This window comes from Teleopsis dalmanni, chromosome 2 (assembly GCF_002237135.1).
Source record: "Teleopsis dalmanni isolate 2A chromosome 2, ASM223713v2, whole genome shotgun sequence".
NCBI lineage: Eukaryota > Metazoa > Arthropoda > Insecta > Diptera > Diopsidae > Teleopsis > Teleopsis dalmanni.
The window spans coordinates 225,509,780-225,560,630 of NC_051847.1; the positions used below are offsets into that span (position 1 = coordinate 225,509,780).

Consider the following 50,851-nt stretch of genomic DNA (forward strand, 5'->3'; position numbering starts at 1 on the left):
ACTCCAGGATATGTCTCTATTAGTTTTTAGACTATCATATTTTATATATATTAATACAAATGTGATTTAAATCACAACAATCTATTTTAATCTATTATTACTTTTATAGAAATTTGCTGAATGGTGCTAAAATAATAGTGAAATTAAATAGCTTTTTGGTGCTTTATATCAACATTATTATAAATATAGTAGAAAAAATTTTAATATATTGTATTAAATGTAATAGTTCTTAGATTGTATTTGCTTAACTATGTTCACAGTTAAATGCCTTTAATAAAATGCCACCAAACAGAATAAATTATGAAATAGAAAATTATAAAATATATTTTAAAATTATTACATATATAACTTTTGGAATATAAAGCAGTTATATAAAAATAGTTGTAAATAGAAGAGTAAGCACAAATAATTCCAATTACATGTTACTAATCTTAATGTGACCACATATCATATCAAAGTCTCGATAAGTGGATATGAGGTAATTTCAAGTGATAGTAGGAAAACACTATTATGTACATTTATAATAAAATATTTTTAATTTAAGTATTTTGATTTTATATTAATTTGAATGACAAAAAAAAATTATACATTTTTTTTTATTTTATTTTAATTTTTTTAAAATTAGTTTTATTTTTACTGACTTTTTTTTATTACTAAAAATTTGAATAACTAAAAATATGGGAAATTATGAAGGTACACATATTTCAGCAGGTTTTCATAAAATTTTATTTTAAAACATATAAATTGACATCAATCCCAAAGAGAAAGTTTACAAAAACCAAAAATTTTCTTAAAATGAAACACAAAACCACTGCAGTTCATCAATTTTAAAGTGATTGCAATTTTGGAAAATGGCATGTGGCTGGAAAATGCAACACGTAATTAATACCCTAAACGTCTAGGACACATTTAAGTATTCAGCTGTCAAATTATGCTGCAACTGCTGGTAAGGAAAATGAAATTTCATAAAATTATCGCTATGGCATACTACTGGTTTCAATTGAATTTTACAAAACATTTTGTTTTTTTTCTATTATAATGAGTACTCGTATATGAGATTCCTTTCCTAGTATTAATTTCAGTTTTAACGATAGTTGAAAGTGAAAAATTTAAACTGTGATACATTTGTTTTCACTAAAATATGTTACACATTTTTAAATTTTTAGTACTTCAGCTAACATTGCTTGTATTTGCCATTCAAACTAAAAAAAAAATTTTTTTTGTTGATATTTAGTATATAATATATGTGGTATATACTCCTATGTATAATACTTGTAAATAACTTCACTTTTTTCTGGATAATAACAGCACTTCAGGCAAGGTCACTTCCACAGATTGTGCCATTAAGTTTACCTTATGCTCTTAACCTGCTTTACTGTAAGGATTCATTATCCACTTAAGTTGCTCCCCTTCACGAATACTAAAAGCCATTGCATTTGTTGAAGGCTCTTCAAGGGAAACCATTTCATGAATTACAATTGTACATTCCCCAAGCACTTGTAATTGACAGCGTCGCATACAAAAGCGCATATGACACTTGTAGCTCAAAATAATTAAACTAAATATAAAAACTTATATAAAAGATATATTTAAAACTAAATATGAGTTTTAGTTAAAAATAATGTTTGAGCAGATTAATATAAATAATATGTAATAACCTTGTATTCCAAAATCACACATTTTAAACGAGATTTCAATAAGAGTTTGAATAATTAAAATTAATTCAATCTGTAGTAGTTGCAGTCTCAAAAAATTATTTACGAATAATTAAATACAATAATTGATTCCAAGAACACTGATGATGGGTATTTGACAATACTGGAAGCAAGTGTACGGTCAGACAAAAACTCAATAAATCAAAATTATATAAAAAAAATTTTGTTGTTCTAGTTTATTACTTTTCGAAACCTCTCTACTAAATATGCTGATTTCTATTAAATATAATAGTCAGTTTCTTTATAACTGACGTTAAATTGCAACTTATATTAATAATAATTTTAAAAAATTTGCTTCTTAATTTCAAAGATTACTACAAACTAATATGACACCATCTAAATATTCTATATATAACTACAAACATGATTTTTTATAAGTATGTTTTCCATAAAAAATAAAAAATATGTCGCTGTTAAATAGGAAACGCAGAAAGTAATGATTAAAACATTATTCGACTTCAAACTTCAAGCATTTTGGTGTTCGAATATACAAATACTCGAACATTTTATTGGAACACAACAATCCGCTCAAATACCAAATGATGTTCATGGCTTTATTCGAATATCTTCAAGTAGCTCAAGCATTTTCGAACATTAAGTGTTCGAATACAACAATCCGTTTGAATACAATTGAATACAATAATTTGATGGAGCATTTTCGAATATGCATTTTTGATTCAAAGCACCGAATTCGATTATACTCGAACTGCATTTACAAAAGTTTTCAGCCCAAGATCGAATTCCAAATCAAAAAAGGGTGACACGCTAATCGGTTAAAACTTGAAAATGTAGCCCACTATTCTCACTATAATGGTCGACTTGTTTGCTAAAACTGCTGACACGATATTCTGCTTAAATGCTTTTGATTTTCAATTATTAATTTTATTATTTACATACAAACAAAGTAAATAATGAAAAATTTTGATTAACAATAATCCTAAAATATAAGATAAGGTTAAGTTACATAAGGTTGGTATTACTTGAGGTTTATTTAGGTTTACTGAACCATTCTTTTGGTACATAAGATCACAGGGTTTTAAACCATTTCGAACTTTTAACAAAAAATAAGACTGTTTAGAGTGATACTTCAGGTAACTTTACTGTCAATCTTATTTGTCCTGTTGTCGATAGAATAACATCACAATCATCTTATTAAACATAAAATGTTAAAATTGTATATAAAAATTTAATTTTTTTTTTACATTTTAAAACATTAGCAAATTATATATTATATAAATTATAACATAGAATAATAGTATATACTTGGTATATGAATATTTTATCTTTCTTAAGAACACAGCCAAATTTAATATCGATCTATACATTTAATTATGAAAGTATAAAGTTTGATTTAGTACCTGAAGGTAGAAAACACGGTAGAGGACCTCCGCATCTACGATGGATGGATCAGGTGACCAACGATTTGGGGGCGCTCGGTACAACCAACTACCGACAGCAAGCAACTAATCAGGCTGACTAGCGGAGGCTACTCGATGCGGTCGGGGCGACTCACGTCTGTAATGGCCAACTAAGTAAGTAAATGAATATAAAGTGATTGCATTTTCTTAAGTAGTGATAATTTATATTCTTCTGTATTAAATATTCTTTGCATTTACAATGAGCATTAAAAATAAGTCATGGCATTTAATAGAGAATATCAGCTGTTCACCTACTTTTATCCAATTTACTTAAAACAATGGATATGAACTCAAAACTTTTTTCTGAATTACATTTGCAAAGAAAATGTAATATTATTATTATTTAAAGAAAGTAATAACAAATACAAATTTAATCAACTTTCAAACTAAGGAATTATTAATTTTTTATCGCAGGTCATACCATTTAAACACCACGGAAATTGTAAACAAAATGAAAGCAATTTTTCTTGTCGCGTGATTTCAATTTCCTCTCAAATGACGCGACATTAACCTGATTCCGGTAGCAATAAAATGGATTGCAAAACCCACATAAATGCTACTACATTCCTTAAATGACACTTCCCTATGGTCTATAAATCCATATAAAATCCAACGCTTTACTACCAAATTAAACCATATTGCATTTACACGCAAAGTTCCAATAAAAAATTTTATTATAAAAATATTAATGCAAAACTCTTAAGTTATTTCATTTATTTTATCATTGCAAATATGTTAAACTTTTATGCATTTAAATTCTCATGAAATTACGTCTAAATTGAATTCGTTTTAATCCGAAAATAATAATAATAAAATTAATAAATGAAATATTATTGAACAAAAACAGTCGCAAGAGGTTAAAAGTAAGAAAGTAAAACAATAAGACTTACATACTTATTTTTAATTAATTAAATTGTTTTCACTGACAATACAACTGCTTCAAGCATTCATCATTGGTCTCTGGAAATATTTATAGCACTTAATAATCCATATATAATTTATAGACTGCTATTACCACTCTTAGAACTTTTAAACTTAAAACACCGTTTCAATCACACAAGGCTATGAAGTAGTCCAGAAGTTATAAATGGACCAACAATGCACAACCAAAGAGCACAGACAATGAAAATTTGTAAACTTTTAAAGTAGAATTAATTAAAATTAATTTATAAAGAGATTTTTCGAACAGTAGTGAACTACAACAACAAAAATTCAATTTATATTATTTTAATTAATTGAATTTTTAAATGACCATACAGCTGTTTCAAGTATTGCCAAATACCCATAATCAGTAGTCTTGGAAATAATTCTTATATTTAATTATTTGTAAATAATTTTTTTGAAACTGCAAGTACAAGAAATCGAACTCGTGTCCTGCCAAATATGAAGCTCAGAGTCAGCGCAACTTAACCAACTGACCCAAGGCCGTACTTGACTTTTATGTTCGCACATTTTAATGGAGTTTTTGTTACTTTGCTGTGTAAAATTTTTATTAATTAATGTATATTAAATCTTGTACATTAAAATAGTTATTTTTACAATAATTTGAATTTTCTAAAAATCTTTATATAAATCGAAACTTTTATTCAAATAGAAAATTTTTTTTTAATTAATTTAAAATAAAAAAACAAAGTATATAAACATTTTTATTTGAAGTGTTCAGTTCATAAACTCACAACTAACATTAGATAAAAATTTATTTTACTTATCCATGCAGAAATCGCATCCTACAGAACTCGTAAAATATTGCAGTAAAACTATTCCATAGCGCAAAAAATATTAAATTTTTAGGTCATATATATTTTCCGACCACTGACACATTTTAAGCATTTTTGATATAAAAATGTTGCTATCTTCTAACATATAGCGTAAATGCAATTCAATTTTTCAAATTTAGAAACTTACATTTTTTCAATTGAATAATTCTATCTGTCACGTGAATAAAAATATATTAATAGAAAATTATATAAAAAAAATTTAATTTAAAAAAAATCCAAAAAATGTAAGTAATTTAACGTAAGTGGGCATTAGTTATTTAAATCGGCGACGATAAATAAGAAACGACTATAGTATATTTTCATATATAAATGGTTGAGCTAAACTGCATACGTAAAATGCAAATGATTGATTTGGGTAAACGCACTTATCAAGTATACACTCTTTATATCTATTAAAAATATGTGATGACATAAAAACCATTATGCAATATTGCGATCATCAGACGAGGTTTTCTGTAAAAATATGGAAGAGAAGAGAGAATGATGCTCAACTCAATGGTGGCAAAATAATCATTAAATAAATTCACTAGTTATTATGAGAGTTCAACAACTAAATTTATTATTGATATTTTCTTGACTATTTTAAATGTATATTTGACACACTTCCCTTATTCCAATCCCTTTCCATGATTTTATATTTCACGTAATGATAGCCCGTTCAAAGAAACTTACATCGATTCGGTGCTTTCAGAAAGGTATCGTTCGACTATACTTTTGTTAACCACTTAATCATATCATGATGCATTAGTATTGAATAGACAGATATTTATAGTATATACATAATTGTTGCTTTAAATTTTTATATTCAGCATTTTGAGCCCCTTTCCCATTGACTGTTCTTTTATAATATATTACAAAAAGCTTGTGGCATATATGTTTTCGTAGTGGTGGATATACTAAGAGAATGATTACTGAATAATTATTCATTATTCAACTGAATTTGCTCAGTTATATATCAATCAAAACTATCGTTAAAAGCATTGTTTGTTTAATTAAAGGTTCACCATTTTACAATATATAAAAAATTAAATTATAGAATATGAAACGCCGAATAAAATTATTAAAGTAAATATAAAAAATCATTACGATTTTTCGCATCACATTTTTTTTGAATAATGAAGTTCACCTTTGATTGTTGGATATGACAAATAAAATTGTTGCATAGAGGACAATCCAAATCCAAAAGTAACTATAAAAACATCAACTCATCAACAGAAAATCACAATATAGAGGAGCAATTGGTTCGAAAGTGAAACATGCCATTACATGATGACAAAAGGATTCCCCATTAAAAATCTATCCACTTTGCTCTTGATAAATTAGTTCTTTACTGAATACGATGATTCATATTTGGAAACGTTAATGGAAGGCCACATCTAATTGGATATTTGTGGATGTTGCTACAGATATATCCCTGGATTGGATTTGAGATGACAATCTGAGAGCGTCAAAAGTTGTCAACGTCTTAATAACATATATTCAATAAATTTAAGCTGTTTCGAGAAACAAAATGAAGATATTTTCATTACTTTATAAAGAATATTTTGATGTACCAAATTTTTAATTGTATTTTAGATCAGAGCTATCCGCGGCTTATGTTTGTGCGGCTTATGTTTAATCTATTACAATTACGCAAATTTTCATTTGACTTACGTTATTTCATTTTAATGGTATACCAAATAAATGAATTTAAATTGATAAATTAATGAAACAAAATTTAACATTATAAACATATTTTTATTTTTGTCAAAAGCAACTATGCACGTATGTGTTTGTTTTTGTGGCCTTCCAATCTATACAATGATTTGTATTGGCCGGCAATCGCATTCGAACATCTGGATAGCCCTGTTTTAGATAATCAAAGTCACTAGCTTGTTATTCAAAAACTATTAAGGAAATAACCATAGAAGTCGTAAAGAAAAGCTATAAGTACTTATTTCTTTTAGTAGCAAATTCAATTTAATTGAACCAATGAGATGTGCTAGCTATAGTACTATCTGAGTGGACCTTCTATTCCTTATTAAAAGCATGTACCTGATATCACAAAAAGCTGGGCAATAAATTGTCAATTTTTTTTTACAATAATTCTATAAACAATTCTATATACTCTCTTGCAATTGTATAATTCTCCTGTAGATATGAACAACAATTCTACTTACTAGAAGAATTTACAATTATTTTATATATAAATATTTCTTTTTATATATTTAAATTAACTTCAATTAAATTTAATTAAGCTGTTTTATTACATTACCCTAGCAACCAATTGTATTTATCTTCTAAATACTTATCTTTTGCAAAACTTTAGCATCTCCTTAATGGACACTTGCTTTAATAAAACAAATTGAATGGTAAACTTCGATATTTAAACAATTAATTTCTACTTGTTTATCTGCCACTTATATTGAAATAAATCTTCTGGTTGCCCACATTGTATTAAGTAAATACATATTTTTTTATATTTTTTATTTTATAGACGACTAGAATCCTGAATGCAAAAATCTATTCATAGTTTGCTGTTTATGTCCTTCCGCAAATCATTTATGCACACAAAAACAAAATACTTTTTAATTAGTTTTTATAGTTTTATAGTTTGAGGCGGCCAGAGTTTATTGAAACTTTTCGAATAATTAAATCAGGACAATAATTAATTGTTTATGGTTAAATTAATTTTGTCGTATTAAAATAAATGCCTAGAAAATGCCTTAGTGGCTGACACAATTATTTAACTAAATTTATTTATTTGGTAAACTAATAAACTTACATCAATCAATTGTTGCTTTAATGTTTTAAGGTATAAGTGTCAATACATTCCTCTACGATAAAATCCAATATGATATTATATAGCTAGATCTAAATTCAACTCATCTGATTCAAATTATAAGATTGTATATAACTGATTCATGGTATAATGTATAGATTTTACTATATAAATTAATATTTATTTCTTAAAGTAACTCTTTGACATTAAAGTACTGTAAACTCAAAAAATGACAATATGGTATACCACAAACCTCATTACCAAAATGCAAGCTGATGTACAATCTGGCCACGTACAATCACTAATGCCAGACTTTCCGAGATTACCAAGCAAATTGGTAAACTAAATGATATCAGAAAGCGGAAATGTGGATGGCTCGATCATACAATAAGATAAGATATGCGCAGTATAGCTCCATCAACTTTAGAATGGAACCTAGCTAGATTAAGAAGACGACGTCCAAAGACAATATGGTGGCGAACAGTATTCGCCGAAACATCCAAATCGTTAAATGAGCTTAGATACATAGCACGAAATAGAAGTAACTGGAAACTAAGTTCTAAGACTTAGTTCGCAGATATGCAATCAATTTCTAATTGTATTTACTTTTGAATATATTATAATAATAATAATAATATAATAACATCAAAACTAATAAAATTCTTTAAGATATTTTTAAAAAAAATAGTTAATTAAAAAAAAAAAAAAAAATTTAAAAGTATCAACAGATTCAAATAATTTAAACTCTTTGGTGCTTTCAATAACTATCTCTTGTTAAGTTGAAGTTTAACATTTAACTGCACTTGAAATAATTTTTCAAATAAAAAAAACCCTATTTTAATTTTATATGCTTTATTAGTTAATGAAAGTACTGGTATTCAATTAAATGTGAAATTAAGGCTAGATTCTATTGACTTTAACAAGGATTACTGCATATAAGAAAAATGTATTGAAAAATTAATTTTTAAAACAAAATGGTATATACAAAATTATGTCTTAATCTGTGTCATCAGAATATTTAGTTATATTTTCCAATAACTGCTTCTCGTATTTCGTAACACTCAAAAGAGATTTAGTTTCTTCACTTAACTCATTAGCATTTTCTTCTGATGCATATAGTAAAATTTCCATCAAGTTAAATAGTTCATTTGTATCGCATTGTACAATGTTATTTTGAATCGGTTCCTCAATATCGATTGTATTATTACTACTTCTGGAACTTTCTGATCCAGAGGATGAATCACATGTCGAAACTTTCTCTTGTGCAGAATAAACAACACCAGGAAAACAATTATTTAAATGTGTCAAGGACTTATCGATAATATCATGTGCTACTTGTAGCGCAAGACCACTTTTAACAAATTTAGACAGCGGCGGTAAAATTTTGATATCTGCTTTTAGCTTATCTTCCTCACGTTTCACAACAGTAACTTGTGTTAAAAAATTACCGGTTACCATTACCATACGTTTAAAATCTATATATGCAAAATTGGACCTTGCCGACATATCGACATATTCCGCACCAGATTTATATGCTTTCTCAATATTCATATTTAACACAGTCTCATACTGAAGCCATTGACAATTCTTCATATATTGCCACTGCACAAGACAATTTTTTTCAATCAACTGCGGCTCCTTCATTTCATGCTCTTCAATTCCTAAATCTTGAGAAACATTTTTCAACACATCATCAGCGTTAATCAACGTCATATCTGAATCGTTGGTTTCACTAAACACGCCAATTTTTTCTTAATAAGAGGTTTTCACTATACAAATCATAAATTAGCGGCGGCGTGCCTCAGTAAAAAAAAATGAAACTTACCCAAACAAAGCAGAATATTTATATATTTTAACTATTAGTTATCGACTGCAGAACAATCCTTTTAAGTCAGTTTTAGATTTTATGTATTCTCTTATGTATTCTCTCCAAAATTTCCAATACGAATATATTAAGACATCCACTTTATAAAAACCACAAACGCGCTTTGATAAAGCAAGTTAAAACATGATTTCTTATTAAAATAATGAAACGAAAACGAAACACAAGGGCCTTACAAAGACCCAAAAATATTTTATAGTCGTTGCTGCAACCTGCAGAGTAGCCACATAAGGCTTTTTTTTCAAACGCGGACTCAAAAGCCTAAGTCAGTGGGGGACTTTTAACCTACTAAAAACATGTCTTTAGAACTAAAGAAGGTAGCTACATAAGGTAATATATTTTGTATATATATTGTATATATAAAATATATATTTTGTATATATGAGGATGATGTGATATATATATATATATATATATGATGTGATGCGTATATATATATATATATGCTAATATGTTATATGTTAATATATTTTATGTATAGTTATAGCTTATGGAATACAAACATTGATCAATTAATGCAATTGATCTATATCTTTGTGTAGATATTAACATATAAAGTACATTGTGACCGGATAGAACTTGTATTTGTGTTCTTATGCTGATTTTTGCATTCTCTAGTTTAAATGTTCTATGTTCGCTACGTGTATGACAACGATTTCTAGCTTTAATAGGGTAGTAAAAATCATTTATAATAAACTATGAATTTGATTATTTGTGCTAAAATATGTATATTTCTCTTTCAGTAACACGGGTCAAGTTCTCTGCCTAAGTTATTGCTACGTCAACTAATTCATTAAAATAGAAAAGATATGTTCCACAAACAGGTCTTTAATTGGTTCGTTTATCAATTAATTTTCAAGTAAAAGAGAACCTCAAAGTGAACTTAAATTCCGTATCAAACGAACAAAAGGATGCAATAAACTGGAAAATTTGTATTAATCTAAAAACTGTTATGTTTGAACTGTAAATTGTAGTATGTGAAATAAAAATTTCAAATCAAATTAAGTATAAAATAATAATTATTAAATGTAATAAAACAATTTCAAACTTTTGTACTCAAACTTCAACTCAAACTTTTACTTGGTTTGTTTATCCAAAACAGATGTTTAACACCAGACTTCACACAAATTTTGTGTAAAAAGATTATTATGGAATTTGATTTTCTGATACATGGAAAGCTAATCGTTGGTCAATAGATAAAATCCCTTTCCAGTAATCAAGGGAAATGCAGATGTTAGAAAACAGTAGGCTTTATATTAAAACAATAAATATATTTAAGCCAAAATTATATATGAATAAGGAAAGGAAGAAACATATTATTGCTAAATAGTAATTAGTGACTCTTGCACAACGTTTATTTTTAGTAAAATCTAACGCTATTAGGGAACGGGATCACGCGAGAAACGCGAAAAATTTATATACCTATTTGTCGTTCAGATAAAGGTCTTGACCATAATGAGGCTTGTATTTAATATAATTAAGCAGGTCGATAAAAAATAAAAATTGGTGAAGCATATCACAAGAGGGCTTATGAGGTGTGTTAAAGTATAATATCTTTGCACTTGGGAAACCGTGAGCTTATCGTTGGATGTAAGAAGACTTAAAGAGTTCCATTTGAGCAGACAAAATGAATATGCAAAGACTAGCGCTATTCGTTGGGTGTATCAAACTCTTTTGATTTGCACATTTAACAGATTGTATCGGCGCAGAGCATTCTTAAGCTCAAGGAGTCGAAGAGTAACATTTTTGTCGAGACATCTAGCTCTCAACTAATAATTTGCTTGTATTTTACTAGAATTGAACTTAAATTTACTTATTTACATTAATTTACTTATTTATTGAACTTCAATTTGTATTAAATTCTGCTATCACTGAGAGCATCTGATCGTAATATTCCTGCCAAAATTTGAAAATGCTACACAGACTTTATTTGTACATTTTATTTAAAATGTGTGATGTGTGATGTGTGAATCAGCTGGTTAGAGCGTAATTTGGCATTTTATTTGTGCTACGCTCTCAGTTTGTAGTTTATGTGTGTTTTACTTGAGTTTTACTATGAGTAGCTTGTGGAACAGACCTATTATTGGCTAGTAAAACAGACCTTATTTATTAAACTGTGTGATTTTTAAATCCTACCCTGTTTGTTTTGTTTATTTTACAATTAAACGATCTTTCATTCAAACCACAATTTTCCTTACAATTCCAAAAAAATTTATTTTGTTAACATGAAAAAGAATATGAAAAAGAAAACAAAAAAGAAACAAAACAATATGTCGGTGTGAACACCGCTTAAATCAGAAAAGCGAAAACAAAAGAAATACATCGGATAAGGATCAATGAAATTTTTGTTTTTTTGTTAACTGATTTTAAATATATATCTGATTAGCTTATATGTACAACATATACGATAAATTTTTATTACACACGCCATACAAATTTAGCAGCATTATTATTTGATATATTATATTACTGGTATATAAATAATATACTGAATGTCTCTGACATAATTTAATAAAATTAGAAAAAATTTGTGTATAACTTTTGTATAAATCCACAGTGCATATATAAATTTACAGTTGTGTTATTATTTTAGTATAGCCTTACAATAAAATATTCTTATCCAAACTCTTAGTAATTAGAAGAACAATAGCAACGATAATCTTGCCACCATTATTTCCGGAACTAATCATCATTGTAATTTCTATACTCTCTGTATAAAATAAAATAATATTTTTGTAGTGATTTAAATATAAGATCAGTAATAATTTATAATTGGTCTCAGAGACTCCAGTTACTGACTACTGTATTTCATAAAATTAAATCACAGTGAGGTTCGTCAGCTACCGAAGCGAGCGTCTGTAGTGTAATCGTACTTTGGGCATAGATCCGTTGTTATTATTCCTTTATTGTCGTTTAACATGATAAAGTTTAGAAGTATTATTGATTATTTATTCTCTTCTCGAATCAAATTTTTCTATGTAAACCCATACTCATCTTTGGGTGTCAGCACCCGGTGTTAAGTACACAACTTCACGCTGAATGAAAAACAATCCTGATCATTCTTCCCTCGTAAGTTTGGATATTATAATAAATATTTTAATAATTTTGTGAAATATGGTTGAATATCCTATTTTAATACTGCTTCAGATTCATACTCCATAAAGTTATATTTGAACCCATTTCCGATGAAATCTACAAATAATTTATTTATCGATGAAAGAATAAACAAAAATGAAAATGCAAAATTTTATATGGAAAAGTATTAAAAAGATTTAAGCCGACTTACGTTGTCAGTACTTATGTCCTCTTAAACTCAACCAATCCCATTCTGTGAGATTCATGTTTTAATTAAATTGAATTTCTTTGATGCATATATTTTTTTTCTTTTCAATAAATAAGTTAAGAATGCAATAATTTTTTCTCCATTCTCCATACAGTTCCTATATTTTATACGAACTCAATAAATAATTTATATTTCAGTATTTACCTGACATATTCATCTTTCTTGATGCAAAAATTAATTGTATCTGAAAATATAAAAGTAAAAAATAAATCCTTGATTGGCGGTAAAGAACGTTAATTAATTTTGTTTTAATCAAACTTATCAATGAGTCAAAAGAATAAATCAAGCTTTTTATTTAACATTATGCTGTAAATTAATTATACTTTTAAATTATTAAATCACTTATGCTCTAGAAATTTACTTCCTCTCTGAAAAAATTTTAAATTTAATGAAATATTTTTTAATGTACAGTTATTATATTTATATAGTTAGTAAAAATATTATCAATAAATTCGATTAATTTAAATAATAGCCTTAAATTAATAAGTTGTATTTTAATAAAATAAATACAATATCTTTAGCAAAATAGCTACATTTATCTTTTAAATAAATATTTATTTACAAAATAAATTGCAGAAAATGAATAAGTAGCTCTTGTTTATTTTATTTTATTTATTAAATTTTTTTTTTAATTTTTTTTTTTGCAGTCCGTCGTTTTTATCTTTTGCTGAAGGTATCCTTAAAAATGCATTTTCAATTTTGTTCTTTTGCAGCATCTTTCTTCATCGTCAGATTATAAGCCAAATACAATTTTAATGCAGTAAAGCGAAAAATGCAAATGACAAGAAATGCACCAAATTGCATTTCATTTCAGAAAGGAAATTATTATTCGCCAAAATAATTACTTTATTGCAGACAATGTAATCTCACAGATGAATATAATATTTGCTACTTTTGATACTTAATTAAAAAAATTGTATTCATTGAACGAATCATATTTTAAAAAATATTACGATTTCATTTATTTTGCATAATTCTGGGCAATGTATAGCATATTTTATTTCTAATATTTTAATTTATAAACTTATATCAATCTATAAATTAAAATATAGACTGATATACGCCTAGGACAACAACCCTAAAAAATTAAAATTGACTAAAAGCGCCTGGTTAATAACGAAACTATTCAAGAACTATTTGGGTATTAGTCATGACATGGAAAATAATTTTGATAAAACTTCAAAGTTAGTCAAATGAATTAAATAAGGTTAACAAAACAGTACAGTAAACCTAAATATGCCAACCACTATAGATGCTCTGAGCACCTATACTTCACTTCAAATAATTGGGACATAAATTCCTCAAAAGATACAACAATTATCAATTAACAAAATCTTTTAATTCTGAGGAAGAAAAAAATATGTATAAACTCATTTTTAGAAGAAGAAAGGTTCATTTTCTATATTCACTGAAATGCACAGAACAACTTCAATATAAAAATTTTTATCTATAGTACATCAGTGACGACGCGTGCCCTATCTGGAAGGACTTGCAGTCCTTCTACAATGTTGTTTTTACATGTACCGCTTAAATTAAAAATGATAAATTGAAATATATAAGATGTTTTATTAATAATAGGTATATTACATTAGGCAACAATATGTTCACAATATAATATTTAACAATTCATTAACAAAATAACTTATACATACAATATAAGTTTAATATTTTATCAGTATGGAATAAATACAACTTTCCACATACTTCTTATAACATTTAACAATTTTTTTTAAACAAAAGAGTTTTTACTCAGAACCAAACATTTTTATGCAATGATCAAGCAAAATTGAACACACTTGCAACGTATGAATGTGCGGCCAACTTTTCGGCACACCTAACGAGAGAAATTTGTTCGGGCTACTGCTAAAAGTGACGAAATATAATAGAAATGTTTTGCGATTTGAGTTGCAAACTTATGAGCGTAACTAACAACTATAGAATCAAATAGTCGCAAATTGAATGAGTTTTCATATACAATTATATATAATTGATTTTACTAAAACGTTGTACTTAGCAATATATATATATGTAAATGTTATAAATAATATTAATTCTCGACGTAAAGATATTTTAATGAATTTATATATTTTATTTAAATATTTATTTTATTTTTACATTTTATCCGCCCCTTAGAGTAATCATCACTGATTTACATATACGTATGTGCTATAGTTACTATAGTTATGTAGATATACATATAATATAGAAAAATATAGTAAGCATTATACATATTTGAATACATGTATATAATCAAGCAACAAGTGTGAAAATATTATAACAAAAATTTTAAAAAGTATTCTAATACAAAATTTTTAATTAACTCTTCCTATTCAACTTTTTACTACTTTTTTATTACATATTTGTATCACTACAGCATATTTTATTTAACTTGAAAGTTAAATGAAATAAAAGTATTTTATAACCTATAAAATTTTATTTTGCAACAAATTAAATATTTTATTTTCACAATTTTTAAAAATTTTCTGCATATCTTGGTTTAAGTAAAAAGGCTACTTCAAGCTTTTTGAAAAATAACTTAAAAGTGTCAAAATTAAATTGAGAAGTAGGGAAGTATCTTGGGAAAAATAAAAATTGAATTATTAGAATATTTAACATTTTTTTTTTTTGTGAAGTACAAAGTTTAAAAAACTTCGCAGACTTTCTAATGGTTGTGGTCGTAAATCTGAAATACGAACTTACAAATATTATTAGCATTTTTAACAAATTTTATAAGAAAAATGTAGGATAACATTTACATGGAAGATACACTTACACACCTTAAAAAAATAATGTAAAATACACTTAATTGTTTATAAATCTATACATAATTATCATTAAGATAGGTAAAAGGTATGTCAGTGAAAGGAATTATCTACGGATTTTAATGCAATACACAGAGTATTGGCCGATACTTGATATTCTTTATATCCACGTAGTGTATAATCTGAAGACACAGTATAAAAACATGTGTGGGGGCCTATAATATATACGATTTAGATTAAAAGAGAATTTTCGTTAATAAAGCTAAGGAAATTGGAGTACTCAAGGCTGGCAAATTAAAAAAATATAAAAAAGAAAAAAATTTAACGCCTTAAATTTTTGTTACTTCATATATTCATTAATGTGTCACACAATAATAAAGATTATAAGTTTATAATGATTATAAGATAATAAAATTAATAAAACTTCTATTATCTATTATTGAAAAGAAGAGATCGTGCACTGAGTGTTTAGAGTGTTTCTCCAAGTCAGATTTCTTTAATGAAAGACAGTATAAAACTTAACTCTCCTAATCTTGGATACTTATGTTCCATGAAATACCCACCTAGGTTTTTCTTCCGCTTATGTATCAGTGCCGGGCTATCCTCAAGCACATGGTATGCAGTTGCTCTCTCTTCTCTACAGTATCTGCAGTTTGAGTTAGATTGAAATCCTAACTTCGATAGGTGATTATTTAATCTACAGTTACCGGTTAATAATAAAACTTAAGTAGTAGTTATTTTTATTGTATTTAAAATTTATTTAAGTATATTAATATGTACTTTTATAATGTTTGAGATTAATATATATATTTAATATAGAATATTTCACTTTAAAGTGAGTTTCGTTTAAAATGCTAATTAAAATAAATATTTAATTTTCTATGATAATATTAAACTTCTGTAACAATGTTATTTTGAAATTGAAAATAATGCTAGTATATTTTACTATTATAATTTTGGGTAAATATTTGTAGTGAATTCCTGATGGATTCCTTTCGAGTTATTAGTTATTTATTTCACTCATCAACAACAATTGTTACGTTGAATTGATAAAAACTTTTGCAAACTTCAAATTGTTAACAAAACAATTCCTACAAAAGCAATTAAATACAAAATGTTCATAAAATTCCACCTTTACCGTCTTTTAATTGCCCAATTTAAGGAAGTACAACTCCGAATTGCTTTGCCAACAATACAAGGAGTCGTTGAGACAAAACAGTTTTTAGCAAATAAAAGTTTGTTTATTCGCTAATTGTTGTTGTTGCTTAAGTCGAGCTACGCTGGATTGCTCCACTTTGAGCAGCTGCACTCTGATGTTTGGATCTAGGGACTCTTTAAGCTGCAATTCACTTCTCGCCATAATAAAGATTTTTTACTGCGTTCACACGAAAAATTTGTTTTGCTAATTTTTTGTAAAATTTAAAAACTGTAGAGAATAATTAATAATTTTACAAACAAAATAGTATTAAAATTTAAAAATAAAAATACAATTAATTAATTCAATTATTCAAAGTAAAGCAAAGTAACAAAACTCCAGAAAAATGTGCAAACATAAAAGTCAAATACAGCTTTGGATCAATTGTTTAAAGAGCGCTGACTCTGAGCCGTAAATTTGGCAGGACACGAGTTCGATTCCTGGTACTTGCAGTCTTAAAAAATTATGAGGATGGGTATTTGACAATACTAGAAAGAGTTGTATTGTTAGCCAAAAATTCAATTAATTAAAATAATATAAAATGAATTTTTGTTCACTATTTTTCGAAAAATCTCTTTATTAATAATTTTATATAAGTAATTTTTTTTCACACTTTTGCTGATTTTGATTACTTTTAGTTTAATATTTAAATTTTATTAAAAATTTTTAGTTAAATCTAATATCTACAGTCTTGATTTAATGAAAGCTTATCATTGAATTAAAATTATTTTGAATATTTAAACAAAATAATGTTCAATAAATTTAGTAATAGCTTCAATATATTTTCGTATAAGCTTAGAAAACTTTATTTTAGAATAACACTATAGATCTTATTAGTCATAATATACCATAGTCTTTTTTAACAATAATAATACGATATTTTATAAATCAAAATTAAATAACATATTTATTCCTCAAGCCCACATATGTTTGATTTTGATATATATAATAAGACAACAAAGACAGAGATTGTAAATAAATTAAAGCTATGACTAAGCTATAGTGGTTTTGGTTTTGAAATAATATTACAAGCAGTACTTTAATGTAAGATATTTTGTATATCGAATTGAAATATTTATTCAAGCCCCCATTTGTTCCGCACCATACTTGTACCACAACTGACTTACTAAATGCTGTCACTAAGAGGTGTAGAAGTATTTGTTTAACTCTAAAAGATCTTTTTTAATTTACAGATTAGTGCAGATCAAGTCATCACCACGTACTCGGTGGTCCGCTTCACCGCTTTACAGACCTCTCGAATACCATCGGAAATGATTACCAGTTTATTTGAATAATGGTTCAAACTACAATGTGGTGTTAGAATTCATATTATAATTCTCCATAATTTTTTTATTAATTTTTCACATTTATTATATTGACTCACGCTGTTGGTCCCTGTAATTAAGCTGGCCGATTTTCCCCATGTAATTCTTTTTATTTTATCTCTTCCCTTTTATCTCTTCTCTTTTAAAGGTTAAACTTTTTAATGAACAGGAACGGTTCTGGGCAATCCCAATGAACCCTAGAATCAACGCAAATCATTCTTGACTGATTCGCGCTAGTATATTCAGCTTTTTCAAATACATACTTAAAGACCAGTTTTGTTGTTTTTTGTTGAGACTTAAGTGTCTTGTTGGATGCTTGGCTGTCTGTCAAGTTAACTATTTTTTAAAATCGTTATGTTTAATATTGAAGTGAATACCTACTTATAGTGTTTATATTTGCTTGAAAGGTAATAACATTGATTCTGAGTTTCTTATCTCAGGTCCAAGGCCTTCAACCCCAGCTGCTTTCTTCGTCACTGAACCATCAATATATCAGGTAATTTCGTAATCCAGAACATGATGTATTATCGTGATGATTTACGAATCGGTTTTTCGAAAATTAATGAACTACAACAACAAATTTACTAAATATAGTTTTAAATTATGTCATAAAATTTAAAATATAATATATATATATTTATATATATATATATAGAATTTGTTTTGGTAATTGACTCCTTAGAATCGTTAAAAACGTTGCAATCCTTGATGGCATATACTATTTATTTGAGGTAGACTCAGTCTGGTACCGCTAATAACCAATTATTTAATATATGGGCAATCAAATCAACCTAAACTAACCTTACCTACGCGAGTACCACTACGTCTCTTGTTAAACTAAAAATACTTAATTTGTTTTCAATTATTAGCCAATTATTTAATGAAAAGTAAGTGCAAATATTTACTATAACTTAATAGGCCTCCGCCTAACATTTCCCAGGATGAACGTAATCTTCCTCGTACGGCAAGAACTGTCCTATCTCAATTGAGATCAGGATATAGTCATGTGCTTAACAGTTACTTGTCACGTATTAACACGTCCATTCCTAATGTGTGCCCAAACTGCAGCTCCACGCCCCATGACGTCGCCCATCTGTTTTCTTGCCCCAACGCACACACCAATTTAAGTCCAATAGACCTTTGGACTCGTCCCCTTGAAGTGGCTAGGTTTCTTCGACTGGATCCTGGTTAGTTTCAAATTACTCCTACCCCTCCCCTTTCCCTCATCCCAACACTCACTCCCACCTTTTCCATTCCTTATCCCATGTATTCGTCTTGTAATGATTTCATGTTATCTGCTTTCAGGTCCCGGCGGGTTACAACAACAATAACAACAACTATAACTTTTATACTCTTTATAAATCTCTTTATAACTGTGATAGTTTAAATTTAAATTCCTTTCAATAATTAAATTATATGTAATATTTGCGACCTATAAATTTTAAAATCTTACACAATTAGAATATTAATTAAAATTTAAAATATCCAAGTATGTTTTTATTCTTAGAAATCCGTAAGAAGGTAAAGTAAAATTAAATTGTCGAAAATTCTTAGCATTCATGTCATCAAAAATTTAAGAAAAATTTTTTAACTTTTCGAAAAGTTTCACGCACTTCACGCACAAAATTAATTATTAAAATTAATTTTCTGTGCATTTGAAATGTGCTGTCACGCAAAATTTTTACAGCCGCATGTGCCGTGGAATTTGCTAAAATGTCACAAAAACATTCTTATGTGTGCTAATGTAGACATCACTTCAATACCGAGTAGCGAGTACAAGTCCTAACTTGAAAGAAACTAAATTGTGGAAAATATGTTGTCTGAAAACTGAAGCCATTATGAAATTGTGCTCTCAGGCTTGTGGCAGTTCGTTTGCAAACTTTAAAAAAATTTTTCCTCAACTTAGAGAAGTTAAACATTTGACGAAGGCTCCACAAGCTCATTTAGGTCACAAACAATTTCGGAAGCTGTTTTTAAATTTTAAGAGGATTAGATAGGATTAAGTTGTCAAGTTTCCTCATGTACTTTGTCGAACAAGTCCTGTCACGTTCACACTAAGCACTTTTTTTTATGGTTACAACTTGATTTACTTATAGGTATAATTTTATTCGGTAGTGCAGATATTTTTGGAAACATGCTTTGATGGCTACCACATGATTTTAATTAATTACTGAATTATTCTTGACTTTTATATGATTTATTACAAATGACATTGTTTGAATAAATCGAAATAGCAATATCAACCTTATCAACTCCTTAATGATTTATGACACATTCAATAGGTTTTTCTACTATTATTCAAAAATTATAGTTCGACGAACAAATTTTTTATGAATAATTTTGCTCTAGAACAATACATCATTTATGTTGCAAATGTCAGAAATATTTCACATCAAAATTTGCCATATTACAAACAATTATTTTTTTTACAACAAATATCAAATATGCATCAGGAAACTCTCATCAGAATTTTGGAAACTGCATTAATTTGATGTAAATGAATTTGCATATTTTGCTGTAACCAAATTACTGGTTTGGAACTCAAATCAGTTGGGATAAATTGTAGATTGAATGCGGTATTTATCTGGTAAGCCACACCATTCATCGATACCGTAGCCTTATTACCAGTAAATGCATTTAGCAATGCATTCAGCACAGCAAGGCGGTACTCGCATTCGTATTCGCAAATGCCACAGGTTGAAGTCATAGAATTTAATCAGTTTTGGGATTGACTGTGTTCAACCAATGATGTTATTACTAAAAAAATGTAAAGTTTAATTGTTTTATTGATTAATATTTGAATATCAGTAATTTTTGTCTTCCTAATAAGATAATGCGTGCTCTGTGCAGATATCAGTAGAATTGATGGAACTAATGTGGCCAAATTTTTTTGTACTACATTGTGCTTTTATAGTGATTTGTATTGTTTTAAGAAAATCTTAATATTACTAACCTAGCTTTAATTTTCAGCTTCCTTACTTTTTCATGTAATATAATGTGCTCTACGCCGATATCTGTTAAATTGCCCAATTTTATAAGTTCCAACTGCGGGAACTTACTTATTGAATTACTATTTACTATAATTCATAAAAGATAATGCGTTATATATATATACATATGTACATTCTATATAATAGTGTCTCCTGAATTGATACAACTGAAAATTTGAAATTTTTCGTTTTGTTTTGAAAGTCTTCGATTTAAAAACATATGCTGTTTTTGAATGTATACGTTCAGTGACTGCCAGCACCAAGAAGTTTAAAAAATTTTCTTTTAAACTCAAATTTATTATTATTCAAAAATCTTATCGCCGAGTTGTGTACTATGAACAAACAATTATATACAACCAAATTACAAGCTCTCTGAAATACTCGCATATGTTAATTTAGCTTTAAAAATTTCCAATAATTTTGCCATCACTCATCTCCTTTTACTAAACCCCTATTCATACAGCAAATCTTAATTTAATTCTTTTTTTTTTTTTTTAAAATATACATTTATTTATTGCATCTTCTCTTAAAATGAGACTAACAATAAGTTGTAAAATCTTATAACTAATTACATAATGTTACAAATTTTTATTTTAATTATACATTGTATAAAATAAAATAAAGTAAGTAAACCTTATATCACGAACCTCACTTAGATTAATGGGTTAAATTTCATTAGAGTGAATGTTAGGTGATTTCTTAAGAAAGTAGTTCAACTTTAACAGATTACTAAAAGAAAGGTGCGGTTTTCACTTCAAGCTGTTGAATATTAATTAACGGATGGACGGTCAGCTCTTTTTAGACGGGAAGTAATGGATAGAAGTGCGAGATTTCTTGCTAAGGGATTAACATGCTCTGTCAGCCTTTTATTGTATTTTTTTCTTATATTGTCAAATTCAGCTTTAACTAGGGGAATTTGTAGATCTCGGTGTATACTTTCATTCCTAATATACCATGGGGCACCAGTGATAATTTCTAGTATTTTTGACTGAACTCTTTGTATAAATTTCAATATTTGAAGCACTAGCATTGCCAAATAGCTGGATACCATAAGTCCATATTGATTTTATGATGCTGTTATACAAGAGTACTTTATACTCTAGGCACAGGGAAGATCTGCTATTAATGAGCCAATGCAACTTAGAGGCTTGAAGCTTCATCTGAATTTTTTTGGCTTCAATATGTTTGCGCCAAGTTAGTCGTCTGTCTAGGTGGATACCTAAGTACGTTATATTATCTGCTTGTGGTATGGGAATTTACCACAATTTTAATTTAATTCTAATTTTATTTTTGATGAATGTTTTTGAAGTTACGCTTGCAAATGAAAATGTGAAGTGAAAAAGGGATAACTATTAATAATGAAATTAATTATGTTAACTGACGTTTATACTGGCCAAAAATGACACATCTCGTATCAGTCATTTGAAAGTTTTTACATTCGTTGTAATTCATTTGTTCTCATTTCAAACAGCTGATTTTACAACTTGCTGTTGATTTGATTATTTGCATGTGTCAAAAAAATTTTGTTGAAGGTTAAATATATCTTCAAACCTTACAATATAAACTAAAAACTTATTTTTAAGTTCGATTAAGTACGTTTTGAGAAGTAGAAGTTCCAAAAAGAAGTGCATCGTTTTCAAGATTATGTAACCATCAAATATTTGTTTATCTCTTTTCTTTTACATAAATATGTAAAAAACAGCTTTGTCAAAATGTCATGAAAAACTTTTATTTAAGGTATGTTCAATGTATTCATTTACATATGGATTTCATTTAAAACTCGTTTATACAAAATGAGATCATTTGCGCGAGTGTGGATCTGTATTTGCGCATATGGGATTTTGTATGCAGAAATTTACTTTATTTTTACTTCATTTACTTCTCACTTGTGCTTCTTGATCCAAAACAGTCATTTAAGGCCAGTGTGAATACCATATAAGTCTATATTTTAACAACATAAGAATGTTGTGTTCAATTGCGCTTTTTTTATTGAAAATATATAACTTAATAAATCCTTGACATAAATTTTCAAAATTGAAAATATTCTCAACGTTAATCTTTATAATTTTTTTATAATTGTTTTTACAAAACTGGGAAAAATCACATTAACTAAATTTTTACGCTTTATTAAACACTGGATTTTTAATTTTTAAAGAAATTGCACATAAATTTCAAATTTATGTTACCATATTTGCTGAACCGACAAAGTTGTGAATAGACATCTGTTACATAAATCGGCGCATAATCGCTGTGATATTGTGACCATAGTCGCAAGCCCAGGAATAGGCCAAAAGGGAAGGGAGATATTCCAGAAAATATTTTATGAGAGTTCATTAAGTATTATAAAAGTGAGCAGCAGTTTAGTTTAAATTAACTGTAAATACATTGTCCAGAAGAAAGGAGTACTAATTGAATAAATTTAAATAGATCGTGTATTCCTTGAAATATTCTTCACTGCTTTGAAATTAGGTGTTTTTTAAAAAAATGCCATAAATAATAGTTTATTCACACTGTCTCATTTAGGCACATGCTCCTTTATATTAATGGGGGAACGTTCACATTATAATGAGCTCATTTATGCAGTTGATAGAACTTTTATATGAAATAAATAAACTTCACTTAATAATATATCACACACAAAAATTATATATACAATTAATATATTAAATCATTTATATATTATTTATGTATACATTTTATATATTAATTACATATTTTCAACTTATAAAAACCAAGATTTTATTAAATACTTACTTCCTTTTAGTGCCTTTACTTACAGCTCAGCTGTTGTTTGTTTACATTTTACATATAAAACATATGACTCATATATCAAATATTGATCATTTCCTTTGCACCAAATTTATTTTTAAGGGTTGCATTTGACATTTTTCGGCTAGAATGAGCTGATTTATTTATAATAAGCTGATTTATATAAAAATATTTTTGTATATTAAATCATCCGCATTAGTGACTATAATGAGCAAAACTACGTAAATGAGACAGTGTGAATGTACTGTTAGTCTCTTTAGTTTCCAAAAATTATATAATTTATCTATAGTTTTAGTTTTATAATTTAAGTTTTAGTATATAATGCAATAATACTTAAATTATTAAAATTTTGCATACATTCATTTAATTAATTACTATATACTCGTACAGTAGTTAATAATTAATTTTCTAACAAAATATTGAAATTAATAATTTATTCATAAAAAACTTTTTAATTCTGAAATAAAAACCAAAAACTCAAACATATACGCTTGATGGATGAATGCAAAATTTTAGTTTGTTTTAGAAAAAATTTGCAGTTGAATATTCCGGGACAAGTTCTGTCTGCAAAAACTTAAAATTGTGCCAGCACTTGTCTCGACTGTGAGTTTGAACAACTTTTTCAAAATTTTGTAAAACATGTAAGCAAATATTTACAAATTATCAGAAATATTTTATATGTAGATATACACATATTATATATTTACACGAATATGTTCCAGGAAGATACATTTTTATTCTCATCCATTCAACAACACTGCATCAATATGTGAAATAGGAAATACTTCCAAAACTGTTTGCGTATCTGTTGGTTTTCCCATGTAACGGTTTATTTTATTACCACAGAGCCTGAAGTAAATCAAACTATAATTCCAGTTTTATGTTCCAAATTTTGTTTCCATAAAAGGTCAATAAAATTCATCAAAATTACAAAATTTATTTACAGTTTAGCTTAAACTTGTGATTTTATTGGAATTATATTGAAAATAGTGATTTCAGAGATGGAATTTTAATTAATATACTATACTGACATACATGCATATATAATGCTATACACATACATGCTATATAACATACATACCGTATCTTCAAAACATAAGATTGAGCCACTTTAACAAAAAAACAAAAAATAATCAAAAAGCAGTACTTGTTTAATTGGAGGTTTGCCAAAAAATGGTGACGACCGTATTTTTCTATTATAATACTTATTTTTTACTTGGTGAATATGTCAACATATAAATTTATCGCACCTAAATCAGTAAAAACCCACAATTAAGTGTCAAAATCCATTCAAAAAATCCAAGTCACTACATGATGTGACAGTTAGTCTAGCGGTGTGATAGGCCCATTTTCAAAAATGACGAAAATGTGAAACAATACAGAAACTGTCAGTCATTCCTACCACATAATACCATTTTGTTTTTATATGTGAAAATAAAGGTATGGATGTGAAAGATACATGATTTGAAATGGATGATCTTACAAGCCACGCGACATGTCGTATTTGACTTTGATATGAGAAAAATTTGTTAGGCGTCTAATTTTTTATTTTGGAGATATGTTAGATTAGGTTACAGGTGAAGTAGAGTTAGTGAAGAAACAAATCCTCCTCAATTAGTTTAGAAAACCGTTTTGATTCCATAATATCGTGTAATAATGGATAGAAAAATGACCAAGCTAGAACCAGTCAGAAGCATTTATAAAGCCGAAAATCTGACCAATGTTAATGCTGAAGATATCGCTGAGTCTGTTAAAGGGAGCCCCAAAACGTTAAGTCTGATTCTACACAAGCCTGGACATGGACAAAAAAGGTACTTTACAGGAGATACTAAATAGTAGATAGAGCTTATCCCCAAGCCGTCCTATAGTCCAGTTCCCTGTATAGATAGATATTAATCTAGATACCTCTGGTTTGCTTTTGTGTATTAAGTAAGAGGTTCTACATTTAGAATAGATTGGTCATGTAGTCCTTGACCTAACTGCCTAGGGAGTATAAGCCCACTGAATATTTGCTTGTTGCCAGAAATAGTCATAAATCAACCTCCTACAGTAGTTAGCAGGGGCAGGGATTGAAATAGGAGTTTCTAGTCTAGCAGTTTCGTCTGCACGCTCATTTCCTACTATATTAAAATGTGCGGAAACCCAAACTAGACTTACCTTGGTCCTCTCGATTAGTGAGTTAGTAAATTGCCTACATTCTTGCACTAACCTAGATTGAATACAGACTGCTGACAGCTTTAATAACTGCCTAACTGTCAGTAAGAATATAAACTTCCTTTCCGAGAAAGTCCATGTTCATGAGATGTGTATTAACCATTTAGGCTTTACTTTAAAATACGAGTTCTAGTTCAAATGTATTAAAATTAATAAATTTAAACTTTTATTAACCAAAATTAATACAATATTTTTTAAATTTTAAATATTGCAGATATGGGCAAATTTCTATAAACCTACATCTGATTTACTGTTTCCACGTAAAATACAAGTACGTAAGGTCAAAGATTAGCATTATACATACTTAAATATAACTATTAAAGCGGTAAGCTAAAATGATATTTATAGTATTATTTACCACATAATTTGTATTTATTTAAATAATATTTGTTGTATATACAGCCCATAAGCCAGAGATTTACTTGAGGAATCTTTCAGATAAACCCTTGTATTGAGTATACAATCAACTTTTCATTCTTGTCATGATACAAAATAATGAATGGACATATGTATACATATAGTCCTTCGACTTAGGAGGAGGAGAGAGCGATCTTCAACCACACAAAACCCACCTACATGTCTATTAATTGAAACTTTTATTAAAACCTCATTTATTTCAAATATGATATATTTTATTACTGAAGTGTTATAAAAAACTGGAGTAATTTTAAATTTTATTAGATAAAATTGTTTTTCTATTAAGAATAATATGTTATTAGCCACATATATGTATACAATTTTGTTAGATTATTAAACCATGATGAGCTGTATTTTACCAATTGCCTTGATTTAAAAAAAATGCAAGAAAGTAATCATACTTCCCATTTAGTGGTTACTTAACTCACATTTAAAGGATGATGTCCTTGTAAAATTTTGAACTTTTATTTACAACTTATATTTCAAATTATTCTTTAAGGACTTATTTACAAAATGTGAAATTATTTGAAATTCAATTCAAATTCAATCAGATATTTAGAAAGATTTTTCCATTGATTTTTAGAAAATTTCTTTCACTAATTGAAATAGAATACACTGAAAAATCTCTTTGGAACCTAACATTTTTTTTATTTTTATATAATTTATAAACGAAATACTGCAAGGATTTTAAGTATATTTTACAATATTTCTGATATTGTGGTGTTTCCATTTCAGTAACTCAGGTTCATTACTGGCACTTGTAATTAATATCATTCATTTTGTATGAAACAACAAACCAAAAATAAGCAAACTATTTCTGTTTGTGATTTATCGCACGTAATTTGTGGTAATTATTTTTGAAAATAGTAACTGTAACAGCGAAAACAGTGGAAAAAGGAAATAATGAAAAACTATTAAATGTAATCACAGCTACGGAAATAGGAAGTAGTCACATTTCCGCCATTTATTTCTAGATTCCCGATTATTCTCTTCTACCTGTAAGACTAGCACACCTTTCCGTTTACCAGGGCAGTCAGTAATAGTAACTAAATATTTTGGCATGTCATGAAAATATTTTTTATGAATTTCAAATATAGTTAAGAGGGTTGTAAGGGGAGGTTTGTAGATACAATTTATTTAACAAAAGAAAATAAAAACAGAGAAAAATAAATTTAAAAATATTTACCTACTTTATAGCATTTATTTTTAGTATAATTAAATTTTTTTTTGTCTTTTTTATTTTATAAACAAAATGTTCATATTTTTCGTTTACATTTATTTTCCATTCTAATTGGGATAATAAAGTTCACAGAAATATTTTTGCATAAAATATCTTGTTCTGTTTATTTATTATACTCATTTTGTCTTGAAAACAGTTTTTTATTCAAATAAAAAATAAAAAAAAATTCCACAATAGTCTACAGTGAGCAGCAGATATAAGGCAACCAATATCCTTACTTTCATAAAGACTTAAAAATGTAAAGTCCAAAACTAATCGATTGACTACCATGTATATATGTTAGATTAGATTTTTTTAGCAATTTTAACAATTTTAATTTTATTTACAGATTTCTAGTCTAAACCGAGCAGCAGATATAAGGAAACCAATATCCTTACTTTCATAAAGCCATGAAAATGTGTAGTCCAAAACTAATCGATTGACTACCATTTATATAGATTAGCGTTTTTTAGCTGCTACTTTAATGTTGTTTTTTATAGGACAGTAGCTTAGCCAATGCTATATCAAGATTTTGGATACTATGGACAATATTCTTTTTGGTGTTATAAATTGTTCGTATTACATGTAGATCATATTTACAATATGAGGGGTTGACTATATTCATAAAAGCATAAAAATATATATTAATAAGAAGAAATTTCTTATAAAAATTAAAAAACATCTGTACAAGCAGTGAGTTAAGAAAAGGTTTTGAAAATAACGAACTCAATGTATTATTGCCATTATCTCCCTATATAAATCTCTTTGTATATATCTCCCTAAAGAGATCTTTGTATAGATATCGATCAAATAATATCACAATCAAGTACACATTTTGATTATTTAACAATTGAGGAAAAACTAATTCTTTTTAAATTTGCTTCATGGACGGTTTCCGCTTTGGTATCTATGTGTCCTTTGCGAATATATAACGCTCTCGTCATTAGCGAAAGCTGTTGTCATGTATACATTTTTATTCATTAATAAAAATTTTTTGAAATTATCAGATTTATAACGCTAACGTTCAAGATGTGATTCTATATTTTCAAATATATGTATAAAGTATTGTTGTCCTAACATAAATATTATTGAACCAATAAGTAAATAATCATATTTTCATCAACGAATTTTCTGAAAGGAATAGTTTAATTAATTTTTTATGAATCAATGATAAAATTTTATGGGCAGCTAAGTTTTTATTTAGAAAAACAGCTGTACCTTTCCTTTGAGGATCGTCTGTTTTGAAATGTAAGCTGCGTTATAATGATATAATTAATTAATAATAATATGATTGAGAATTATGATGCAACAAAAATAATAGTTTAGATTTAGTATCCTCTAATACTAAATAGTTACTAAGCGAAATAAAAAGTAAAAACTTTCAATTTCTTTAATTGAAAAAAGCGTTTCAATCAACTATAAAACGTCATAAAAAATATTTTTTAATTGTTTTCTTATTCTTAACGTCCTCTGAAGATTAATCATACCAAAGACTTTAATCATTTGTTAATAAATTGTGTACTAAGACCACATTCAAATTGCTTTCATATCCATGGCGTGACTTACTGGTTGCGTTTTTTGATTGATTAAATTCATCGATAAGTTATGATAAAATATCGTGGAAAAGTCTTCAACTAAAACTAGAGAAAATAATATTTATTTTAATCGCTTAAAGTACTTAAATTAATAAAAATATTAAGAGGAGGAAAACTAAGTAATTAAATTTCAAAACAGTTTGAATTATTAATTCAGAGGAAGAACTACTCATAATTAATTAAAAATATTGTATTTGATTAATTATGCATTAACAATTATAAAACCTATATACCTGTATTTTTATTTTATATATTTATTTTATTCTTTTCAATTTTTAGAATTTAGTATTATATAATATTACTATATAGTATTATATAGTATACAGTATATAGTATTACTTTAGTTACATTTTATATATGCTTTGGGTATAAACTATGAACCACACGGCAATGACTGCTGTGGTCGTTTGCTGGAGACTTGATTTGATTTACATTTAATTACAAGTATTAATTTGATATTTACAGTTAAGTGACTATCCTTTCTTTTATTTATCTACACCATTATTAAAGCCTTGCTCAATGTCAAACAATTGATTACTAACCATCGAGCTGATATTGCTGTAGTTTGTGATTTGTATTTTTGCGTTGATTGCACTTAAAGTTGAACGTCTTCATATAGAGTAAGGTCGCCCTCTGCGCCTGTTGCCTTGGGGTTTATATTCTAAGGCCATATTTGCAATATCGTCTAGAGATTGCACATCAACATTTTCTTCTTCGAATATCAATATTTATATCTCTTAATTTGTTTTGGACAACAGCTCCTCATTGGTGATAGTATTTGGTCAGAAGAAACGGAAAATTCTTCGAAGATTCTGCACAACATGGCTTCTTTAATTTATTTCGTAAGACCTGTCTAAATTTGTCAATTTAATCATTTATATACTTTATGAGCGTCAAGAGCTTCAAATAGTTATTTCTCTGTTCGCTGAATATAGATCAGTGTCCTACAAAACACATCACAATTCCCTGCTGGTCTTAAATATAGTTGTTTTCACCTAGGTTATAGCTTAACTGCTGTATTTACCTTTTGTCAGATTGTTTCTTGCTTGCTCTATAAATGTAATACGGTCTTCTGCACTAATATTTTGTAATTCTTTTCTCTGCCGAACACTCCAACTTGTTTTATTTTCAATACCATGCATTCCTTGTATTCGAACATAATTTCTCTCTATATCAATATATGTATATATAATTTTTAAATAATCAATTACATTTTTTTTTTCAGTTAAATTCATTCTTGATTAAATACTGTTCTCAAATTTTATTAGAGAACCTTAATACTATATTGTTTTTGGGTGCAAGAAATCAATATAATCTCGGGGGAAATGGGTACTATAAACTTTATTTATTAAAAAGATGATAAACACGTTTTTATACCGCTTGTACCATATTGTTTTGATGGAATGGAGGTGCAGCATATTAAGTTGACAGCATCAAAAATCTAAGGACGTTGTTTGGAAAATATTTTTAATTGTTTGCTTTTGATACCTCTTTTGCTGTCAAGATAATTATAATATTAAAAAAAACGAAGAGAGAAAAAGATATTAATCAAATGACTTTGAAAATTTGTTGAAACCTATATGTATAACAGAAACATATTTATCATTTTGCATGCATTTTCCTCTACAGATAATTTTCCTCCTAGGTAACGTATGCTTTTATTATCTACTCTCGGTTCACCTTTTCGAATAAAAAATGATAAAGCATTGAAAGCAGTCGACGTGTCCTTCATACTAAAGCTTCAGGTATTGTAAGGTGTATTATCATTCTAAATGTTCTGAATGTTGCAAACTTTTCAACTTTTCACCGCTAAAAGCCTTTGACTGTTAAGGTAACAGGAAAAGGACATTCAAAATTGTACTCGCGTATCACTCAGGCTAAATCTGCATGTGGAAGTGCACTCACATATGTAAAACTAGGTTACTATCGTCATTCTAAACTTAGCTCATCTTTCTATTCAGGTCATTCATTGCATACGAAATAAAATGAAGATGAAATATATTATGTATTAAGCTATTTCAACCGCCAGTTTGTAACTTTGTTTACAAATTGTTGAAAGTCACGTCTGCTGGCACTTATTAGTCAAGATGGACACACTTATGGAGTTGGTTCCCTTATTAACTTTTTCATTTTAAATCATTTGGGTATGATTATGTATTTTATTTAAATTATTTTATATTCTGTTATGCGTTCCATAGCAAACATTTTTCATTTTTAAAAATTGTTTAATAATTGGCACAATTATTCTCCAGATCTTATAATTCAAATCGAAAAGTAACTGTGCTATTATGGTTAACCTCAATTTAAAGACATTTGTGGTAATATTTCAAATGGCTTCATTCAAAGTGCATCATTGTGAAGTTCCTTTGAGACATGTTACGTACTTTTATATGTGAACATTAAAGCACTAGGACTTAACTCGATAAAGCGCAATAGGAAGCATGTGCAATTGTTATCGCCAAAAGCATTTTCGATTGCTCATTCAAAACTTCATTCAGCAAATTCACTTCTGTGATGATGTTGAGTTTAGTATTGATTGCATTGTATTTGCAATTCGTGTCCTTATGGGCGGGTGATATCATTGTGTCTAACAAATTTGTCACAAAAGGACGTGTGCAGCATTTTAAGTTTAGAATTTGGTTTTGCCGTAAAAGTACAAGGATTTTCAGTAAATTTCAACAATAATGTGCTAATATATTTGTATGCACTCGTATGAAGTTTTTCAACACACTCGTATGTTGATGAAGATTTCATTTTAGACGTTGATGATGAACAAAATACAGAGCACTTTTTAAAGTGTATGCAGAATAAATAATCACAAAAAAAACTGTAATCTCTTTTAAAGTCGTTTTTGTTTTTAGGATTTTAACTTTTATTTCAATCGTGTTTTTTATATATTCCTATTGCTTTCATCAGGAGAATTCCTAATATTAAAAATCTAATCTCTTGCAAATTGATCTCTTGCAAATTAATCTCTTGCCTTAAAAAGTCCTAAAAGCAACTGAAATTATTTTCTTTTGTAACAAGAATTTAATTTGCCAAATGTAGGAGGTTCAAAAAAGCTATTATAGAATTTTAAATGTACTGAAATTGTGTTTTACTAAATATTTATCTAAAAATATATACACACATAATTAGTTTATTATCTCTGAATTTTCAGATACCTCAATATCTATTGCACCAAAAATGTATTCAGCTAATAACAGGCAGAGATCCAATGCCAGTATTTTCCTCCACGAATAATGTGACTAGAAAATCCATCCTATAGCATTCTATAACGTGAAAGTGACCTATCTTGTTGCAAGCAAGATGCCATTTTAGGTAATTTTTTCTGAAACTCGGTTCTATTGTAGGAATGTCACTAGTGATGGATCAGCATCTTTACTGGTAAAACTAGTTATACTAATATATATAACAATTTCAAAATAAAGTACATAGAAATATATTTGAGGCAATCTAGTGCGTTAGCAGCAGTGATATACCTCATATATCGTATTATCTTGGAATACTTTTTACGACAAATCAAACGATAAAGCAAAAAATGGCTTCCAAATAACATATGAAATGGTTTGCATCGCCCATCAAAGACAAGGGAGCCGGAATTATAAAGTCTAGAAACTTGCTTAGAAGATTGAAGAGGATTTAAACTCACATCACTTAACAGCTTTTAATGTATAATATTTAATTTAAGAAAAATAATAAATAAATAAATAATAATCTAGGGGAACGGCCTTATGTTCCTCCTAGGAATTAAAGGATTCAATATATAAATATATATAGGGAACAAATTTATGTAAATAGGTATGTGGGAATAAACTTTTAAAAACTTGTATGGTATCATAATGTTATCCTGTAGGGCATGTTTATATATAAAAAAAATTAAACTATAAAAAAATGTAAATATAAATGAAAATATATCCATAAAACATACAAACAGTTCATCCGTAATAAACCAATATGCATAACATATGTAGTAAGTAATTAATACAAAATAAATATTCCTTAATTTGCGGAGATGAATGCGCGTTTCATTGGTTTTAAATGCATTAATTTATTTGCATTCAATGAAATTATAATTGATGATTATTTGTGTTTAATATTCGATTTGAGGTCATAATTTTTTTTGCAGAAAAATTATAAATGCGCTATAATTAACTGCAATGCGATATAATTATTTTTCGCTTAATGGATCATATGGTTTAAAGCACATTAAGCATAAATAATTTAATACGCTTAATAAATATGTGCCTAATTATTCGTATCTCGTTTTGCGAAAGCAAAATTTGTAGTAAAATTGCTTAATTGCTGAAGATATTATTGTTATTTTTATATTATATAAATATAAATAGGTATATAAAAAATTTATTATTGTCTGTATTTGATTTCTGGCTTAAATTTTTTTTAAAAAATGTGCATTTTACTATTTCTTAAATTGCTATTAAAAATCTATTACTTCCTTTAGAGGCTTATTGTACAAAAATAATAGATAATAGGTGTGTAATTTTTTTCAATAAAATATATCTACATTAACAAAAGTGTAGTGTACAGAAAATAATTTAAGTATTCATTGGATTTACTACAGAAAATAAAAATCTAATATTCTTTTCAAATCTAATAATCTTAAAATTCAGCAAAATATAATATAATATTAACATCAACATTAATAGGTTTTTAATGATATAAGAAATACTATATCACCTAAGCTTTTGTAATAATAATCATTTTATAACTAAATGTTCTTTTTTAATTATATATTAAATATTAACTTAATGTTCATAGTTCAAAATAAATGTGTAAGATAAAAATAAGTTTTTATCTGTGGCATTTTATACACATACGAGTATATCAAATATAATTAAAAGTTAAGTGCTCTCTGCTACTTCCTTTAATGAAGTTAAAGAGGAAATCATACTCTAATTATATTCTATTCACTAATTAATATACATAAATTCTACATCTAATATATATATTGTTTTTTACAACTCATATTATAAGTCTTTTTATTATATTCAAAAACACATTCACTAAATGTTATTGGTAAAACTAAATAAAATTTACTTAATAATTAAATTAAAATAAAAATTCATCAAAAGGTTAACAAAAACGTATTTTTTTTATTTAACAATATATCTTTATTGAATCGCTTTAAATTAAAGCCTAACTATAAGTTTTAGAATCTTAAAGACTAATAACATTACATTACAAATTATTTTATATAAACATACTATATTGAATATATAATGATTTGTAAATTATTTTAAGGAACCTCTGAATAAATAGCCAGAGCTTATTTACCAGGTATCGCGACGTATAAGTTGAATTAAGCAGGGTAACTTTAGGAAAGCAGAATCGTGGGTCTATCATTCCGTTTCAGTCTAGATGAATTTATCACATTAGCAAGAGGTGAATCTGCTGGCTTCTCTTCTGTATACTTGAAAAAGTATAAAGTGCTTCTCAGATAAAAACGTCAAGATACCAAACATTTTATGAATATATTTATACTAGAATTTGGGTTTATAAAAAAAATCCTTTTAACATACCTATATGAAATATCAGCGATGGGAGTTTAGGTATATTGTACTGAGCACTGTTTCAAAAAGTGTTTGTTTAAGTTTAATATTGTATTTATATTTAAAATTAATTTAATATAAAATTCTGCTTACTCAGTGCTATACAAAAATTAATTAAATCTTTTTGACTGTAAATATTTAATTTAACAGGGTGAAAAAGTTAATGCAAAATTCATCACAGCAAATGCTTTTTTAATAAATATTACTTTAAAATATATCATTATTTAGTTTTAATTATTATCAAATCATTTAATGAAAAAATGTTTCAAGTCATTTAATAATTAGATCAAATCAGTTCTTAATACACTTAAATTTTCCTCTTGATTCCAAATAGCTTTCATTACACCGTACATCTATTGGTATACATACCAATAATGTCACCACTTATGAGGTTCTATTTGCAAGCAATCTGTTAAAGATACACAGTTCAAAACTATTATAGATTATCAGCTTATAAGCTTTTATGTGTAAGTAAACATCTGCTTTTGTCACTGCAATAAGCGAAATCTGTCACATGAAAGTGAACTACATCGAGTACTCCCTCGATGTATTTTATTGTATGAGTATGTACACATAACGTTTAGTTTGTCTATACACCGTGCGTAGTGAAGTACTTTTGAGTGATTGTGATGGTATCATAATGTGTGACAAATTTGTTTAAAATCTACTTACAGTCGAAATTTGAGTTCTACCACAATATATGGTGAAGATATTGAGCTTATTTCGTGGAAGGACATGTGTCATTTTTTAATTATTCTTTAGAATCAGAGTGATCCAAACTTTTAAAGTTTAATAGGGTAAGCTTAATAAGTTGAGTAAAATTATTATTGTGTTAACATCAAGAAAATAATTAATGCAAAAAAAATAAATAAATAATTATTTATATAATTTAAAGAGCAACATATCTGTATAATATTAATCGGAGATCTATTATCTTAAATGCAATATATATAAAAATATATATGGTACAGCAGTGATTGTTATAGTTACTTTATTTACAACTGACTTAAATTTATTTAAATTTACAAATTATTATACTTATAATTCAAAAATTAATAATGGCAGGAGACGCGACCGTTGGAACTCTCTTTTTTCTTTTTCCTTTTTGACAGTTTTATAATAATCTTTTTGGTGTTGCCACAGTACAAATCCAAGTTTCTTAATATACCTATTTTCATTATTCAAGACCTAATATTTTTATAATGATCCCCTAGGTGCACTGAACCCTATTATACTCTATTTCATCGATCAATAGAAGTATTTTTACTTTAACTATGAATTATAGAATTAAGGTATGCTTGAATTTGATTTTTAAAGTGAATTATGACAAATGGAATTAATTTCTTACTAGAAAGTAATTAATAAAAAATTAATAAAAATAAAAATTAATAAAAAGTAATTAAGTCCTAAAACAATATAATTTTATTTTTAACTAATTAAAGTTTTGTCCGACCAAACAGCTGTTTTGAGTGTTCCAGGAACTCACCTCAGTGATATTTTTAACAATATTTCTTGTATTTTATTATTCGTATGTAATTATTGGAACTGCAACTACTAAACGTTAAAGTCATACCCTGTCAGATTTGAAGTTTTGATTACCCAACTGATCCAAAGTCTCACTTGATTTATATTGTTCCAACTTGAAGTTATCCAAAATTTAAAATATATGTCATATGTTTTATATGTAAAATGTAAACAAACAACACCAAAACAACAGCTGTAAACAAAAGCACTGAGGATGTAATAACACATTCACACTTAAAAATAAATTTCCCACATAGGAAATTACCAATATACGTGTGAAATATGTGTCATATGTTTTATATGTACAATGTAAACAAATTACAGCTGAGCTGTAAACAAAGGCACTGAATGTATTTAATAAAATCGTTGCTTTTTTAATTCAATATGTAATTGATACATAAAATGTATATATATATAATATATAAATGATTTATATTAATTGTATATATAATTTTTGTGTTGATATATGGTATTATTAAGTGAAGTTTACTTATTTTACATAAGAGTGCTATCAACTGCATAAATGAGCTCATTTTAATGTGAACGTTCATTCATTAATATAAATAAGCAAGTGCTTAAATGAGACAATTTGAATGTACTATAAGTATTTAATAAAATCTTTGTTTTTATTATTCGTTGTTTTTACGATTGATATATAAAATGTATATAAATGATATATCAATTATATATTTAATTCTTTTGTATGTTATATTATTAAGTGAAGTTTATTTACTTCACATAAGAGTTCTATCAACTGCACAATGAGCTCATTATAATGTGAACGTTCACTCATTAATATAAATGAGCAAGTGCTTAAATGAGACAGTGTGAATGTGCTATTAATCTGTTGTGAAAGCTTATTAACAAATTTTCTTGCTGTGTTGTATATTAGAACGAAATCATAAACCAGCTATGGAATAATTTAATTAATTAACTATAGTTTTTTTTAATTATTAAATTTCAACATTATTCTTCTACAGTAAAAGTAAGAAGTTATTAGCGTATTCCTTTGAATACTCCCATTAGAAATTATCGAAATTACAAGAAAAGAAAATAATTAAGCTGTGAAAATCTCTGTGGCTGCTTTAACTTCCAAAATTAACAGATTTTTAGGAAAAAACTTCTTTGATAGTTTATCAGACCGCTCATCGATAATGATAATCCATTTTTTTTACCTAAATAAAATGGGTTGGATTTAGTTTATCGTTTTATATTTCTTGGGGTTTCTTGTGAAGAATGTGCTGGTAGTCGCTAATTAAAGGTAATGGAAAAATATCTGCTAAATTTCCATTGCTATCCGGTAAACACTAAAAGCTTTTTAATATCAACTACTAACATAGATCTAGGTTAAACTTTAAAAAATCACTTTAAATGGAATAAAATAAATCAAACTCTATTGTTAGTTTCAATAACTTAGTTGAAAAAAAATTGAGACCTAATCAAACATTTGTGTGATGTTTCCAAAATGTTAACAGAAGTTTTTTAATAAAAATTTGATTTAAAAAATTGTTGATTACACTTTTTTTCTTAAAATTAGTTTGTCATGAACCGGATTCAACTGAAATAAGGAAAAGCCTTCCCAAAAACCCAAAACGTTAAATAAAACGTACCCAACCAATAAACAAACGCGCTCCTGCCAATTTGTGTCAAACCGCCAAACCGCAATTCAATTTAGTTTTCCTGCCTTTTGTCTTCCGCTCGATTTATGTAAGTTTTTATGCTCGTCTTTATTGAAGAGTTCATGTGGGGGAAGAACATGTACAGTCGAGCATAAAATAATTTTGTAAAAATCTTTTTGTGCTATTTTATCCAATTTAACAATAAAAAGGAATTCTGGCAATTGAAAACAATTTTCCACTTTTACTTTCAATTTATATTGACAACAAAAAAAAATTATTTGGCTTTCACTTAAAGGAAAAAGTTGTTTGAATTGGGTCACAACTTTTATAAAAGATATATTGTATGTACGATAGTTTAAAAAACTAAAAATGATGTGCTTAACAAACTACAATTTATCTATGATAAGTCTATGCCATGAATGGAACTTCAAAAGTGATACCCATGAATTTTGGAAGCAATCATGACTACACCAAACTATATCCTAAAACCATTTGAGAGCTAGGATGATTTCGATTTAAAAATATCAAAATTTTGTTCATTTTCTCGAAACTAAGGTTGTTTGGATAAGAAATAAATTCAATTTTCAATGTTATCTGAGCTTGTGTCGCAAAGATAGCCATAGTTGACGAGTGGCGAATCTCAGTTAAATGAAAATTTGTCTAATATTATTAAACTTGTCCTTCATTTTGGTCCAGCTGTCTTCTGTGAAGATCTACTTTTTTCAATTTCGGAATCATTTCAATAAACATTTTTTGCCATTTATAAGTTGACAATCCATGCCATATGCTTCTCGTAAAACCTGCATCCAGGCTCCCACTCCTGATTTTGTATATTAAACCAACAAAAACAATTAAAAAGCCTTCAAAAATATTTCTATAAAATCTATATAAATACAAATCGTATTTGAAAATCAGTAAAAAATATTCATCGAAAATTAAATTGCAATGCAAAGCCTTTTATTTTGTATTTGAAAATCAATTGAAAATCTTAATGTAAAATACTTCCAATCAGAGTGATCTGCAATCAATATATATCACTAACAATAACAATAAACTTTATTCACAAATTGCTCTTTTGGTTAAGGTGTGAGACTAATACGTGCATATTATTGCAATAAAAATAAAACTTCTAAAGTCTTCCTTTGCAATCCTTACTCACATCCTTCGACTACACATCCTACAGATTTGCACTTGAGCTGTTAGCTTAAATGCTGATTTACTTGTGCTTTAATGCTTTATCACACATTCAAGTGAAGTGGAAACAAAATACTCATGTTCCATATCGAAAACTCATTCAAGCGCAATTGAGTACTTTTTCCAAATAAACTACATCGAAGGAAAGTTACTTTCTCTTCTCGATAAAATATTATAATACACAGCCAATCGTTTTCAAATACTTTAATAATTTATTTTACTACTAGAAATAACTCTATTTCAAAACCAGATATACACATAAAAAGGAAATACAAGTACAGATGAATATGCATAAATAATAGCATTAGGATATTAGTGCTATGATTGGACAAAGAGAAGGATGTTTGTCAGTTCATTTTGTAAATAAAATAAATTATTTATGAAAATCTGAAATATATGCAACCTAATGTAACTGAACTCATCTATGGTGAATAGATTGCTGCACAGAAAATAGGAATCTGATTAATTTTGACAGACAATCTTTTATAATAATTTTATTATGCAAATACTTAACACAAATTGTAAAAGATTCCTGGTACTTGCAATCTCTAAAAAATTATTTACGAATAATTAAATGCAAGAATTATATCCGAGACCACTGATGACGGATATTTGGCAATACTCAAAACAGCGTATGTCCAGACAAAAATTAAAAATTAAAATAATATAAGAAGAATTTTTGTTGTTATAGTTTACTACTTTTCGAAAAACCTCTTAAAAGAAATTTTTGAACAATAATATTTATAAGCTTATCCACTGAATAGCGAAATAAGTCAATATACAAATAATAAAAAATTTAAAATAATAAAATAGATTTAATAAATTTTTCAATATTAAGGGCAGGTAAAAGTAAACAATTATTTAAAAATAAGCATTAGTAAAATAGGTCTAATATTTTTAATTGTGATCTAATGGTTATTTCATACACGCATAAGAGACCTTATGCGCCACTAAGAGCGAAGGACAGCAGTAAGTTATAGGTGATCTCAACAAGACTCTTGGTCAATCTGAAAATTAACAAAATAGTAGTTTTGAAAAATGTTGATATATAGACAACTTTCAAAATTTTAGTTAACTCTATTTAAAAACAGACAATAAAATTTGCTATTAATAATTACATATACAAGGTTAGGCGATTGAATTGTTACCTATTCAAGCGACCATATCTTTTTGTGTGAAATTATTTTTTATTGATTCAAATTACAAATATTTGTGGAAATAATCATAATTTCAGATTCCAGTGATATCTGTTTGGATTTGTTAACACTTCAATCGCCTAATATTGTTATTGTCGATAAGCTCAACCAGTTTACATTGCACTAATTCGCCATTGTATTACTTTAACTGATTCGAAAAAATGTTTTTGGCAATAAGAAGAAAATATTTTATGGATGCAAAATTCATACATAAGCCTTGTTCCGACAATCTGAAGGACATCTCGACGAAATCATCTTAAACACTGGTGCTTTTACAACGTGTTAATCTTGCCTCATGTATTGAGACAAGAACCAACATTAAAAGATATGGAACTACAGCTATACCTATTTCCACAATCTTATGCAAGCGAAATGGATTTCGACCTCACCAGTTGTGTTAAATAAATTTTTTAAAATGCTTCTAAAAAATATATCATCTCGTAAGTTTCAATTTTTTAGTAAAATATAATAATAAATCCGAAACAGAAATTAAAACTAAATTTTCTAATAATTTTATTTACATAAGTTAATGGTAAATGTAAGCAATTTATGTTGTTTAAAGTATAAAATAAAAAACTAATTTACTTAATTATATCAAAAATGTACCTAAACAAAAAAATATAGTTTCTGTCGCATGTAAAACCTGGGAAGTGACCATTTCAATATTAATCTAAAATTCTTAATACACCATTGGTCCGTATTTCTAGGAAAAACATTTAAAACTTGTTTCTCGAGATATGAGTCTTTATTTTATTAGGAGAATTATAAAAAAATTTAACTCAAATCAAGTGTGACAAGTGATTTTGTTCAACATGCATTATAATGGAACTACAAGGTTTTAGGTGCCTCGGTGAAGTAAAAGTAACATCCCATCATACCCGTTTTAATATGAAACCGGAATGAGTATGTGATATTTTGTCAAACCTTTCCCAACTATTCATTTTCTTAGTTTTTTTTGTTTTTATATCTTTAACCTTAAATCAAATCTCATAGAAATATCTGTACCTCAAATTAAGTAAATAAGCATATATATTATTGCATTTGCAGCGTATCGCCAATAAATTGAATATTAACTCAGACTTAGAAAAAGATTAACTTGCATTTTTTATATAATTTTATTACAACATTGAAGCGCATATTAATTTAAAAGTTTATAAAAAGATATATTGTATAATAGTGTTCATTTTGATTACATTTAAATATTATCAGTCCAAAATAAACTGAGTGCACATGGACTTGTGCGATTCATAGTGAAACATACTACAAAATTCAGCTTTGCACAGTGGACATCTCATCTCTCCCAGTGATTCGCACATTATATAATAGTAACATCTTTCTCTTTGCATCACAATTTCTTCATGATCTATATTGTCTGCTTCTAGTAGGATTTTACCTTGCTGTACATCAGAGTAATCGGTTTCAGTTTGCTCCATATCCTTAGGTGTCTCATTAAAATCGAACTTTAGGAAATTCTCTTGTACTCCGGAATGCCAATAGTTTAGAATATTTCGGCACAACTTCAAAATTTCATTGAGATATTCACTTTTATTTGACATGTTCATCAATTTTTCTATTATTAAAAAAATATATTTGGAGTCTTGATTACACTGTGATCGTCTTAACTTTCTAAATGCAAAAGCAAAACTGAACTGATCAGAGATTTATGAGTTCAAGAAGCTACTGTGAAAACAATAGCTGAATAGACAGTTTTTCAATAATAATTCTATGAGATTGATTCAATATTATGAGGATTTCATAAACAGATCAAAGTGACAATAATAGTGAATGCAGAATGCGTTTGTTTATACAATCTTTCAAGAGAGAATTAGCGTTGTTTATAATAAAATTTTTAATATATTTTTTTTTATTGAGTCGTATATACATATATAAGTTGTGCACTCAATAGATAATTTTTATACGTAAAGTGTGAATGTTTCTGTATAATGATAAATATATACCATAGCTTAAAGTATATAAGGTTTGTAAAAGTATATTGGTAAAAGGTTCTCAGGCTAAAATATGTTTTAATACTCTTATAGTCTTCTAAGAAATTAATATTTTTTATTACTATATAAAGGAATTATAACGCGTATATACTTTTTTTAAACATATTGCTATTGAAATAACGATTAATAAAAAATGTAAGCATATGTTGATATACTCAATTTTAAATACATTTTTTTAAAACTTTATTAAGAGATCATTAGCAAATTCTTTATATGAACTGCAAACAATTATTGCATAAACGAAGACATAAAAACTTAACTCTTCAATCATTAAATTTTCTGCAAACTGAACTGTTGGATTTAATTTAATTATTAATTTTTAATAATAATCATATATAAATTTAAAGCCATCACTGTTAAATTTATACGAAGTGTTCTGTGTTATTCTAATATAATATATAGTAGAGAGTCATTGCTAAAAAGTAGTTATAAGCACAAAATGATACTTTCTATTCTATCAATTAATACTTTCTATTCATTTTTGACATCAAAAAAACAATTTTTTTTTTGGCAAGGACTTCTTAATTTGACAAAGGATTAGACAAAAAGTTTATGATGGACATTACTTTCAATAATATGTTCTCAAAAATGTATCAAATATATAAAAATACACTAAAAATATAATTCTATGGTGAATTATTTATTATATATTATATTTATTATAATTATATTATATAATTATATTTTATATTATATTTTATTATATATTATAATTATATTTAACATCAATAATTTGAAAAAAAATTATAATTCTCATTATGTTAAGGTGTCGTAGCTTATATGCATTTTATATATAAGATGCTGAAGCTAAATACGATGTTAATATAAAATATTAAATTGGTTTGTGTTCAAACGCTTTAATTAGGACCGTGAACGGTGTTAATATAAAACATTTTTCAAATAATTAGAGTACATTTCGTCGGTATTATGTACTAAATATATAAATTTTAATATAAAAATCGAATGCTTTTGTTTTTACAATTATTTTAGGGACTTTCTTATTGGAAAAACCCAAAGTTTCGTCAACAGATGTCTTCGATGTATTCTCAATTCCGACTTATATGAAAAATGTAAATTGGAACCAATGACTAATTACATAAAATTATAAAAATGACGGTGGCTAGGCGAAAGGACACCACAGAAATTTCCCAATAAACTCTTATCTGAAATTCTTAAGGCAACCGTAAGAAGGGACGTGGTACAAACACATGAAGAATAACAATGTAAAAGGAAATCGAGAAGTACGGAAAAACGTCGAATGATCTAAAGATTTTGGTGAAAAACAGAACCAGATAGAAGTGCTTTATTGAGGTCCTATGCTCCAGTGGGAGATACAGGAATTAATGATAATTATTTAAGGCACTATTTCTACTATTCTCTGTATAGCTCTTAATTTTACTTTCATTCTTTTTTAAAAAGCAAAATTAATTGAAATTTATATATATAAAATCTTCTTTTAGGAAGTTAAAAGGCTAATCTCAAATTCTCATCAAATTCTTCCTTTTTAATGCATATTACTCTTGAGAGTAAGAAGGTTCACCGACATTTAGTCAGTTAAATATAATCTAATTCTTGCAATGCTTATTCCTTATAAACATTTTTAGTATATAACAATGCTTCAATAATTTAACTTCAATTATTATGTTATGTCTTTTTACTTATTATGTTAAGCTGTCATGCCCAAAATATATAGATATATTATATATTTAAGCTAGATGTAATGCCATATATATATATATATTATGTTTATATAAAATTTCGGTCTACATATTTGTGGCTAAAAGTGCAAAATATGTATATAGAGATTCATATTATAAATTCCTTGAGTTAAATAAAAATATAATTAAATTTAAGGAATATATGCGATAAAAGTCAACGATTTTTTTAATTTCATAAGATAATAATACCAAAAGCTGTTTATGTAAAAAATGTTAAAGAAAAGTTGATTCCTTGTTAAAAATTGAGTTGAAGAAACCGTATCTTCATCCAAACTTAAGTTGTGTTTTATTTAAATTTATTTGTCCTGTGAGAAGTGATGCGAAAAATCTTGATAATATACACTGTTATTATATTACTTATATTTTTTCCCATATTAATGAAACCAAAATATAAAACTCTGAAGATTCTGTGTCATTGTCATAAACTTAAAATTAATTACTTTTCATAAGTTCATCTCCACGCATAATATTTCATGGTGTAATCAAACCAAATTGCTCCTTTGCAATGTATGTAAATAGAATATTTAATTAACTTTTAATTAATCTTTTGGGATCTGTAAGCATGTTTTCACATTAGCCATGAAAATGCCAGAACACGAGTATGTCTGCTTTTAATAGGAAGTAATTGCACAAATAGTTTTCGCGGTTGAACTGCAGCAGAATCGTTGTCACTTTGTTGGAAGGAGCAGATCTGTATCCTTTTAAAATAAATTTTAATTTACGCCTTCTGCTTTTTTAAGCCATATAATTTCTATATAACTATTTATATAGGTTTTTATCATTATTTAAAAAAAAAATTCGTTTGTTTTAATTTGTACTTTTTAAAAATTCTTTTTAATTTAATGAACAATAACAGAAATTTTTGAATTCAGTATGATTTATTTTTTTTTTTTTTGTTATTATTTTTGTTAGCAGTCATACCTATATTTTCCTGACAGCGTGCATATGGAATTTATTCAGAACATCTAAGAGATATAGATACACCACAAGCAACGTGCATACAGTTCTAATCAAGACTGAAAATGCTAAGAATCCATCTGGAAACCACTTGATCCTACGTAAGTACTATAATATGTAATACTAAAAACCGTTAACAAAAATTGAGCATAACAGAGAAAAACACTTTTCCTGCTTACTATTACCATTCAGTTTGTTAGACGAGTTAGAATTAACAAACTAAAATGCAACTGCATATGTATGTGTTTCATACTTCGAACATTTTATTTCTATATACGTGACAGGGATTTACCGTGGTGGAATATTACTCCACTCTGGCTTGTCTTCTGAAAATACATAATGCTTTAGTTTCAACTAAGGCTAGTATATTTTGGGTCACTGAGATGTATCGTAAAGATATTAGTGTTATAATTTATTTCCATATTAATCACTGTCGTTTGGATTACTATATTAGAAGAGTGAATTTTCTTTTCAATTATTCTAACCATAGTTATGAAAAGAATAAAGTACTTCAAACTTAAATTTTACTATTCAGCACATCTGTAAAGAATTTTATTCAATTTCAAGACCACTACTCAAATAGCATCTTAAACTTTTTTAAGTGATCTTTCAGTGAATAAGGAGTACCAATTAAACGTTATACACAATAAGATAATTCGGAATACGTTTCCCTAACTTTGTCACATTAACTATACAGCTATATGTAGCTATATAGAAAAACGACAGCGCACCAGTAGATATTCCTTTACTATCTAACAGTTCTTAGCAAAACATGATGTCGCAGTTATGCCACAAATAATCTACTTTTAGAAAATGACACTCTGCGACTATTTTCTATGTATTAAAAACTCTAAAAAGCACTAAACGCAATCACAGAGTGAACTGAAAAGACAACCCAAAAAGGCTTTCCACCAGTGTGTATCTACATCTGACGTTTTAAGACAAATTTCTCTCTAAGACTTCCTGAAAAGAGCAAAAAAAGAGCCAAAAAACACAACTTAAAAACCTTTCAGAAAGTTTGAGTGCTCACATCATTAAGAATTTAGCAGAAATTAACTTTTCACAAAGTTTCACGCACTTCAACGCATAAACTTAATTATTAAAATTAATTTTCTTTGCATTTGAAATGTGCCATCAAGCAGAATTTTAAGCGGCAATCGCGAGCTGCAAACTTCACTGTCACAAATGTCACAAAAATATTTCAGGATCCGGTGCGGTTGAGATATAATCTCTCAGCTTTAAATTATTTATTGCAAAATATTAAATATTGAAAGATGAGAATATGAGAATGTCAAATATAAAGAATTACTTTTATTATTAACATTAAAAGTTATAAAAAAGAATTTATTATATTAATTCAAATTGGATTGCTTAACATTTACTAGTTATGTTAAATATTCATATTATAGTTGCATAAACTAATAATTAGAATATTTAAAATTTATCTAAATTTGTATTGAATAAAATTTATTTCATAATTAATAAAATTCAATAAATTAATGTTTGCATGCACTTGGTATAAATCAATTTAGTTTTTAATTTTATTGTTAAAATTTTTTTAATTATTTTTATCATGTAATGATAACCAATAATGCGAAATAATTATTTTACGGTTACTGATTTTTTTCGCCATGAAATTTATTTGAATTAATATTTAAACAAAAATATAATAAACCAATATATGTGCAATTAAAATTAATTACCTCTAAATCAATGATGTTTTTGATTATCTTTTTCAACGCACTAAAATCATTTTGTTGATTTGGAGTTATTACAAATATTACTCCTTCGCAAATATATACATTTTAATATGATTTTTTTTAATCATTTAAATTTTTTTTAATTTATTTGCATACAAATTTTTACTTTTAACACATAAAAGTTGAACGATTTTAATTTAAGTGCTACTATTTAAAGTATATGTACACTAGAACTTGTATAAATCGCATCCCAAGGGAAAAGCAAAATCGTTCGAAGGATCAAAGTTTTGATTTATGAGTTTTTAAATTGTAAAGATTAAGGAAAAATAATAATAAACTTTTGTTTACAATTTTTTTTAAAATTTATACTATAAAATTAAAATAATAGATAAAAATATTAAAAAATAAAAATAAAAATGTACATAGATATTTTAATATATACCTTTATACATCTTTTATTAAATTAAATATAGTTACTTATATATTATATAATATAAAAAACATTATTATTATTATGTTGAGGAAAGTTGAGTCAGTGCACCTGAGTACTTTTACTCTATATTAACTGCGAGGTTTCTTCAAAACCCCTTTTTGTGCCTTGACTGGATTATTATTTATCTCATTATCAGACTAAGTAATAATTGATCTCAGATCTGCATACCTCCCCGACGAGCCTGTAACTATTTTGAGATTTGATAACGCGGTGTTAGTAAGTCTGTCAGATTTCGCAAATAATTTCAAGCCTCTATCTTTTATGTATTTTTTGATGGGATCAATCTTGAGGTCCCTAAGGATGTCATTCGTCCTAATATACCAAGGAACTTTGAAAAGTCTTCTTAGAGCCTGACTTTGTGCAATTTCTAATTGGTGAGTAGTAGTGTTTGAAGCTTTGCTAAACGCTACACAACCATATAGAAGTGACGGACAAATTATTTGGTTATATAATATATATAATATATATAATGTTTTTTATTTTGTATGACAATGATGTATGACAATACTTAAAATTAAAATAATAGAAAAAAATAATAAATAAAAATGAAAATAAAAATAAAAATAAAAATGTACATAGATATTTTTATATTTACCATTCTTCATTTTTTATTAAATTAAATTTAGTTAATTATATATTAAACACATTGTTTTTTATTTTGTATGACAATGATTAATAAAATTTTAATAATTAATAAAATATTTAATAACTTTATTCCTGAAATTAAACAAAATTAATTACTTAAATTAGGTAAGAATTATGTAAGATTTCTATATGTCCGCTTTCCGAAGCTTTTTTTAAAAAAAAGTGTTTTTATTAAAAACACCTCCTTTTTATTAAAAAATATGTATATATGTTATCATTTTCTCGAAAACAATTATTTTTTTCAAAATATTTGTTAATATTTTTTGTTTATTTTTCGTAATATAAATGTATTTTATATAATAAATAAATCCTTAACCATAATCTTTATTATTATTATATTATTGACATAATTCTTAAAGAAGTGTAACGTTACAAAATAATCTTCCTAATTGCCTCTCAAAAAAAAAATCTTATTTATTATGCATTATTTGCAGAAATACAAAATAAATAATTTTATGCCATTTGGTAAAAATTAAGTCCGGAAATCATATAAAATCACTGTCTTCTTTGGCACACAGATCCCTCCACTGTGACTGTTACGCCTCTGTAGCTGCGATGTTAGCAGAAAAATACTTTGACATAAAATAATATCCGCACTTTCGGCGAGACTTACACTTTGCATAAAACCAATTTAAGTACTTCCTTGGTTTTCTTCTTCTTTATCTCAGACAGCTTCTATAGTTGAAATACCACAAGACAACAAACAAAAAAAAAATAAATAAAATCATAAATAAATATAAATATTTAAGAGGGAAAACAAAAGGTCATGATGAGATTGTGGGTATATAATTACCAAAATGAGTATGGATATGAATTTTATATCATGTTTACTAAAGATATTTAAATATTTTATAAAGGAAATTTCCTGGTTTGTTGTTGTTTTAATTTTTGTTGAGTTTCGCTTTGAAATGAACTTATAATTGTTAATATGAAGTAAATCTTATTAAATCTAAAAAGTCCTCATTTCCACCACAAAAGAAAAAATAAAAATGTATTAAGGAAAGAAAGTTTTTAAGGTTGGTACTATTTAAGCTATTTGTCAAATTCCTTTACCTGAAAAATTTCTTTTCATTGGTTCAGAAATCGAGGAACTTTTTATATTAAGACAACACACGGATAAATAGATTAATAAATAGGCAAGGAATTATTGCTAAATAAACTATCTTGTCATACTGAATAGAATTCTATCTTGTCATGCTGAATAGAATTGAAGGTGTTGTTTTGTTAGGTTAGTTTGTTTTAGTGGTGGCATATTTTCCTCTTCTGTTCAATTTACACAAAAGAGCCGAATTCTTACAACAAACCCGGTAATAAAAACCAACCTAAGCAGTTGATAAAGAAAGGTATTTTTTAAAGATTTACGTTTGGGATGTCCATTAGGCTCATTAGTTCGTAGGTTTCTATAGTGAAATAGTTCAATCTTGCCAGGCCTAGGTATCTCCAAAAACACTGTTCACTTCTTTCTTTTTTCTCTTCTTCCACCAAATACAAATAAAAATTAAAATTTAAATAAGATATCATAAATTATTTTTAACTCATTACTAATTTATTATAAAATATATATGAAACGTGTACACATTTTCTAAAGAATCATGGAACTCATATAGTTCACGATTATAACATTTAAAACATTAGTTGCTGTTGAAGAGTCCTTCGAATTTAATTTTTTGTAGCATTTCTGGCAGCGAACATTGCACTCTCATAGTATAGCCACAAAGCCACATCTGCCATTAGCATCAATTCAAGTGTTGTTAAAGCAGTCCAGGCATCAGTGCTCTTCTTTTTTGGATGTGTTATGGATTCTGCTAAATTAACAATAGATTGAATTGTATCCTCAAACTTAGCCAATACTGCAAACAAGAAAACCAATATAAATAAATAATATTTATATTACATATTGCATTATTATATTAATATATATTATATATATTATAAATTTATGTTAATTAATAATATATTAATTATATATTAATATAATCCAATATTAATTGAAAAAATATTAAAATATTTAGATTTTAATTTAATAAATTAATTTAAATTTAATTTTAACTAATTATCTTACTTGCATCCATAATGTATCAAACGAAAGTATCTCCTTCAAAATAAATAAATGAATTGTAATTGGAATTCCTGCAAAATATAATAAAATTTCAGTTATATTTTTTTGAATTTAATATTTTTAAATATAAAAAAATGCATGGAAATATATATATATATACCTATAAACAAAAACAATCTGTGTTAAATTAAGAATATGTGCTATAAACTGAATATATTCCACAGTATGGTTATGAAACAATATGAGTTGAGTTTTATTGGAAATGGTTTGGAACACCAATGCAGTATGAGATAGTGCATTATCAAAATGTACGAAATCAAGAATTGTCTGCCCCTAACTTAGGTATCTTTTTGTAAATATCTCAAATAAAATTCCTTGTTAACAATTTCGTCTTGTGGAATGAATTTTTAATGCATTCCGACACAATTATCGAAGAAAATTGTTAACATCACTTATATTTTTGATGCTCTTTAACATTGATGCGATCTTCTCAATCTTAGCTCAAGATGCTACGCATAAATGCAAATGTCATTTAAATGTCATACAAATCTTTAGCTATCGTGCATTTCTTCTCATCCTGATAGTCAGCAATATTTGATAGAATTTAACGCTTATTTATGATTTTGGTACAAAACATCTATCTGAACGCTCTGAACTGATCCAATACATGAAATACATTAACGAGGTCCCTAATTGTCAATTTTTGAGGGCCAAATCTTTAATTTCACTAACGTGTTGTTTATGAGTTGATCCCGATAAACGTCCAGGCTTATTTTTGTCCTCAACG

The 50,851-nt window shown here is 27.0% G+C and overlaps 1 protein-coding gene and 1 long non-coding RNA gene across 2 annotated transcripts; both read right to left on the bottom strand.

The window, feature by feature from the left end:
• Window positions 1-8,549: 8,549 nt before the first annotated feature.
• LOC119683340 lies at window positions 8,550-9,673 on the bottom strand. The gene is made up of 2 exons (XM_038096996.1): window positions 9,498-9,673; window positions 8,550-9,441 (listed from the first exon to the last, which is right to left on the bottom strand). Exon 2 carries the CDS (start codon window positions 9,383-9,385, stop codon window positions 8,669-8,671), a length of 717 nt encoding a protein of 238 aa, XP_037952924.1. The 5' UTR covers window positions 9,386-9,441; window positions 9,498-9,673; the 3' UTR covers window positions 8,550-8,668.
• Window positions 9,674-17,868: 8,195 nt separating this feature from the next.
• LOC119684576 lies at window positions 17,869-21,329 on the bottom strand. The gene is made up of 4 exons (XR_005252742.1): window positions 21,133-21,329; window positions 18,561-18,746; window positions 18,239-18,503; window positions 17,869-18,158 (listed from the first exon to the last, which is right to left on the bottom strand). It is a non-coding gene; the product is annotated as an uncharacterized LOC119684576 (long non-coding RNA).
• Window positions 21,330-50,851: the final 29,522 nt, after the last annotated feature.

Coding starts and splice junctions, on each gene's coding strand:
- LOC119683340 (XM_038096996.1), bottom strand. CDS start 9,385: ATGACGTTGATTAACGCTGATGATGTGTTGAAAAATGTTTCTCAAGAT.